Source organism: Vigna unguiculata, chromosome 7 (genome assembly GCF_004118075.2).
Source record: "Vigna unguiculata cultivar IT97K-499-35 chromosome 7, ASM411807v1, whole genome shotgun sequence".
Classification (NCBI taxonomy): Eukaryota; Viridiplantae; Streptophyta; class Magnoliopsida; order Fabales; family Fabaceae; genus Vigna; species Vigna unguiculata.
In genome coordinates, this window is record NC_040285.1 from 9,676,367 (window position 1) to 9,748,455 (window position 72,089).

The window sequence follows — 72,089 nt, forward strand, 5'->3', positions numbered from 1 at the left end:
CAATTGAGGAGTGAATTCGGGACTTCTAAGATGGCTTTGAGATCTTAAGCCAAACGGTGTTGGGTGCTAAAAACAAGTAGAACATCGCTACTGTGATGGCGCCTGGTAGCCTGGACATGTGCGCCAGGCGATAGCACTAGCATCAAAGTTCCCTGCACCGCGTAGCGCCTGGCGGCAAGGGTTGCTCCGCCAGGCGGTGACTGAAAAATAGTGGAGCTGGACGGGCGCTAGCGCCTGGCAGTGGGAAGGTACCGCCAGGCGATCTGGGCTTGTTTCGCCTAGCAGCGCTTGGTGCTACGCCGGGCAGAAATTCTGCAGACATTGACCTGTGTTTGGGGTGTGTTTTAAGCAATGATGCTACACTTGGATCGGGAGATGTTGTGCCATGAGCAGGTAGGTTCATGGATGGTGGTTAACATTTGATGATATGAGCGGGGAGGTTCATATCAAGTTACTCTTGCGTGGGGATACGAGCGGGGAGGTACGGGGCTGGTGGATCACATGTGTTGGACTACGGGCGGGTAGGTCCGTAGAGCAGGACTACGAGCGGGGAGGTTCGTAAAGCAGGACTACGAGCGGGGAGGTTCGTAGAGGCAGGACCACGAGGGGGCAGGTTCGTGTGAGCATCATATTCCCGAGTCCAAGGCTAACCTTTTGTGTGAATTGAAGGCTATACAGCCTTGGGGTTAAGGTCTTGGCCAAGAACTAAGTAGATTGAATAAGATGGGTGTATGTCTTATTTTTCACATTATATATATATATATGCTGTTTTTATTTTTCTCAGCTCACTCTTTCTGTTTGTGTATGGCGATGATTGTGTGATTCGTTACATGGGAGCAGATGTGAATACAGGTGATGTTGAGGATGCTCAGGCGACGGAGTGAGGGCTAGCTGGGATTAGAGCTAGGCATATTTTTTTATGTTTTTATTTATGATTATGGATTTTGGAAACTGTAACGTCTTTATGACTACTTTCTTATCATTTTTGGCGCGTGTTTAAATATTTTAAAATTTTCCCGCGTTTGGGAATAATAATATCATGAGGATTTAAATTTCTTTTCCTTATTTATTTATTTATTTAGGTAATAATCCTTAGGGATGTTACAAGATGCACGTTGATATACAAATTCCAATCGGATATCGGTGAGGATAAGGTCTACTCCATACAATCATTCAATGTTTCTAGTAGTGGTGGTTCTTTTAGAACAACCAATGGTAACTATGAAATAAACTTTCAATTTGGTACGAAAGTTGTTTTAGTTGGTTATAACTTAGTGCCCAAAACGAACAATGAGTACATTCCTTTGTCTACCATCAATGCTCCTCGCTTTGATACCGGCTATTTAGTTGGTAAAATTATGATTATGTTTACTATTTTCTTTAAATGATATATAATATCAAATATGAAATGGGTAAGTTTTTACTGTTTTATGTAGATACAAGAGAGATATATAAAAAGGTGGTAGGAAGACGAACATCAATGTCATTTCTATCGAAGTTCATGGGTAATATAATTATTTGTTATTTGCCATTGCTATATGTTATTTGTTGTAAACCTGTCATTGTAAATTTCTAATCAACCCCATTTTTGTATAATAAATTTAAAATGAAATGTACTTTATTTTGTCACTATGTTGATGAGTTAAATGTCTTTCTTGGATCTAGAGAGGATCAACATGTTGTTATTGTTCTACACTATTGGAAAGTAAAAGTCTTCCAAGGTATGTAACTCTCACCGATAAGTATAGACATATATTGATATAAGTTAATATTATTTTGTTACTATTTTATATATAAATTTTATCTCCAAAATTGTATGAATTGTGCAAAGATAATCTTTAATTGTGATGGTGAAGAGGTCACCAAGTTAAAAGAAAAGAGTCCAAAATTCTATTTTTATTCTTCCTTTTATTTGTAAATTAATTTAATTTAATTTAATTAATATTTAATATTTGAATAAGCAATTTTTGATATCCTTTTTTGGGTAATTCTTTTTTAGGTCAAAAATTTTAGGTCGGTTTGATTGTCATGCTACTAAAATGGTAGAGAAATAGTGCTCTAAGACTCTAAAAGTATACACTTGAAGAAGCTGAAGCATTGAAGTATAAATAAGTGTTGTGACGTTGGTGGATTGTGTAATTCTTTTGAAATAGTGCAAAGTCAAGCTAAGGTTGCCTTAACTAACTGAATGTAGCTCAGTTTTGAGTGAACCAGTATAAAACTCTCTCTCTCTCTCTTAGTCTTTGAAACCAAGTTCGAGAGTCAATTACGTGTGGCGAAGGTATTTGCACCCCACAACGTCCATCCAAAGACGGTTCCTTTTACTTAAGTGTGCAAAATTAATGCAATTTTTTAAAATATTTAGTTTCCCGCAAAAAATCAAACAAACAAACAAATACAAAATATTAAAGAAATTATTATTGAAATTTTCATTTGGGTTTGACAAGGATTGACCTTGTTCCTACGTATTTCCATTCAGAATGGAGAATCAGGGTTACGTAATTCTATAAAAACTATTTGGAAAAAAAATCTTGAAAACATTTTAAATTTTTAGGAGGTGAACCCGACAAAGACTTCGTCTCGCTCCTACGTATTTCCATTCATAATGGAAAATCAAGGATCACATAGTTCTAAATAAAAGACTATAGAAAATAATTTTGAAAATATTTTAATTTTTTTCGAAGGTGAACCCGACAAGGACTTGGCCTTCCTCCTACATATTTCCGTTCATAATGGAAAATTAGGGATCATGTAGTTTTAAATAAAACATTGTTTAGAAAAGATGAAATATTTAGAGAGATATTATATGTTGTAAAAAGTAATTATTAAACAAGTTTCAGACTCAACATGATAACTAATGTTAGGAAAATCTGATTATCAAACAAGCACAAGATTAGACATGATAATTAATATTATGAAAAAAGGATCAAGCGAGTTCGAGACTCGACATGATAAATAAAAAAATATTTTGAAAGATCTTAAACATCAAACACGTATGAGACTCATAATAAAATTAAAAAAAACTAAAATTATTTTGAGAGATGATAATTAATATTATGAAAAAAGGATGATTATCAAGCGAGTCCGGGACCCGACATAATTAAAGTTATGAAAAAGAATTATTATCAAGCGAGTTCGGAACTCGACATGATAATTAAAGTGAATGAAAAAAATGATTATCAAGCGAGTCCGGGACTCGACATAGTGACTAAAGTCATGAAAAAAAATTATTATCAAGCGAGTCTAGGACTTGACATGATAATTAAAGTGAATGAAAAAAAATGATTATCAAGCGAGTCTGAGACTCGTCAAGATAAAAAGTTATAAAAAGAATTATTATCAAGGGAGTCTGAGACTCGACACGACAATTAACATTATAAAATCTCAACCATCAAATAAGATATGATAATTAAAATCATAAAAACTTAACCACCAAACAAGTTCAAGATTGAACGTAATAAGCATTTGGAATGAATTGGAATGATTATGAATGAAAGAGGAAAGAAAGAAAAAAAGAAAAACAAAGAAAACAAAGAAAAAGAAAGAAAACAAAGCACACGTACCTACCTATGTTTTTAACTCTTAATTGATGTTATACCTATAATTACTTCTAGGAAACCTTAAGTGAAGATAAAGATTATCTAGCGGTTCCCACGCCTTTCTCATGCATTCATTAAGTTTTATATAAAAGGATGAGATGTCTTGCATTAATTCTAGTCATGTGCACTTATGCCATTGTGTTCAAATGAAACATGCAATTAAGTTGTGAATCGGATATATATTAGGAGTGCATCATGCATTCATTGCAATGTGAAAGAAAAGTCAAGCTATGGCATAGAAAGACTAAGTCGCTATTTCCTTCAAATAAAAAAAAAAAAACTATATATGCAGAGAATGTAACAACACACCAAAATAAAGCAACCTATTAGTGGACCTTTCTACTGGTAAGCAAAGGTTTAATCCCACATATATAGAGAGAGCTAAAAGCATCCTAGAGATTATTAACACTAAACACAAAACACCAATACATGTATATACATATCAAGAAACAGGAACAATGAGCGACGATTGAAGCCCCTATTTCTTATTTATTGTCGTATGAATGAGATAAAGAAACGAGGTGGAAACCAGTACCTAAACAAAATTAGAACAAAAGCGCATATACATATACCAGTGTTGGAATCTTACATTCAACGACTGAACACATAAAAACACTCTTCTTCCTCTTCGTTCTTTCTCAAATGTGGGTTCTCTCTCTCCGATCTTCCTAGAGCTCTATGCTTGGTGGCTTTCACCTTTTAAAAAAGTGCTTTTTTCGGTCCCTTTTTTCTCTGGTGTGTGTTCTTTTATATCATAGGTGAGAGAAACTGTTGGTGGAGATATACATGGAGGGAGAGAGAGAGAGAAAAAAGAAAGGATAGGTTGCATGTTGTTGGTGAGATAACAGTGAAAAAGAAACCCATATTTTCAAGAGAGGGTATTACTATTGGAGGAGAAAACGATTATTATTTTGTTAACCAAAACCCAATTTTCAAATGAGCGTAGACTCATTTTCACAAAGATTAAAAACATTCTCTTTATAGTTTTTATTTTATCATTTTCTTGAATTAAAAACGATAAAAAAACCCATATTTTATCATTTTAAATATTTGATTAAAAAATATATATTATTTTATAGTTTTTATTACCGTTAACTTTGGTTATCTTTTGGCCATTCTTTATACAAATTCAAATTTATTTTATTAAACTATTTGATTATTTAAAAATTGTTTTTATATTTTATTTTTTTATTTTTTATTTGTTGTTATAAAAATCTCTTTTTTTTTATTCCTATTCTTGATCATAAAAATTATTTTTATGTTTTTGTGGTGTTTATCTTATAAAAACTTACTTTCATTATAAAAGTATTTTTTTTTTATCTTTTTCTATTCATTTACTTTTCTATTTTACACACTTTTAGTTAGTTTATTATATATTTAAATTAGTTTTCTAGGAAATAAGAAAATTATAATTATAATTAGGGTTAAATATGTTTTTAGTCTCTTAACTTTTAGTGAATTTTGGAATTAGTTCATTTCAAAACTTTGGACCAATTTAGTTATTATCTATCGAAATACATGAATTTAGTCAGTTTAATCAAATTTTGTTAGGTTTATTTGATGTTTTGTACGCATTTCATGATTGTATTTGAGTTGTTATATTGTTTGACACATTTTTGCTTTAATGTTAAGTCAAACACTATTATAAAACGTGCTTGAAATGTCAAATAAATTTAACAATATTTGATTAAAAGGACTAAATATACGTATTCGAAAGATGAAGAATTAAATTGGTCCAAAGTTTCGAAATACACTAAATCCAAAATTCACTGAAAGTTAAGGGACCAAAAACATATTTTACCCTTATAATTATTAAAAGATCATTTTATTTACAATTTATTCTATTCATGCTATCCGGACGAAATTGAGTGTTAACATCAAGAAATCTATTTTTAGCAATCTGTGTATGGTATTTGTGTGATTCTATATAATATGAAGTTGTAACTTTGTGTGTATTACAGATTGTAATCAATCTTGACGAGTTGCTAAAATTGTTTACGAGTTTATCATCAATTTCGTTTTTCTGCATAATTTTCTAGTAAGTCAATCTATTGTTTCTATGTTTTAATATGTTAAAAAATAGGTTTAATCATGCCTTTGGTCTATATTTTCGTAATGAAATCTCAATTTGGTCCCTCTATTATTTTCATCTCAATTTGGTCCCTATTTTGGAAATTTGATCTCAATATAGTCATTTCTGTTAGTGGTACAATAATAGCGTTAATGTGGTGCCACGTGTCAGTTCCTCCATTTTTTGAATTTTTTAAAAAAGTAAAAAATTGCCATGTGTCAAGCTTTCATCGTGCCATGTGGCAGTGACAATGACATGTGTCACTTATGTCATTACTTTCTCAATTTGGTCCCTTTATTTTAATTTTTGTATCAATTCAGTCCCAAGTTTTGTAAAAATTTAACAATGTTAGTCCTTCTCCAAATTAAAATCAAATTTAATTTTTATATAAATGTACACAAATTTTTCTATCAAAATTGATATTTCAAGTAAATATTTTTAACAAAATTAAGTTCATTTAATTAATATTTTACATTGAACTTTATTTAAAATTGTTTTAAAGTTGTTAAAAAGAAAATAATGTTAATAGAAAAAAAATCATAAATTAACTAGTTTATGTAACAATAAAAAACATATAAATTTAAAATTTGAAAACAATTTTAAGTAAAGTTCAATGTGAAACACAAATTTAAATAAACTTAGCTATGTTAAAATATATAATAAAAATATCAATTTGAATAAAAATATCAAATTTAAGAAATATTTGTATAAAATTTATATAAAAATTAATTTTTGTTTCAATTTGGAAAGAGACGAAATTGCACTATTTTTACAAAAATAGGGACTAAATTGAGACAAAAATTAGAATACAGGGACCAAATTGAGATTGAGGAAATGACACTTGGTATAATACTGACACTTGTCATTGTCACTGCCATGTGGCACAATGATAGCTTGACACGTGGCAAATTTTTTAATTTTTTTAAAAAATTAAAAAAAATAAATGAAAATTCAAAAAAAATTCAAAAAAAAAATAAAAGAAATTCAAAAAATTGAGGAACTGATACGTGGCACCCCATTTAACGTTGTTATTGTACCACTAACGGAAAGGACTACATTGAGATCAAATTTCCAAAATAAGGACCAAATTGAGATGAAAAAAAATAGAGAAACTAAATTGAGATTTCGCTACGAAAATAGGGACCAAAGATATGATGAAACCTAAAAAATATTGATATATCTGGTTGACTCTATGATTAATGAAATCAACCTATTAACTTTCTTTCTAATCGATTAAAAATTCATGTTCCAATAGTAATTGCACACTGAGTTCATGGTCATTCTAGTTCAACTAAAAGGGTTTTTTACAAGTTTAAAAGGAATTAAAGTTTTCGAAAAGGCCAATTCAACACCCATTCTTGGTTAATTACTTCCTTCATTACTTACAATTGATATTCATGTTTGATCCTAAAACTCTTTTGCAGAAGGTGCTTCTATACATAGGCCACCTATGTTTAGTGGTGTGAACTATCAGTTTTGGAAAATTCGCATGGAAATTTTCACTGAATCAAGATGAGAAGACTAAGGCTCAATATGATTGTGCAACTAAGAACCTCCTAACATCCGCATTGAACATGGATGCGTTTTTTAGAGTTTCTCAATATGGTTGTGCAAAGGATATGTGGGATGTGCTTTAAGTTAGATGATAATTGACATTATCATGTTTTTATTTTGTTTATTTTTATTCTTTTTTTATTATTTTACCATTATCTTTTGGATATTTCAGGTTTTATTTAATAAATTTTGGAAAAGATAAAAATTTTGCTTATATTTTTCAAATAAGTGGAAATGTTAGAGGTTTAAGAAGATTATCAACATAATCAATGGAGTACTGAATATTAAAAGAATATCAACAAAATCAGTTATCCACCAAGTTGGTTACTTCAATTACCAGACATAATATTTGAAGAATATCTGAAAGATATTTCGCTTTAGAAGATTAAAAGAAATATATTCAAGATATTCTAATACACAAACAAGTACAAAGTTGCAAGCCAGTCTATTCGAAAAATCTATAAATAAGGGGCCTGTCAGAAATGAAAGAGGACATCGCATTGTGTGGACTAACACCCCTTTTGGGGTACCTCCCCTCTCGAGGGAGAGACACTCTTGGGGAGAAAGAAACTTAATATCTCTACATTTGAAGGTAGAAAGGCATTTCAAAGGATGAAGGCATTCAATTTCAACAATAGTCTTGTGTTTAGTATGTCTAAAAGTAGCTAACTACCTCATTCACGAGGGTTGAGTGTAAAGTATTCTTAATTCTCTGTGAATTTTTCATTCAATATAATCATTTTCCATAATCTCTTATGTTTTATTCTTGTTTTAACTACATAGTCTATGATTTTCCACATGCGGGAGTCCATACTGATCTGAAAGACAATTTGAAACCCATATTATGATCTTTAAATGCATGTTTTAGATATGGTGCATATGTGGGTGTATCGGTGATCCGAAAGATAGTTTGGGAAACCTAAATAGGATAAAGCAACTATTGATTTCACATGCTAGACATAGATGTGGTCATTGGTCATTCTTAAGAATCAACATATTGGTCATTAATGCAAACATAATTCTAAAAATTGCTAGACATAGAGTTTTTATTATTCTAGTTTAGGCTTGTCTACGAAAAAATCGAGGCATGTTACAAATGATGTGAGTGTGAGATACGAAATTAGCAATATATTGTTTGTTGCTTTTACTTTGAACGGAATCATGATACCCAATCCCAGTGAGATTTTTATCTTATATTTTCCTCAATCAAGCTATTTGTTTCCATTATACATTTAATTACAAATTTATCTTTTATTTAAACATCAAAACATGTTTTGTTATTCTCATCCTTTATTAGTAACTAATCAGTTAATTGAAATCACATTAGTCCTTGTGGGAGACGATATCTAGACTTGTCCACTATATTACCTATGCGATTTGGAACACTTGCCAACTCTTAACAAGTTTTTGGTGGCGTTGTCAGGGACTATAATTGGCGTTGTCAAAAAGAAAAAAAGAAAAAATTGTTTTGTCTTTATTATTTTCACTCATTAATATGTTCCTTCTAGTTTTCTTGATTGTGCATGAGAAGCAAGATTTCGGCTGATCAATTACTCTACGATCCGTTGATTGAAAGAAAAACCCGAAGAAACAACAGTATAAAGAGGAGAATTCTCAAAGAAGCACACTAGAAGGACAAATCACGAACTATAAATATCATGCGTCGAGTTGAAATGACGTTAAAAAAATGCTTCTTGGGAGGTAACCTAGTATTTTTAGCATTTTTTTCATTTAAAGTTTTTTTCTTTGTCAGCATCACTCGTTGGCGAATTTGCTCGCCTAGTGAATGGTAGAAAGGCATAGAGTAGGGCTAAGAATGGAAAAAAGGTGGTAGAAAAGTGAATGGTGGTATGAGAGGATAAAAAATGGGCTAAAAAAATAAAAAATAAGGTGTAAAAGGAAAACACAAATGGAAGATTGGAAATGTCAGAAAAAAGATTGGGCCTAATCAAACAAAAAGTTTTCTTTTTTTCTTTTTCTTTTAATATTATTTACTTATTTATTATTTATTATTATTTCATTTTATTATTTTTTTTCCTAAAAGAGATTCTTATTAAGCTGGACAAAATTAGGTGTTAACAGGGTTGATGCAGTCAACACAACCATTTATGTTTTAAATTATGTCTTGATTAGGCTTATTTTGAAGAAAACCCCTTATGAGCTTTTCAAGGGTAGAAGGTTTGTTTTGACTCACTTAAAGGTGTTTGGTTATAAATGCTTTATTTTGAATAATGGTAAAGAAAATCTTGGATAATTTGATGCAAAAGTTGATGAAGGAATCTTCCTTGGTTATTTTACAAGTTCATGCATATAGAGTTTATAATAAAAGGGTTATGATTTTTGAAGAATCTATACTTGTTGTATTTGTGATGAAGGATTATCTTGTTTTCTTTTAAGATTATTGAATTTGGTGTGAGTTGATCAAGAAAACTAAGTAAAATCCCCACTGGACATTAAGATAGTATGCTATCTAGATGTGAAGGTTCCTTTCATAAAGCTCAAGAGAAGAAGATGAGGGATTGATTCAAAACAAAAAGGAAATGGAATGCACATAAACGATAGAAAACCAAGAACAATTAAAGGAAGAAGAAAACATAAAATGGAAAGGAAAAGAATGGTAAAAAATGTGAGAAGCACACCACTACAAGGCTAGGCTAGAACCCATGGCAACCTTGAAGATGAGTGAATATGTGTCGCCACTTGCTATGCAAGATAAGGCTTAAAAGTATTCACTCCCTATGGAGGAAACTCTCATAAATGGTTGAGACACAAAAGTGTTTTTACTTCAAAATGATCAACCCTTTTACATGTCTAGGAGACCCCCTTATATAGAAGAGTTTATGGGCCTCTATGCAAATAAAAGATACCTAAGGATGTCTCTACAAAAACCTAACCCTAGCTTCTAGAAACTAGGTCAAATAAGATTACAAAAATGAGAGACAAAAGAGCTAACTATAGTGTATGCAAGGCTAATTTCGTTCTAGCACAAAAGGAGACCAAGAATGTGTCTCATATGTCTCCAAAAAGTGGCCAAAGTGTGTTAAAAACAAAGGAGACCAAAGGTACATAGGTACACTTGCTTTATGCCTTTTACTTTATGCTTTATGCCTTTGCTTTACTCTCTCCTCCACATCATTTATGCTCCTCAATCACCATGCACCACCTAACATTGCTTTCTTACTCCTAATTAACCTACAAAGCAAATAAACAAAGATTAGCATGTTGACTTAACTCAAGTCAACTCTAGTCAACAAGTCAAACCTAGTCAAAGGTCAAGAAGTCAACTAAGGTTGATTCAACTAAGTCAATTTAGGGAATAAAAAATAACAAAGAACAATGAAAAGGGATGAAGGATTAGTGAACTTCCTTTTCTAAACATGCTTAGTCTTCTTAAGCATGTGCCTCCATCCTTGGTTGGGGTTAATTTTTCATCAATTTGATGAATCTAACTCAAAGTTGCAAGGTCAAGTGATAATTGATGCTGATGAAGATGATGTTATTCTAGGAAAACAAGCTGGAACAAAAAATAGATCAGTTGAAAAGGAAATTCAATAAACTGAAATTCCCATTCATAGCAACTTACTAAAGGATTGGACTACTTCCAAAGAGCTATCAAAGGACAACATTGTTGGTGACATTGATAAAGGAGTATCTACTAAATGCAAGCTTAATAACTTTTGTGAACATGTTGCTTTTGTATCACAAGTTGAACCCAAAAATGTGAATGATGTATTGAATGATAGTAACTGTGACACCTCAAAGGGATGTTATAATAATTAGACCATTGCCATGCAAGATGAACTTAATCAATTCATTAGAAATAATGTATAATCTATATGTTCCTAGAAGTGATGATATGAATATAATTGGCACAAAATGGATGTTTAGAAATAAAATGGATGAAGATAGTAGCATAGTTAGAAACAAAGCTAAGCTAGTAGTTGTTGGTATCGTGTAGGGGAATGTTTGGCGTTTGGACAAAAACTAAGGAGGTGAATTGGGTTCTTAATAAAAATTGTGCTTTTAAAATTTTCCCTTTTAATATCAAAGATCAATTAAAAATATTTCCTTTATTTTAATAAACACAATAAAATAAAGAGAGTAGAGAAGAGAAAATTGCACAAAGTATTTATACTGGTTCGAATCAAAAGACCCTACGTCCAGTTGTTAATCTCTACAAAACGAGATTAACTCAATCACTAAAATAAACCAAACTTACAATCAATGATAAGAAAGATTAGGATTTAGAAAACACCTCTCTTAAATCACACAAGAGATGAAGACACTTCCCTTGAAATCCACAAGGGATGAAAACACCTTCCTTTGAATCACACAAAGGTTGACTGGCTTCTCCTAGCAACAACAGCAACACTCAATCACTCAAGATCCCACTTGATGAAAGTTATCGCTCTACCGATACTAGGTTTTTCAAAGCCTTCCCATAGAGAGTTCTCAAGTACTCAGACTTCTCTATCTTCTGTATTTGATAATGAAAGTCTACCACTCTATTTATAGAAGCCTATTTAGAAATTAGGTTAAGAATATGAAAAGTTAAGTCACAACTGCCATAGATAATCGATTATCATAAGTGATAATCGATTATTCCGGAGTAGTTTCTGAAAAACATTGTTTCGCGCTGATTATCGATTATCCTCTGAAATAATTGATTATTCCAGAGCAGTTTTTGAAAAATTTAAAAGAAAACTTATGATAATCGATTAGCATAAGTGATAATCGATTATCATAGTGCGTTTTGTAAAAATAAGACTTTCTTTTAGTGCTCTACTGTTTAAGTTCTGCCTTTTGACTCTTGACCTACTAATTTAACTATCTTAAATAATGTACACATATTACAAGACTTTAAACAACTAAACTCTTAAGTCTTTAATTAATCTGTTGAATCCAAGCATTCTTTAAAGTCTTCAACATTTTTCCATGCATCATCATCAAGTCTTCCATACTTCTTCATAAGTCATCATCATCAAAACTCCTTATTGGAGAAAGATGTCCATCTTCTTCTTTTTGTCAACAGTAGCTAAAGGTTATAATCAAGAGAAAGGTATTGATTTTGATGAAACATATGCACTTGTTGCTAGACTAGAAGCTTTGAGATTGTTATTATGCTTGCATGTGTACTTTCAAATTGTTTCAAATGGATGTTAAAAGTGCATTCTTGAATGAAGAAGTGTATATATCACAACCACATGGTTTTGAAGATCATTTTTACCCTAATCATGTTTTTGAATTGAAAAAGGCCTTATATGGTTTAAAGCAAGACCACCTCAATGGTATAAAAGGTTAAGCACATTTTTACTATCAAAAGGGTATGTTAGAGGTGTTGTTGATAAAACACTTTTTATTAGAAAACATGAAAGTGATGTGATACTTGTTCAAGTGTATGTTGATGACATAATCTTTTGCTCAAATGATAACTCTATGTGTGAAGAATTTGTTGTAGAGGGTGAATTCGAAATGTCCATGATGGTTGAGTTAACCTACATTTTAGGGCTACAAGCTAAACAACTTGAGCAGGGAACATTTTTAAGCCAGACAAAATATTGTTTGACCTATTGAAAAATTTTGAAATGGAGAATTACAAGGAAGTTGGCACTTCAATTGCTATAAACTACTATATGGATTCAGATGAGGCTGGACAATAAATTGATTATACCAAATACAGAGGAATAATAGGATCTTTGCTCTATCTATCTACAAGTAGGTCAGATATCCAATTTAGTGTTTGTATGTATGCAAGATATCAATCCAATTCGAAGGAATCATACTACAAAGCTGCAAAGAGTATATGAAAGGGACAACTAGTGTTGGATTATGGTATCTAGGTAACTCTAAGATTAGTCTAAGTGGATTTTCAGATTCTGACTTTGAAGGTTGCAAATTGGATAGGAAAAAACACAAGTGGAATTTGCCATCTACTTAGCTCGAGTTTGATATCATGGAATAACAAGAAGCAAGCTTGTGTAACACTTTCCACAGTTGAGGCAGAATATATTGTAACTGGATATTCTTGTGCAAAAATCATATGGCTTAAGCATCAACTCTTGGATTATGGAGTGAAGTTGGTAAAGGTACCATTGTATTGTCTAAAACTAAACATATTGAAATAAGACATCACTTCATTAGAGATCATGTTTTAAAAGGTGATTATGAAATTTAGGTTGTTAAAACAGAAAATTAATTAGATGATTTATTCACAAAGCCATTAGCTTGTGATAGGTTTAACAAGTTAAGAATTAAACTAGGAGTATTGGATATGAAAAATGTGGTCTGATATATTTCTAGCCTGTTAATCTTATAACTTCATGTGTTGATTTCATTTAAATAAGATAATGTTGTATAAAATATGATCTGACATAGTTAGCATGTTAGTTTTATAATTCTATGTTTTGATTTCACTTAAACAAATTTTGTGTGCAGGAACTATAATCTTACATATTTTTAAATTTGTTGATTTTACAAATTTATGTGTTGATTTCACTTATTCAATGTTGTGTGCAGAAAGCATGATCTTACATCTTTTTAAACTTGTTGCTTTTACAAATTTATGAGTTGATTTCACTTAATCAATGTTGCGTGTAGAAAGCATGATCTTACATATTTTTAAATTTGTTGATTTTACAAATTTATGTGTTGATTTCACTTCATTAGATACTATGTTCATGAAGTTATTATTTGATGAATTTTTAACATGTTGATTTTACAAATCTATGTGTTCATTTCACTTAACAATAAATATTTGTATAAAACAAATTCAATAGTTGAATGGGTCAAAGTTATTGTCAAATGATAAGGTATAGTCTATGTGTAACATCTATTGCATAAGTTATTTGTTTCTTTTCAGATTGCATTGACCATAAAGCATATATGTTGTGTGTAACATCCTGGTTAGATATTACTAATTTTAAAATAAAATAAACAAAATAGAAAGTCAAACTACATTTATTATAACGAATTTCCCAAAACGCGGGAAAATGAAAACCATACATCAATTGTCAATTACAATCATTGTAATTTAAACTCCAAGTCTTACAATTTCAAAATTGTTGTTGAAACCAAATTACAAAATAACAAAAATAAGCGGAAATCATTAAATCCCATGCTGCCCTACTCCAATCTATGCCTCACCAACACTACTTGCAACATCATCTGATCCCATGTAACACATTACACGATCATCGCCAAACACAAGCTGATAGGGTGAGCTAACAATATAAAGTTATATATACAATTCAATCATATATGCATACACTCATCAACGAAACTTTATCCTTTGATTCCATATCACATGTCCACCACCATGTTATCCATGTTCTACGTCTTTAGATGATAACCTCAAGATACCATGTGCTGCCACCACTTACAAGCCACAACTTGTAGAACACGTGCGGGAAACATGCTACGGACCACATTCCATAACGCCAGGTGGAGTCCCTAATACGAACCATAGTTCGTACTCTCGACACAAGATTAGCACATCATTGGCCAAAATCGGTGATTGCTCAATTGAGTGGAGACCCTCCGTACGAGCCACAACTCGCACACCCATACCAGTAACACTCGTCAATCCGAGACACAACTCAAGGAATGCTTGTGTCCACTACCATCCCGAGCCATAACTCAAGGGATGTCATTCCAAGCCACAACTCAAAGAATGCCACGTGTTTACCCTCTATCCCAAGCCAAAACTCAAGGGATGTCATTCTAAGCCACAACTCAAGGAATACTCTAGCAAGTCCATCTTTAAGGTACTATCCAAAGCATTGTAGACCACGCACATCCAAATCACACAAGTCTCTACCCCTACATTATCGCCTGGCGCTCCGCCTGGTGGAACTTCTCTACCGCCAGGCACCCAATGCCCTTGAACACACTACCTCTACAGGTATCACCTGACGGGACGGACCTCACCACTAGAGGCCACACGTCCATGTTGCCCTTTGGAATTGCAGCTATCGGCTAGCGGTTCCAACACCACCACCAAGCGCTACACCAATACTCGCACAATAAAGGTTTCAGACCCTGCAGAACCTTTTCGTACACTTCCCACTCCTTGGAATCTCACATTAAATCTCTAAGTTAAGTAATCTTATGCCCATATTTCCTCTCCACCTGATACTGCCTAATTTTTGCCAAGATACTCATACCAATTCAATTTGGAACCTTGTCCACATGTGAACCCCATCATAGGATAACACTCCTAGATGCTCCAACTTCCATTACTAGTAGCATTGTTCTCAATTAAAGTTCATGTCTTAGTAGCTTAATCAACTAGAATCAATCCCCCCAAATAGCTCTACTATCATTCCAATGATAACACCAATATTTAGGAGCATAGTTTTCCTACACTTATAATTTGCCAATTACTAAAGAGTCTCCAGACTTCTCATCTTCTTCTATCACAGACACATGTCTGACCTTAGTGTAATTAACCTACCCTACATTGTTGATACCATAACAACTCTTCCAATTCACACTAATACCTCAATATAATTTATGCTAATAGGATATACATATAGCATCACCTTAGGCCCCTATCCGAGTCTTGCTCACTTCCATTTTCTTCATAATCTAACTCACAAAATGGCCAAACCCACAATATCTTCAAAGCCATGCAGTTCTCTTTGTTTTTGCGTTGGCGCCTGGTGGCAAGCAAGGTGCCGCCTGGCGGTGCATAGAATTATGGATACCACCCAAAAATTCATGCACCTGCGAAGGTTCCAAAAATCCCCAATTTCATTGCTATACTTATTTTCACAACCCTACAAGTGATCATGCTTACTATTGTAACATTTCCCAACCCAAACCATATCCATTAACATTTCCAGTTCAATTCATACAATCATTAATTCTAGAACATAAAACCCCAAGTTTCCAAATCCTAAAATTTTGTTCATCTAATCCAATTAACTCCAATTGCAATGTTATTCAATAATTTTTGTATCCAATGATCAGCCAACAAATGCAACTCCTTTTTTTCCTAATTGGAATTACCCATAAACCCCAAAACAGCAAAAATGAGTCACATTTAGCTCGCGCCACCTGACGGGTGTTCATCACCACCAGACGGATCATACAGAAACCTAGAAAACTGGGTTGAAAAGCATGTATCGCCTGGTGTCCAATTCATGCCAGCAGGCGGTTCATCCCTAGAACCTAGAATTACACAGAAAATGTTATGAGTGGCCTAACGACTTTGAAGGCCCGCTTGGCGATTTCTGGAAGTTTTCCAGAAACCTAGAAATATGAGCTTATTAAGAGGAAAACATATAATATTCTATCATACACCATGCAATATATCAACTAACATGCAAATTTCGGGTTCAGCTCCCCAAACCTGGTTCTTCTTGCTCAACTTGCTAATTTGAAGTCTCATCTTGATCAACTATGACCTCCCTTGTTACCTTCCATCTTGGCCCTTCCAAATTGCTTTTCTAACCCTTCCTATCCATGCGAAAAATAATTTTACCAAAAAGGAAGCTTAATCCATGTCTACTAAGGTTCGAACACACAACCATGCCAATGTTAAGACAATGCACAACCATTCAACCAATTCATGTTTCATGATAATTTCTATAAATTTAGGATTATATTATCTCTCCTCATGATCAAGCATATTACCAAAATAATTAACAATTAAAGTAATACACAATTGGCATACATAGGACTCAAACCCAAGTCCTTTCAACACAACCAAGTACTCTCAACCATTTGAGCTAGTACTCTTTCATGTCATAAAGGCTAGCATTAAATTCCATAAAGGTTCCCACTACCTGCACTTATTAAAAAATTATTTATTTAATTATTTAAATTTCTCGGGTCTTACATTGCGTGATTCCAATGTGCTTACATTCACTGGAAAAACAATGCTTTAATCTGATACATATAATCTAATGCATTTCATCTGGTTTGATTACATAAACAAAATCAATATAATAAATTTGCACAATTTAACTGGCTGATTCTGCATTAAATGTGTTCATCTATAAATACTAGTTGGATGATCACATCCATGGCATTCATGATCTAATGACTTCATTCCATAACAGAAACAATAATCAGGATGACTAATTGGGTTAGCTTTTAGGGTCATGCATTACATCTTTGGTGTTGCATTCCTCTTTTATGAGTTTTGTCATGTTTTTCAGTTTGTTGTTTTTCTATATCAGCGTGTTGATTATATCAGTTCTATGTTTTTTCTCTTTTTTGTCGTTGGTTCTTATTCCTTGTAATGTGTGCTTCAATTCATGAAACTGTTTGTTATTATTCTTGTTCTTAATTGCTTTAATTTCATTTGATGAATCCAAAGGGGGAGAATAATTAAGGAATTGAATTTAGGAATTGAAAAGTAAATGTATATTGGGGGAAAAATTAATGAACCAAATTTTGTATGACAAACCATACTAGTGATAGGGGAGTATATGCATATGTGTGTTTGTTATGATAAAGAATACAATGTGTTTTTTTTTATTATTATGAAATTTAGATGTAAAATTAGAACTATCATGACTTTGTACTTTTCTTGATATTTGCATTGTAATTGTGAACAAATGTACCCTGCAATTTGGTACTTATCAATGAAATTAAAAGTCCTAGTTAATTTTTTTTTTTGTGTTGTGTTATAATTTTTTTAAATTTTATATATTTATCATTATAAAAAATAATATTTTATTAAATTAAGAAATTATAAATGTAGGGGGATTATAAATAGTTGTCGCAACTGAAATCGTGACAGGATGAAGAACCAAAAAAGAAAACAGGTTTTAAAAGAGATTTGGAGTCGCCACCATAGTTATTTCTGGAAAACTATGGAAAACCATAAAAATAAAGCAAGTCTGCGAAAAACCAAATTTTTGGATCCGAGAGTCAGTTACGCGTAGGAAAGGTGTTAGTACAAAGGTGGTACCCTTAATTAAACATGCAAAGTTGATGTGCTTTTCAAAACATTATTTTCCCCAAAAATAATGAGACAAATAATACTAAAAAGAAACAAAAATATTTTTTTTGATTTTTGGGCCCGACAAGGATTGACCTTGATCCTACGTATTCTCATTTAAAGTGAGAAATCAGGGTTACATAGTTCTTTAAGAGATATTTGCAAAGCTTTTTGGAAAATGATTTGATTTTTTTTGAAAGTGAACTTGATAAAGGTTGACCTTGCTCCTATATATCTCGTAGTGGAGATCACGTAGTTTCTTAAAAAGATATTGTTGTTTAAAAAAGTTGATATTTTTATATTTTGAAATTTTAGACTAATTTTTGGTATATTTTGGATTACATGAAAATATGTATCACACGACACGAGCGATTAGACAAACACTAAAAGAGAAAGAAAACTATTTTTGATATTTTTGAAAATGAGTGTCACACGATGCGGGCGACTGAATAGACACAATAAAGTGAAAGAGAACATTTTTATTTTTTATATATTTTTTCTATTTTTTTTATAATTTTCAAATATTTTTATGTTTTTTAGCAAAAAACATGTGTACAAAAGATTATACAAAAATAAAATGAAGGGAAAAAATAAATAAAAAAATAAAAATTAAAAAAAAATGCATGGAGGTTGTATGCGTAAAACACAGTGAGGTGCAATAAGTATAAATCTGAAAATAGAGCAAAAATACAAGGAGAGTGTAAACTGTGAAAATTTGGTGCAGTCAACAAACACAATCAGGCCCAAAGCAAGACCAACATACACATAGGGCGCGAGGTTATCAATTATGGAGGTACACGAAGTAAACCAATAATGTGCATGAAGTGTGACATATAATGATGTGGGGTGCGTGCAGTAATCAAAGAGGTGTGTTGAGCAAACACAGATCCAAACCACACAAAAGGGAGGGGTGCAAATACTAAGGTAGGAGGTGCACAAAGAAAATAAAGGGGAAGATCCCAATTCTTCTAAAAACCTAATCAAGATTAAAGTTGGCAGCCTCTCTTCTTCACCACCGCAAACCTCCACCACGACTCCAATAGCAAATGTCGTCACTACACGCTCCACCGTTGGCGAGATATGACGCCACCGGCGATGGTCACCACTGAAGGGATTGCCGACGAAAACAAACCTCTTAAATCGCCTATTTTCTTGCTTCTTCTTCCCGCGTGTGACCACATGACAACACCACTTCCCTTCACAGCCGCAAAGCCCTGCTTGCCGGAGACTACATTAATGGTTCCAGCCATTGTCGGCATCCACGTCGGCGCCCATTCATCTCCAAACCTCGACTCTCCTCTTCCACGAGAGAGAAAGGTGCCATAGACGCTGCACCTCGTTACCACTGTCCCAGCCACTGTAATTGGGTCTGCAAGCACCACGACAACCAACCCTCTGGCCTTTGCGACCTGGACTGCCGCCACGACGCCACTTGCAAAGCCACGAAGTTCCCCCTTCTCTTCTTGCGTCAAAGTGGCTCACTTAAACACAAAACCTTGTGGCCATCGCGACCAAGACCACCACCGTTTGATTGGTGCCGTTTGGGTATCTGTTGTTTTTTTATGCAGGTGTGAGGTGAAGGTGAAAGCATCATACGACTTACTAGTGATGGAGATGTTTTTGTTGTGTGATTTGTGTATGATGATTCACTACAAGAAAATGCTTCATTAGTAACCAATTTTAGTGACCAAAAGTTGATAGTTACTATAATTACTAATTTAGATACAAGTTTACAAAGTAAAAAAATCATTGGTTACTAAAATAGTTACTATTATAAATAAAAAATTATAATTGGTCACTAAATTGGTTTTTAAAATTAGCTACCACAGTTTTGGCTACCAAAGAAAACTGGTCACTAAAAATTAGCTACCTAAGTTTTGGCTACCAAAATAAATTAGTTACTAAAATGCTCTCTAATTAATTAGTGACAAATTTAGTGACCAATTACAATTTTTTTATTTATATTAGTGACTATTTTAGTAACCAATAAATTTTAATTTTGTAAATTGGTATCTAAATTGGTCACTATAGTGACTAACAACTTTTAGCCACTAAAATTGGTTACTAATAAGATATTTTCTTGTAGTGATTGATGGTTGAGAGAATGATGTATTTGGGTTTTTGTTTTTTTGGGATGAAGAAATGAAGGAGGAAAGATTGGTGTGGGAAGGTGAGGCTGTGAGGATTCAATTGAAGGTGGGGGTGGTCTTTGGTACCATGATGGGAGAAGATCGTTAAGCACTTGACCAATAACAGGGCATTTGATATATTCGAATCATGAGCCAAACATTTAAACAAATAAATGCAACGAATACAACGTATCATGCTCGTTCATGGCAAACATTCAAGTTGAAGATGAAGCATAAAGCTTAACACCCATACATCATGCTTACTCAAACAAACATTGAAGGTCCAATGCTTACCTCTCGGAGCTCTCTTTGTGCTACTGGTCTTGAGTTTCCTTGTTCAAGTCTTTGGTTCCTTGCTCAAGTTGTTTCCTCCCTTTTTCTCCTTTTTTTTAGATGTGTATTTCGACTCCCTTTTGTAGTAACGTTTCCCCCGTATTTATTTGATCCCCTCTATCTGTGTGGTTCATCATGAATTCCTCGGGCAGAGGCAAATAAAAAATCCAACTTAAAGTCCTTGATCCCTTATATTTCTTGAGTCGTGCGAGAAGTGGAAAGGGTGGTTGCTTCCTGCAACTTAGCCACCCTATCTCCTATCAACCATATACACTAGCTTTTCATTTTTGTACACTAATTAATAACATATCAAGCTAACGCATGGAGATAGGCACCAAATGGGGAGAGGTATAAGCGTATTGAAGTTCAGACAATGGATCTTTGCAATCTTCTTTCTCTTATTATTTTTTAATCTATTTTTTTTTCTTAAATAATAAAAAGTAAAAATAAATATGAATATGAATAAAATTGTAAATAAAATAAAAATAAATAAAATAAGAATAAAACGAAATAAAAATAAAATAAAAGTAAAATAAGATGAAATTGAAAAACAAAATAAAAGAAAAATAAGATAAGGAGGAAAAAATAAAAAAAAATAAAAAGTAAATAATAAAAATACATTATAACCTGGACAAAATTGGGTATTGACAATAGTAAATGTTGATTATAAATTATATAAAAGTTGAATTACGAGAGTTAAAAATACCGCATATAATATGAATAATGGCACTTCAAATCATCACTATTTACATTGAATTTGTTTCCCACTAAATAAATAATGACAGTTTTAACCATCGTATTTTACATCCAAAAACTGTCACTTTATACATTGCAAAATGTATTATACCTAGGCCGCCAATACCAATATGGTTAATTACCTAGTTCAAGCTGGCAACATATAACCTTCAACGTGACCTATCACACCAAAGGTTGGGGGACTGATGTATTATACCTAGGCGGCCATAACTACCCGGTCCGAACCTCCTACGACTAGTCCTATCATAAAAAGAATAGACGAATAGTTAACTGAACAAGATAACAACACACATAACAGTTAAGGCCGCCTACTCCAAAGAATAGCGCATAAGTAAAAGCCGCCAACCCCAAACTTAGAAAATTACAGCGAGGCTTCTAATGTCAAATCACTAGCGTAGGACTTGGGCCTGGCCTAGGCCCATTTAGAGCCTGAACATTAGCCCAAAAAACAATAAAGAGGAGCCCAACCCATCAAAAGGAAAAAAACATAATTAATGTCTCTATAAATGCATGTGGACCCCAACAATTAAAGGTACGCTTTCATTAATTTACTAATCTGTGATTTGACTTTTGAGAGCCTTTGCTGACTTGATCGTCGAAGTCCTTTCCGTAGGTAACCCCTTAAGGGTCCAAACTGCCAACATTAGGAGAAGACACATCCAAATCGAGGAGCAACCAGTCCGGGAAGTCAGTGATTGGGGCAAGATGCGATTTGTGTTCCCTGATATTCTGTTATTGTTTCCACAGGAACACAAAATATGGTGGTTTACGCGGGGGGTTCACTTGAAACGACCACCTTATGCTTTATACAGATGCAAATTATGACAGTTTTTGAAACAGTCATAGACATAAATAATGGTAGTTAAAACCACCACAATATGCAAAAATAACTGCTACAATTTAGACGACTTTTTTAGAGTTTCTGGAGTAAACACCGAAAAAGGTTTGAAATACTAATTTTGGATGAAAAGGGAAATGTAATCGCTGCAACTACAAATGTAGTTTACAAAAAAATATTTGAAAATCTTTAATAAAAGGTATACAAATTAATTACACTATTTTGATTATTTGTCAAGTATTATATTCTTTTGTTTCTTAAACCCCATTTTAAATACAAAATGTTTATTTGTTCTATATATGCATATGACAATGGAAATGAGGAAAGAACTTTGTATGCATGTTCAAAACATTTAACCTTGAATACTTAGCATTTTTGTTGTCATCTACAAATCATTATTACATTGAATATAATTGAAATATATAATATTTATTTAATTGATGATTTATTACATCAAATTGAAATATGTAATATTTAATTAATTAAATATAATAAGTTAAAAAATATTATTTTATTTTAGAATAAAAAAATGCATGTGTAGTGAAAAGTGAAGGATAAATTAATTGTTATCATAGGTTGATCGAATAATAATAGTAATGTTTATTACAAAAAGTTAAAGCTTATATATGGATAAATTTTTATGTAATTTGAAAATTTAATTATGGATAACATGTAACATCTCATTTAATGTCTCATTTAATAGTATAATTACTAAATAAAATATTAGATATTTTGATAGCACAAATATATATATATATATATATATATATATATATATATATATATATATATATATATATATAAACATTTCACTATGTAATTTCAATCATACCACTGGTTCAAATCATACATAGAAATTAACTCTAAACTCAATTACCTAGATGATGCACAAGACATAGGATTCTAAGGAAGCATGCACCTGTAATGATTTCTAAACTCTACAAAGTTTAGACTAAAGGGGTTATCACCAAATCATACACAAGGTTAGTCCTCTAATGTCTTAGGCCTAATAAGTCCCAAGACTAGGATCTCTTGTCACTCTCACCACATAATTCATTCTACTCTATATGAGTGTGAATGATTATTAGAGTTCAATCTAGCCGCCAGGCGTTGTGATAGTACCATACCAGTCATTGATTTCACCTCTCTTTCATAGTATCTCACACTTCCCTAATCTCTCCAAGGTAGCAAAGCAATCTTGGTTAACCCCACTCTCGTTCTAAATTCCTAGCCAGCCTCTTGACTAATCGCAGTACCTATACTCCCATTCCAAATTCCCTATCTCACCTACGATTCACCAATTCCCTCCAACATTATACCATAAATTCTCTCAATTCCTAATGAAACCACACAGTACATTTCCTCATACCACATTCCCTGCTCAAATTGCATTATCACAGTACCACACTTCCTACTCGGTTAATTTTATAATTCATTTTACACAAATCATGGTAATACCTCGAATCTTAATCCAACTATCTCTTATTCCAACGATGCGACCCCAATATGTGTGTTTATTCAAACCTGAGACTTGTCATTAAAACTCTTATTCTTACTATTTCAAATTAACCTTCTTACAATCTTACCATATCATGCTCATACCTTCACACTTAATCCAATTTCCCTAATTATATACTACAAATTATTTATCTCTTACAGTTTTATCAATAATTATCTAAAAACCATGACTCATCCTAGTTCTACTCCCTTCCATTCTTTTTTCGCTCTTTCAAGCACACAGAACCGGACTTGCACCCATCGTCGCCTAGCGGCAAGCAGCACGCCGCCGGGCGGTACACCAATATTCTGTAGAATCGCAGGCTCTCCATTCCTATGACATACTCAGTCCATTTTCCAGTTTCCATTCCTACCAACTTCAGTCACTAAGATGCAACCATACCTGCATTACGTGCTAATTATCTATTCTCAATTTGATTCATAAAAGTGTCTCTATATTCACCCTCACGTGTAACCCTAATCGATTCATACACTATCATCTCTCAACCTTTCCATACCCCAAATTGGTAATCAATTTCGGTCCAACAAAGCATCCAATAGAACCAACTCACATCAATCACAGAAACCACATGCACACTTGTACGAATACCATCAAAACATCAAAAGGAACGCGAACGATGTCGCGCCGCCTGGCAAGAATTCATCGTCGCCAGTCGGTTCAAGCCAAAACAAGAACAATGGTCATTTCTGATGTGCCGCCTGGCGGTATAGATTGAACCGCCAGGCGGTTTCTGGGAAAAACCCAGAAACTTCGATGAAACAATACGAAAACTGACAGAAAAACATGCAATATTGATCACGCAGGCACAATATAAGTGATACAACTAAAAACCACATAGAACAACTCCTCTTACCTGGATTTCCCGCTCTCAAACCCGAATTGGTGAGTTTGCCTCGAAGCAAAACCTCATCCTCTCTTGTTTGCACCTGTCACACTATTTTTCCCTTCCAATTGCTCTCTGCAGTACGCCCACACCAACCCTTCTCTGCCCAACGTTCACACTCCAGTCCTAATACCTCTACTTTTGCTAATTCTCTCTCTTTTCCTGAATCACTACCTCTCTAATTACCCTTTTTACCACCAAAACGAAAATTAAATAAAATGAAGGTTTAATGGTTAATTAAGTCCCCTAATATGATGTTCCCAGCCCTCTAAATTACCTATCCATTGGCTGCTAGGGTTCCTAAACCCTTTCATATTCATGCTAACGAAATTTTGGTAAAAAGAAAATTGGTTAGTTCTCAACAAGCTTTGAACTCCCAACCTTTCAATTACTAAGCAAGTACACAACCAATTCAACCAATTTACACTTTTGTTAATTCCATCAAATCTAAGGTTAAGTGATCACATCATGCATTCAAATATATGGCATAAAATTTCATAATTTAAATAACATAAAATGGCACACATAAGACTTGAACCCATGTCCTCTCACACAATCAAAGTACTCTCAACCATTTGAGCTAGTACTTTTCCACGTCATAGATCCACACATTAATTGCTTTAAATGTTTCTATTACCCGCAATTATTAAATAATTATTTAATTTTTCTCGGGTCTTACATTACCCCCATCTTTAAAGATTTTGGTCCTCAAAAATAAGACTTATCAGGAAATAAGTGTGGATGGGACTGCCTCATGCGATCCTCCATCTCCCATGTCATCTCTTGAGTAGTCTCATCCCACAGTACTTTCATGGTTCTGATTTCCTTCCCTCGCAATTTTTTCACTTGCGAGTCTAGAATTCGCATCGGTCTAGTGTTCACCGTCAAATCCTCCCTGATCTAAATATCGTCTGACTCCAGGAAGTGAGATGGATCTGCAATGTATTTCCTCAACTGAGAAACATGAAACACATTGTGCAGATTCGCCAAGTGTGGTGGCAGAGCAATCTCATAAGCTGTAGTGCCAATTCTCCTCAGAATTTGATAAGGCCCAACAAACCTCAGAGTTAACTTCCTTGATTTGATGGCCCTCCTAATACCTGCCGTCAGGGTCACTCTGAGGAATACATGATCCCCAACCTCAAACTCTAGAGGTCGCCTCCTCTTATCCGCGTATGACTTCTGTCTACTCTAAGTGGCCCTTATTCTCTCCTGAATCGCTTTAACCTTCTCAGAAGTCTGCTGTAAAAATTCGGGACCCAACACCAACTGTACCACACCTAGCCAAACTCGACCATATAAGCAAACAATGTGTATATCAAGGCTACCAAGTATCCAGCCTAGGCCGAATTAGCCTAACTTGTACCGGTTTTAACCTATACATCTGAAGGAATGACCTACACCTCGTATAACCAATCATTAACACAAAAAAGCCTTTTAACGTCCGACATTTTCGACCTTTGACGTCTGCCCAAACACCGACGTCGTATCGGGTGACGTCAAAATAACGTCGAAAAAATAGCAGACGTCACTTGACGTCGGTCTTTTAGGAGTCCGACGTTATCCAACGTCGGGGCTAGTAACACAGACGTCAATTTTCGCGCTAAAATGAGGGAAAAATCTGAGCAGTTTAACGTTTGTCAAAGCCCGTCAGACGTTAAATAACGTCGGCCCTGGTACGGACAAACGTTAAATAACGTCTGTCAGGGCACACCAGACGTCAAACTGCTCCATTTTTTTAAAAAAAATTTGACTGTTTTTGCAACATCCATACACCTGAAAATCAGAAAATTCCCAGAACAATTTCATAATACTTTCAGCACAATTCTGGAGTTACAGTTATATATAATAGAACTTAAGTTTCAACATATATTCTAAACTAATATAAATAACAACAAACTAAAAATTTCAACATGAAATTCTTGTACAATAAAGTTTTTGAAAGGAGTTCTAATTCATGTGGTATCAACTCCATCTCTCTAATAGATATGCCGCCCATTCCTGTTTTAGTGTGTGGATAATGTCATCTGGCAGAGGTGATGGATTCTTGAATCGCTGAAAAAGTAATACAATTTCATTATGTATGAATATCATTCTTTAAAGTTTGATATGATTTATAATATGTGAAAGATATATATAATTACCTCTATCCATTCATCTTTAACTCCAGCTCGAATGATTGTTCTTATCCAAGACATGACATAATATTCACATTCCCATGAATCTTCTTGCTTGTTACACTGAACATTACAAATAAAATAAACACATCAAAGTCATAAGTTGACATACAGAAATTAATAACTTTAAAATGAATGAGTTCTAACCTTTGGATATATGACTTTAAGTTGTTGGCCTCTAGGCTTACCCACAATTCTAATGAAATTTTGAAAACATAAAACATATGTAAGTTTTTATAACTAAGTAGATACATAAGTTAGGATTGAAAAAAAATACTTACTCTTGTAACATGTTTTTAAAAGCTAGTGGAATCTTCCTATGGCATGAACAAAACCATACAACTAGGCATTGTCTTGGAATGATGAGACAAAGTTGCCAATGATACCTACCATCAATCACAAGTACTTAGCCAAAATAATTAATAATACTTCACAAAATATTATTAGCAAAAACACTTACGAATCAATGTATGGTGCAAAGTAGATCTCTCTATTTGACTCAACCATCCATGTTTGCAAATAAAGTTTGATTTGGTCAGGTGAGTTTCCCGAAGGTTGAATTGTTTGAGGTTCAATGAATCCATAGACGGAAGATCGACCTTGGTCCACAATGACTTTGTCCATGTACCTACAAGAAGAAAGTTAGGTATAATATTAAAAGGTACCAATTCCTTGCTTTAAATATGAAATACAATAAAAAAAATCTTACATGCACCATAGTTGTATGATTGAAATATTTAACATCTTGTCTCCTATAATGATCTCTAGTGCATCATTCAGGTTTATGTACAATGGGACATGACAATGGAGGCCAAATACTCTTAACTCCCACTCTAGCTCTACCGGTCCTCTTTTCAACTTGTGTAATTTCAGAAGCAGCTTTCCTAGAGGATCATCTTCTGCTTCTGCCATTTCATCATCTTCACGTATAACACGTGGACGTCGGACCGGCTGTTTTTCAGGACGAGTGGACTGAAATAAAGATTTAGAAAGGTTTGACGTTAAAAGTTTTATAAATTGTAAGATTGAACTACTAAAAACATGATGTCATAATACCTTTGGTGGGCTAAAGTATGGCATGATCAATGCTTTAGGCCAAGCAATAAATGTGCCTAAAGCTTCCCCAACAAATTGGATTTCTGAAGTTGGCACAGGCACTTGGGCATGGGGATCTCGAACTTCATCAATCATCACACACGCATGATGGGGCAATAGAGGAACACCATGGATAGTCTCCCCACCCTGAAGTTGTCGTCCTATGGCCACTACGCGCGGGGGGTCTTAATCAACCAATAGCTCATACTGACTTGTGTAGTCAGTATGATCTACACCAGAGCATGAGCCTTTTGTACTCACATGTTGTCCTGTTGGAGCTTGAGTGAGTAATTCCATGTTCTGTTGCTGCATGGACTGAAGCTTTTCTTCAAGTGTTCTTTGTATTTGTTGTTGCTGTTGAAGTTGTTCCATAAAACGTTGCTCCATAATTCCCATGCGTTGGTTGAATCTTTCCTCCATTTGTTGCTCCATCTTCCTTAAGGCCTCTTGACTCAACGATTCATTACTTCTTTGTGGAGGACCAAAGTAATCTCGAAGACCAATGGCACCTCCAACACCACGCACACGTCCTGGGTGCTCTGGCCTTCCAATTGCCGTTGTGAGTATATCGTCCCGACCATGGTCAACAAACGAACCCTGAGTCTCTTGCTCAATTAATTCATCCTACACCATAAAAGAAAGTTTAATCAAAAGGAGAAACTTATGAACTATGATAGTCAAATAAGGTTTGTACTTACTATTTTTTGAGATATGATTTGAGCTGATTGTGATGTCATTTGCCCATCGGACTTAGTCCGAGCAGCCTTCCACATCTCGTACCAAGGAATTGCATCCACTAGGTCAGGGGACTCAAGTCCCAGAGACTATGCACGCGACTTTTTCAATTTTTTCTCCAATAATGCATAACCACCTCGAGAGAGTACATGTGGTGTATCATTAAGCATTTGTCTTTGTTGGGCTGCTGTCCTTTTTTCCTGTCACACATAACATTATTTAATAGTTTGAATACAGAAATGTATGACTAGTGTCACTATAAACAAATTTAACAAACAAACCTGCCAGTCTCCAGACTCTCTACATGCACGAAATTGCATCCACTCCTCCTCCGAGATTTTGTACTTCTCACAAGGAGTGTCATGTTGTCTATCTCCAAACACATATAAACGTGTGAGCCTTGCCTTGAAGTCCCTCCATCTGGTGGCTATGTGAGATAAGACTTTCTTTCTAATTCGCTCAGTGTTCGGAGTAATCTCAAATTTGTGCTGTTTAAAACATAAAATATGTTATGTTAACAGTAACATAAAAAAATACTATAGTTGGTTTAAGTAAACATACCACAAGATCCTGCCATAGGAGGTTCTTCTCGACCTCCGCGACGTCATCCCAACATGCAATTGCAATAGAAACTTTTGTTTTGGCCAACATTCCTATGTAGCTACGGTACTTTTTTTCCTAAGGGCCACTGGGTTCACCCGATCGAGGATCAATGTGGACCGGCATCCTCTCTCGTCGGTTTGTGACATCCGGCAACCGAATCACAGATCTACCAGGTCCCTCCTGGTCTGATCCGGAGCTTGTCATACCTGAAACATATCATTAGGAAATGTTAACAATGAAAATATACTCAATTAACCTCTATTATATTAAAACAGGAAGAAAAATAAAAAATTGTAAATGTGACAATATTATTAAATAAACACCTATCAAGAAATTGTGTTCTCCCATATGCCTTCATTGTGATCACTTCGAATAGCATGGATGTCATCAGTTACATCATCAATTTTGTCTTGAATAGTTCTTGATGAGAAAGACGTTGTCTCAAGTATGTCTAGACAATCTTCATCATCATTTACGTGCATGTTTCTTCCTTCTAATACAACTGACAATTTCTGATTGGCTGGATCAATGACATAAAAAATTTGTCTTGCTTGACTAGCCATAATAAATGGTTCATTTGTATCACTCATCTTGTTAAGATCCACCAAAGTAAAGCCAAAGTCATCTGTGCTAACACCCGAATTACTATCAACCCATTTACACTTGAAAACTGGCACTCTAAAAGTCACATAATCAACTTTCCATATTTCGTGTATTATTCCAAAGTAACTCATGGATGCTGTAATTGGATTCTTGTCCTTAGAACTGGCAAAATGTACAGATTCAGCTTGAAGTGTAACCCCACTATTTTGAACTCTACTTTTGTCATCTTCCATCTTTGAATAAAAACAATGATTGTTTATGTAGTACACACCATATGTAATGACATCATTGTTCGGTCCACGAGCTAGCCTCAATAGAGTTTCAGAAACATTTGGAGTCGCGTAAACCTTTTTCTTAAACCATGATAAGAATGTTTTGTTATGTTCATTAAGTGCCCATTTTTCACTCATTCGTGGATGTGTTGATTTCGTTTCATCAATGTGTTGCGTTATGTAAGGAATGACCTCTACAGTGTTGTTTAAGATGTACAAATGGGCTTGATCAACTAATTTTCTACTAACACTTTGAATCTTCACTCCACGCACACCCTTACCTTCACATTTACCTTCATGTCTAGTCTTAGGAACTCCAATTGGTTCACAACTTGGCATATAACTTGAGCAGAATTCAATGGCTTCTTCTGCAATGTACCGCTCTATAATAGAAGCTTCTGGTCGATACTGATTCTTGACATATCCCTTTAAGATCTTCATGTATCTTTCCACTGGGTACATCCATCTCAAGAAAACTGGCCCACATAATCGAATTTCCCTCACAAGATGAACTATCAAATGAACCATGATATCGAAAAATGAAGGTGGAAAATACATTTCCAATTGACACAATAGTCTAATGGCCTCATTTTCCAAATCGTCTAACACTCGAGGGTCAATAACTTTCTTGCATATGGCATTGAAGAACATACACAAACGTGTTAGAATACCTCTGACAGAAGTAGGTAAGATGGCTCGAAAAGCTACTGGTAAAAGTTGTTGCATCAACACATGACAATCGTGAGACTTTAAACCGACTAACTTTAAATCTTGCATAGAAACAAGGCTACTAATATTTGAAGAGTAACCTTGGGGAACCTTCACACTTCTTAAACACTCATAAAAAATTTGCTTCTCTTTTCTAGAAAGAGTGTGACAAGCTGGAGGCAGGTAGGTTCGTCTTCCAATTGATTGTGCATGTAACCTAGAACGGATGCCCATTTCAGCCAAATCTTGTCGTGCTTTAACTCCATCTTTAGTCTTTCCTTTTACATTTAGTAAAGTCCCGATGACGCTATCACATACATTTTTTTCAGCGTGCATCACGTCTATACAATGTCGTACATCAAGTTTACACCAATATGGAAGATTAAAGAAGATTGATCGTTTCTTCCAAATGCTTTTTTCCGTGGTCTTTTTCTTTGGATGTTTTCCAAATACAATGTCAATGTTTTCCACTTGGTTGTATATTTCTTCACCATTGCGGGGTCTCGCTACAACTTCATCCTCAGGACTTCCATTAAATGCTTTTTTCATTCTACGATAAGGATGATTTCGAGGAAGAAATTTTCGATGTCTTGTATACAAAGTTTTCTGACCGTGCTTCAATTGAATATAACTCGTGTTTTTTTCACAAATGGGACATGCAAAATGACCTTTAACACTGTAACCGCTCAAGTTTCCATATGCTGGAAAATCATTTATGGTGCAAAACAACATTGCACGCAAACAAAACAATTCTTCAGAATATGAATCATACACATCGACACCTTCTTCCCATAATAGTTTCAAATCATCGATCAACGGCTTTAGGTACACATCAATTATTTTTCATAATTTGCTAACACATGTACAAAGAAGTCAAACATCATAAATTTCACAAAATTTCGACAGCATTTCGCATTGGTCTCTGAAGTACACGAAATGAAAGTGATTAATCATGATCACAATCAAGTATGCATCCTGATCCAAGCATAGTTTCTTCATGTTAAAACATCACAAACAGAAACCATAGTTCGCGAGCTTACCGCCTGGCGTAGCTCCAAACGCTGCCTGGCGAAACAGGTTCAGACCGCCTGGCGGTTCCCGTCCCACCGCCAGGCGTTAGGTCCTCGAACAGAAAGCTCGCTGCCTCGCGTCCGCCTGGCGGATCTCACCTCACCGCCAGGCGCCAATCTCTGCAGACCCCCTTTCTGGGTCTTCTACCGCCTGGCTCACCCAATCTAGCCGCCAGGCGTTGTGATAGTACCGTACCAGTCATTGATTTCACCTCTCTTTCATATTATCCCACACTTCCCTAATCTCTCCAAGGTAGCAAAGCAATCTTGGTTAACCCCACTCTCGTTCTGAATTCCTAGCCAGCCTCTTGACTGATCGCAGTACCTATAATCCCATTCCAAATTCCCTATCTCACCTACGATTCACCAATTCCCTCCAACATTATACCATAAATTCTCCTAATTCCTATTGAAACCACACAGTACATTTCCTCATACCACATTCCCTGCTCAAATTGCATTACCACAGTACCATACTTCCTACTCGGTTAATTTTATAATTCATTTTACACAAATCATGGTAATACCTCGAATCTTAATCCCACTATCTCTTATTCCAGCGATGCGACCCCAACAAGTGTGTTCATTCAAACATGAGACTTGTCATTAAAACTCTTATTCTTACTATTTCAAATTAACCTTCTTACAATCTTACCATATCATGCTCATACCTTCACACTTAATCTAATTTCCCTAATTATATACTACAGATTATTTATCTCTTACAGTTTTATCAATAATTATATAAAAACCATGACTCATCCAAGTTCTACTCCCTTGCATTTTTTCTCCCTCTTTTAAGCACACAGAACCGGACCTGCACCCATCGTCGCCTGGCGGCAAGCAGCACGCCGCCGGGCGATACACCAGTATTCTGCAGAATCGCAGGCTCTCCATTCCTATGCCATACTCAGTCCATTTTCCAGTTTCCATTCCTACCAACTTCAGCCACCAAGATGCAACCATACCTGCATTACGTGCTAATTATCTATTCTCAATTTGATTCATAAAAGTGTCTTTATATTCACACTCACGTGTAACCCTAATCGATTCATACACTATCATCTCTTAACCTTGACATACCCCAAATTGGTAATCAATTTCGGTCCAGCAAAGCATCCAATAGAACCCAGTCACATCAATCACAGAAACCACATGCACACTTGTACGAATACCATCAAAACATCAAAAGGAACGCGAATGATGTCGCGCCGCCTGGCAGGAATTCATCGTCGCCAAGCGGTTCAAGCCAAAATAAGAACAGTGGGCATTTCTGATGTGCCGCCTGGCGGTATGGATTGAACCGCTAGGCGGTTTCTGGGAAAAACCTAGAAACTTCGATGAAACAGTATGAAAACTGACAGAAAAACATGCAATATTGATCACGCAGGCACAGTATAAGTGATACAACTAAAAACCACACATAACAACTCCCCTTACCTGGATTTTCCGCTCTCAAACCCGAATTGGTGAGTGTGCCTCGAAGCAAAACCTCCTCCTCTCTTGTTTGCTCCCGTCACACTGTTTTTCCCTTCCAACTCTCTATAGTACGCCCACACCAACCCTTTTCTGCCCAACGTTCACACTCCAGTCCTAATACCTCTCCTTTTGCTAAGTCTCTCTCTTTTCCTGAATCACTACCTCTCTAATTACCCTTTTTACCACCAAAACGAAAATTAAATAAAATGAAGGTTTAATGGTTAATTAAGTCCCCTAATATGATGTTCCCAACCCTCTAAATTACCTATCCATTGGCTGCTAGGGTTCCTAAACCCTTTCATATTCATGCTAACGAAATTTTGGCAAAAAAGAAAATTGGTTAGTTCTCAACAAGGTTTGAACTCCCAACCTTTCAATCACTAAGCAGGTACATAACCAATTCAACCAATTTACACTTTTATTAATTCCATCAAATCTAAGGTTAAGTGATCACATCACGCATTCAAATATATGGCATAAAAATTCATAATTTAAATAACATAAAATGGCACACATAAGACTCAAAACCAAGTCCTCTCACACAATCAAAGTACTCTCAACCATTTGAGCTAGTACTTTTCCACGTCATAAATCCACACATTAATTGCTTTAAATGCTTCTATTACCCGCAATTATTAAATAATTATTTAATTTATTTAATTTTTCTCAGGTCTTACATAACATATAATTGGTTCAATTATCAAAACATCCATCTCAAAATAAAACAACAAGATGTTCCTTAAGCTTTGGCTAACTCGCTCAGCGAGCTCATCTTCTCGTCAGGCAAAGATTTCACTTTCAACCAGAGACAAGATTGCTCACCCAACGAGTTTACCACTGGGCATCCAAGAAAAATATTCCCTCATAAATCGCCGAGCGAGTTATGCTCACCCAGCGACCCCTAAATCAAAGAGCCCCTAACGCATAACTCGCCACACGAGACCTCGCTCACCCAACGGGTTTGCATAATTCTACATAATAGAATTCTACATAACTGTACAGATTCCAATTATGCTTAATTATGTGCTTTTGAGTCTTGATGCACCCGAGCTTAAAGAATTTACAACTTCTCAAGATATGCCAGAGTTCTAGTTACAGAAAAACATCATCATGCAGGCCTCTAAGCACATTCTCAATTTCACAAATTAAATCCAACTGATAGCATCAGAATTAACGCTAAACTACCATAAAAGTTCATGCTATAATCCAAACTTCATCATCGATTCTAAGAAATTCAAAACAATTTAACAATAACACAAGACAAACAAGGTTTAATTAGCTTCCCTTACCTGAGTAAAATTGAACTGGCTCTAAAAACACCACAACCTTCCTTGAGCCCCGAGGTACTCTATCTACACACAAATATACCACAAAATAATCATATCATACCTTCATGATCCTTAATCAACAAAGAATTAGACAGAAGACAATAAAGTCACATGCGATCTCTAAAAGATTCACATGCAGGATGATCAAAAATTACCAAAAGATGAGCTGAAATTCAACTTACTCAATTAAGGAAACTGATAGGATGAACTTGAAGATCTCACCGCGAAGATCACACAGGCAGTCTCCGATCTTCAAACAAATGATTACAGAGTCAACAACCTTTAAGAGATGGAAGAACTCTAAAAATAATTTAGAGAGATGGAATGTTTTTAAGTAATAAGATCTTTTTTGAAATTTCTATTTATAATTATGCATTATATTATTAAAATAATAGGGTCTCATTATTTTAAAACCTCCTCACTCATAACATACAATTTTTTCTAGTATTTATAAATATAATTTAATAATTATATGTTTAATAATTAGTTAGAATATTTATGGGTAAAAGTAAAAGTTATTTCATTCAGAATATATATATTAAACATAATTATACAATAAATTAAACAAAAAATGAATATTAATAAAAAAAAAATGTTTAACAATTAGAGATTTGATAATAATTAATAACATAATATATTATATTTGAGATTATATATATATATATATATATATATATATATATATATATATATATATATATATATTATCCATGACTTGGGTACCAAAATGTAGTTAAAAGTAACCAAACTAATTACTAAATTACCAAATAGCTAGTAAATATATATGTAAAATATTTGTCATATGCATATTAAAATTTTTAGAATTTTAGAATTAGATTTAGAAGTTTTGTATAAAATTAATAAATTATAAAAAATTAAATAATTAAATTATTAAATTATTTATCTAGTTAATAAAACAATTAAATAATAAAATCTCAATTAACAATTAAATTATTTATCTAGTTAATAAAAAAATTAAATAATAAAATCTAAATTGAATAATATAAGTTTATAAAAAATTTAAAACATAATTAAATTATAGTTACACCCATATAAAATATGCAATGATGAGAAACTTTTTATAAATTTTATTACATTTATAAATTATTATTAGTTAAATGAGAAGTACAATTATTTTATTATCATTAATAGAATTATGCAATAACATAATTTTAAATATTTTAATTTTTATTAATTATTGTGATTATATAATATAGATATTTAAAAATAAAAACAGGCGGCAGATAAATAAATATAAATATATGAAAAGAGTAAGTAAAGGTTGTAAAAACAGTTACAAATATTATTTCTTCGTAAAAAGATTTTTTTGACCAAGTTTTAACAATATTTACATTACATTAATATTATTTTTTAAAATAATTTATCATGACTTAAAAAAAGAAAAGAAGAGTTAGTGAAAAATTTATCAAAATTAGTTAACAAAAACTTTATCAAACCTATGAAAATCCTATTTTTCATATCTTTCAGACAATTAAACAATTGAATCCATATGGTCCATAATCTCTGTAAAATCTTCTAGTAGCATAATTTTTCACTCCTACACTATACAAGCCTTTATCATACTCTCAGCCACAATTACCGTTAATTAAACTAAATATTCTGTTACAAAGAGAGAATTTTATAATCCAAAATTATACAAATTTGCTATAAACTAACTGAAAATTAAGAAAGTACAACCATGAGTTAAAAACCTAATCTGAAAAAGGTTATAACAATATTCTTTCTCAATTAAATCATTACAGCGGGGTGTGCACTGGATTTTCTCTACTTGCACAATGTTTTCCCTCCCAATGGTTGTGTTATTCTCGCACAGCTTCTTGTAAAGAAATTTTGTCACGCATTCCGGGAAAGATCTCATGCGATGCAAGTATCTTATTATTTCTTAGTTGTAATGCTGGAGTGGGTCAAAATATTAGTATTTTACAAAATTCATTTGCCTACCACCGTTGCACTTGCACAGTCTTGAATTATTTGTAATTGTCATTCTAAAATTGTATTTACGTTATTTTTCACCAGTTGTTTTTTTTTCAACTTGCCAAATATAGATGATTGGGTTGCCACAACAAGATAGACAAAAAGTTATAATTCGTCTGTCATGTGTTAGACAGACTCATTAATTTTTTTTCTTTTAATTCTTTTTCTAAATAAGTGACTATGTCAAAACGAACTCATCTTGAAAATTCTAGAATAGTCCATCTGGAAGCTAGTCCGCAAATCATAACCTATTTTATCACCCTTTGTCCATGAAAAATAATGTGATTTTTCTTATATAATTATTAAATGTAATTTGAGAGTAATTCAATATATTGTGAAAAGTTACAACAAACTTATATATAGTTACAAAATTAAGATGATGGAAAAAGAAACCAAGAAGGAAGGTTGGTAATGGAAAGATAAGGGATTAAAATCGTGAAAAAAGAAAAACTATATATAATTTTCTATTTTAAGCAAAAAAAACATTATGTATATTTAAAATACTACTTTACATTGACATTCTCGATATGATAAAGATATATATGTTACTAGTCTTCCCATTGGCAACTTTGTGGTTGGATCGTCCTACGGTGTATATATATCCTTATATACATAAAGTCACAGAAAATAAATGAGATGGTATGAACCACCTTATCACAAAGTTCACATCACATCCAAACAAAAGGTTTGTGACCCTGTTAGTTTGGCGCATCAATTGTAAATTAGCATGCAATAACCAAATAAATATAACGCAACCAAATTATACATGCATCTATTTTCTACTCATAATACTCAAAATACATACAAAACTATGGTGTATTTCAAAATAACTGGTGGAGAGATAGTGCCCGAGATAGAAATGACGTTATCAGACACGGTTTTTGATCTGAAACGGAAGATTCATAAAGAGTTGGACGTAGAAATTTACAGGCAAAGTTTGTGGCACCATAATAGGATAATGAGAGATCATGAATACATCGATGATTATGACTTTCGAACGAGTGAAACATTATATCTCACCGTTACTCCATTGCCACCTCATCACAAGCTCCACGTCTTGATTAAATCTCTGGGGAGTGATGGGTATGTGAGGGTGAAAGAGACTGATAAAGTGTGTGATCTTCGCAGCAAAGTTGAGAGATATTGGGCTGTTCCTTCCCATCTTATCACCCTTAGACGTCGCAACGTTGTTATGGAGAATAACCTTCCTCTTTATGCTTATTATGTCAATGAGGCTTCTGAAATTCAACTATCAGTTACGATTGAACCTCGATGATGTGTAGGTTTTGGTTAGGTTTAGGACATGATAATTATTATTTTTGATGGTAAGATTATAGTATGTTTGAAAACTATAAAATTAGGACAAATTACCTAAAGAGTTAGTTTTCCTTCCATGCGGGACTTCAAGTACATACCACATGTCTTTAGCACTTTTGTATTGAGAGACCCTAAAGAACTCATCCAGGTTCAATGAAGATGTGAGAATGTTCTTTGCGGCACAATTATATTGAGCACGTCTTCTTTTCTATCTGTCCATCCATTCCAAAGCTTATCAACCTTCTTCTATTAACGACATGGTTAAGAATGTAAGGTCCATTCAAAATTGCATCTCAAATACATTGGTCAATTGATTCAATGAAAATTTTCATTCTAATTTTTCAAAACTGGTAATTGACACCACTAAACATAGGTGGCCTATGTATAGAAGCACCTCCTAAGGAAGTTTTTTTTCCAATCATTTCAAAACAATTAAAAACAGTTTTAGGATCAAACTTGAGTAATTTTCAACAACCTTGCTTTAATACCAATTGTAAATATTGAAATGGGTAATATGCCAAGAAAGGGTGTTGAATTGGCTTATTAAAAACTTTGATTTTGAAAGCTTAAAACACATTTAACTTGAATCAAATTAGCCACGAAATGATGATGCAACAGCGACTGGACTACACACTTTTAATCGATCAAAAACAGGGACAATCGACTAATTTCATTAAACAGTTAACAGTACAATGTAAATCAACAAATGAAAATATTAAATCAGTACAATGCAAATCTACAGATGAAAATACTGGGAATTCTGCAGAATTTCGAATTTACATTTTAAACCAAAAACAACATGAAAGACTTATCAAGATTGATTCAAATGAGTAGTAATACAGACATGAGCCAAGCCTCGGGTTGTGCTAGAACACACAAGAATGGTTAAAAGAATGTACAAACCACAATTCTTGAAACCTTAAAATACAAATCAAAAGAGAAGAGATAGAGACAAGCACAAGAACATAAGGTTTTTATACTGGTTCACTTAAATCTAAGCTACATCCAGTTTGTCAAGGCAACCTCAGCCTGACTTGCACTATTTCAAAAGATTTACTTAATCCACAAAATTACACTTTCAAAATAAGCAAAAATACACACCAAGACTCTTGAATCCCACAAGAATCTCAACAAGCACAGCAAGATCACATTTGTAGACCTGGAAAACCACTAAAAATCACTCAAAAACTTGAGAAAGTTCAAACTTGAATAAAGGCTCTCCCTGCACAACCAAACATTTTTCTCCAAGTTCCTAAAACAAGAAAAATTGCTCCAAGTAAAATCCAAGATCAATCTCCAAAGGTTGCACTTTTGTATGATCCAGAGAGAGAGTTTTCCACAAAATTCACAATGATTTCGTACTGCAAATGGTAAGTCTCACACCTCTCTCTAGACAAAAAAAAAAGAATATATAGTCAATTTGTTAACACAATCAACAGGTTGATTTTTCATTCAATCAGTTGATTTCACTTAACTTAAGTGAAACCAGTCGATTAAAAAATAAATCAATTGATTGAATGTGTAACAAGTAAAACTACTACAGCAAACCATTTAACATGTTAAAATTCAATTCAACAGGTTAAAAGACACCAACTAGACCCTAGACATCTATACAACGTGAAATGGTATACACTATGAGCACCAATCTTCAAGCTTTGTATTCTTCATGCGAAACTCAGATTCAATACACACTTCAAGCTTGATCAACACGTGAATCATCAAGTCTTCACACCTTCATCAATTTTATCATGGACTCAACACATTCCAATACAATGGCTTCATGCGAAACTCAGATCATGCGAAACTCAGATTCAATACACACTTCAAGCTTGATCAACACGTGAATCATCAAGTCTTCACACCTTCATCAATTTTATCATGGACTCAACACATTCCAATACAATGGCTTCATATATCTTCATCAAATCTTCAAGTACCAAATCATCAAACCATTTGTGCTAACATAGAGGAATATAAGAAAAAGATAGGGATAAAGATGTCCATGATGACAATTTGGATAAGAAAGGTTGAAAACACCACCATAGTTGCTTGAAATAAGGGGTGTGGACATTACATGATTTTATTTTAATCTTTCTTGGATCACGTCTCATATTAGGAATTCTAGGAGTAATATTCTTTCCGAATCCAATTTTTTTTCATTGGGACTAGTTCTTGTTTGTCTATCTTTATTCTATATATATCCAATTAAGGTAACAACATAATTTGAGAAAAGGTTCCTACAAAAGAGATATAAAGTTTCAAATAACACATAACAGTGTTTCATGTTGCAACAGTTGCAACACTTGGTTGCTTGAAAAAAGAATCTTACTATCTTACCCATCCAAAACCTTATAAACTTCATTGGCTTAATGAAGCATGTGAATGTCAAGTTTTTCATGGGGAACTATAAGGGGTCAAGTTATTTGTGATATACCTATGGAAGCTTATCACATCTTATTAGGAAGACCATGAAAAAGTAATATAAAAAAAATGATTGATAATTGTTGTTTCCACAATCAAATTAAGAAGTAGACGTCTAATGTAGTGATGGGTCATCCAATGAAGAAGTAGATGTCTAATCATAGTATATCCTCCAATGTGAAGTCCAAAAGTGTATACTTTATAAGAAGTCAATTTAGATTAAGTATAAATAGGGTTAGTCAACCCAAAGTTGTCTCCGAATAAATACAATTGTGATCTTAGTAAGCTGGATTCTTAAGTTGTCTGAAGAAACAAAAATTAGAGAAAACAGTAAATGAGTAATGTTTGAAGGAGTATGAATAAAACAATTAAAAGGTAATTTGATTTTGTAGTTCGTTCATAGTTAAATTCTTCATCAATTTTCATGTAATTATCATTCATTCAAATTCTTAACATAATTGAATTAATCAAACAGTATCAATAGAAGTGTATCTCTCACATCTCCAAACCTCTATGTTTGATATTTATACCATTTACCTCTTGAATTAAGCAAACAAGAAATTGTTAGAATTAAGCAAACTAACAAAAACTTCAATTAAAGAACAAGATTGAATAATCAATAAGCATTCTAAAACCACTCCAAGAACAAAAATTGAGATTAAAAAAAGATAAATGATATAATCACACCTTCTATTAATTCATTAAATATCTCTCATGTATCCAAACGTCTACATTCAATATTTATATTATTTTACCTCTTGAATTAAGCAAACTAAGGATTGTTAGTATTATAACAAGAATTTCAATAAAATATTAGAATTGAATCATCAACAAGCGTTTAAAAACAATGCCAACCATAAAAATTGGAATTCAAAAAGAACAAATAGAAACACACTTTGATTTTAGAACTAAACGATTGAACATGTTTAGCATAAAACCTCAAAATTCACTATAAACTCAGTAGAGAGATAATGCAGAAAGGTTTAGTCTTTCATGCGGAACACGTGGAGGAATTACAAAAGAGAAAATAGAAAAAATCTAGTGTGTGAAGCTTCGAGCAAAGAGGCATGAGCTACGACTAGTGAATTTCTTCATCCCTCAACACTTGATGTAACCCATGGAAAATAATCTTTGTTGTTATCTTATCTTTCTTTCTCTCTCATTAGAGACTTAATATTACTTGTTTTAATTTCTCTGTATGAAAATGAAAACAAAAAAATCTGAAAATTCATATATTTAATAACATTCTCATTCTAAATTTATTCACATTCTAAATTTGCAAGAATCGATGATAGTTTAATTCACTTCCTCCGTTAATGATACAACATGCAATCAGGAAGAGAATGGGCCAAGTGAAAAAAATAACCCAAGTGTTAGTACTAAGCCCAAAATAAATGTTGTGAGGCCATCAGACTAAGACAATTATGTGCGTTGAGTGTTATAGTTTATTTGATTTGTTATTTTGTCTCTTGTGGGATATGAATCTTTCTGTTAGAGTTTTTATGTGGTTACCGTGATATGTAGGAACAATTAGTTCATGCAAGAATGAAAGCATTGTAATAACCCATTTTGGGGATAAGAATATTATACACTGAAGTTTCCTTTTCCATCTGGGGCCTGGTACCTCGAATACAAATTCTTAATTCTATTTCCTATCAATAAGTGCTTTCAATGACGATATCTCAGCCTTCTGTCGTTAACCTTGTGATTGACTAGGTATCACGTCTAACTGCCTGTGTCAACAACCTTTCTTCTGAGGTTGCTTCTCTCTAGCAAAATCCATTTTTCCAAGCATCATTTATGAAGCAAACCCCTAAAATTCTATTAGTTTGTCCCTGTTTTGATGGTTCCAATGCCTTAATTTGGATTTTTGCAGCCACTCATTTTTTCGACTATCATCACACACCAAAGACCAAACATCTCCAGATCATTTCCTTTTACATGGATGGTCCAATTCTTAGTTGGTTTCAATGGTTGGAGCAAAATAACCTCCTTCATTCTTGGAAGCATTTTTTACAGTCTCTCGAGACATGTTTTGCCTTATCTTGATTTTAGAATGTGAAGGGACGTCTTTGTAAGCTCACTCAAACAAAGTCTGTTTTGTAGTATTTAAATGACTTTGAAGCACTTGTGAATAGGTTCGTGAACGTTCCTCATTCATTTTGTACTTTAGTGTTTCATTTATGGCTAATTTTATCGAGGTCGTACCCAACCAAATAAAATATATAAATGCAAAACTCAAGAGTTAACCCAAGGTTGTCTTCTAGTGACCATTTTTTTCAACCGAAGTTTTCTAGATACAATTCAACACAAAGGCGGGGTGGCAGATTCAAGTACTGACAAAATGTGAACAACGGGTTAAATGAAATAAAATAGTTATTAAAACGTGTTGATTCCCTAATTAAAATGCACTTCCACTTATCATCAATCACGAGAATTAGAACTCTATTAGATAACTCTTAATCCACTCATTCCCGATCAACTAAGCTAAGATTAAGAAAAGCTTCATTACATTAAAGCAATACACACATAAATTAATCTACCACTAAACAAGCAACCCACATTCATTAAGCATGAATACATATTAACTTAAACACCAAATTATCCACTGCATATTAAGCACACACAGAATCTGAATTACCCTAGGAGATTAAAAGATAAAAAGTGAACCAAAACAGAACTCAATCAACATTATGGAACAAAGAACCTCAAAGCTCATGCATTCTCTTTAGGGAATCAATCACAAAATTAGCCCTCCCTAGAAATGAAGCTGCAACAAAATATAACCTTAATCAAATTCATCATTTCAATGCACCAAACAATAACAAAACGTAAATTCTAGAAATGAAAACGTAAAATGGTAGAAACGAAAACCAAAATACTTCAATGAAAGGGCTATAAACGAAAACAGAGAAGAAAATTAACAATACTTCAAAAAAAATGATACCCAATTGTTCCAAGGTGCAAAAATGTCAAAATCCCCAAGTGGGTGCTGATTCAAAGTGTAAAAACATCTAAAAGATGAGTGGATGCCTCCATGGTCACCACATAAAACAAAGAAACATAAAAATGGAGTATATGGAAGATGATGATGGCTGGTCATGGAAAATGAAACCTAAATTCGTGCTCCTCTCACCATAGATTCACATATTTACAAAAATCTCATTTTAGTCAGTAGAATTACAAAAATGTCATTCTAATCAGTAGAATTACAAAAATGTCATTCTAATCAGTAGAATTACAAAAATGTCACTATAGGCCCAAAATGTTGGCCTAATCACTTAAATGGCGTGGAAATGACATGGAAAAACGTGGTAATGATGTAGCAACTCTCTCTTCATATTAAGAGTAGTGTCCAAGCTTCAAAATTACTTCACAAAATACCTAAAAATAATTAGAAACAAAAATTAGATAAATTAATGTCAAATTAATCAAAATTCAAAATAATGGTCCAATAAAGCCCAATGGATGAAAATGCACTAAAAACATACAATTAAGCATCAAACATCTATCAAGATGAATACAAAAAGGCAATGGAATAAAGGGAAAACAATGACTCATTAATGGCCTTTGCCCAAACATCCAATGTGAGGTTCTCGCCTTCCAACCGGTGTCTTTTTTAGAATAGGCAGAGTTGGCCAAGCTTCAAGAGGACAAATTCAACTCCATGGTGTAGCCTCCGTAGCGTTCTCCTATTTCGGCCTCTCATTCCTTACCTTCGTCCCAATAGCAAGGTTTTCTTCCCCCACCGATTACGCCAGTTATTCCATTTAAACGTCTTTCAACTTCAAAAATCCATAACCGTTGTGATCTTGGTTTATGCTACAACTGTGATGAGAAATACAGTCCTAACCACCATAATCTCGATTCTTTCTTCTAGTGCATGACGAGGAGGAGACCATGTCTCCTGATCTTCCTCTGGATGATTCTAATGATCCACCTCTAACTGACTTAGTTAAGTTTAAATGCATTGTCAAGACAATTTAGTTCAAAAAGGTTTCATGTTACCAAAAAAATATTAGAGCATTTTGTTCATGTTCTCATTGATGGCAGGAGTTTTCATAATTTTTTGCACTCAAAGAGCGCCCATGAATTGGATTTGCCTTGTAGTACCACTAAACCGCTATCAGTAATGGTTGGCAACGATCATGCTTTAACTTGCTCTTCGGTTTGTGCTCAAGTTCCTTTAGTCATCCAAAATCATGCGTTTTTTGTGGATTTTCATTTAATTGATCTGTGTGGGCTTAAAGTTGTTTTGGGGTGCAATGGCTTCAAAGTTTGGGTCCTATTTTAACACACTATGAGAAACTTATGGTGTAGTTTATGTGGTCCGGTCAAATGGTCAAATTGATCGGCGATATTAATACTCCATCTTTGTCAATTTTTTTTCATCATTTGCGTCGCTTGTCCTAGTGGGGGCATATTACTAAATATTTTAATCTTACTATGATACTGATAGTACCCTCCTCTACCGAGTTATTTTTGTGTGATCCCCATTAATCATCCAGACTTGTCTACATTATTGAATCGTTTTGAATCTCTATTTAAGGAGCCTTCGACCTCATCCCTCGATATCCCTATTTATCACGTTATCACTTTATTACCAATTCTACTCCCTCGTTAAAGTTTGTCCATATCGCTACCCTTATTCTCAAAAGTAGGAAATTGAAACCCAAGTGGCTCGCATGCTTGCCTCAGGAAAGATTTGGCATAACACTAGTGCTTTCTCATCTTCGGCCCTCCTAGTTAAGAAGAAAGATAATAATTGGCGCTTTTGTGTTGACTATCGCGCCTTGAACGCCATCATTATTTTGAACAGTTTTCCAATACTTACAATTGATGAATGATTGGATGAGTTAGATGCTGCCATTTGGTTCTCCAAACTAGACTTGCCACAAGGTTATCACTAGATTCGCATACAAATGGAAGACATTCATAGACCCGATTTTCGTACTTACAATGGACACTTTGAGTTTCAATTTCTACTTTTCAGTCTTTCCAATGCGCCTACCACTTTTCAGGACATCATGAACGCCCTATTTCGAGCTCATTTACACAAATTTATCATCGTATTTTTCGATGACATACTTATCTACAACACTACATGGGAAGATCACTTATTACATTTGCAAATCACTTTTGAATTATTGAGTCCTAACCTATTTTACTTAAAATTGTCCAAATGTTCGTTTGTTTTACAACAGGTGAAATATCTGAAACATGTGGTAAGTGTTATCTCGGTGGGACCGGATGTTGCTAAAATTGAGGCAAGGTTCTCTCTGCTTGAGAGCATTGAAAGGATTCTTAGGTCTAATGAGGTTTTATCACAAATTCATCAGTGGTTATGCTTCTTTGGTCTAGCCTCTCAGAAATTTGCTCTGAAAGGATGTCTTTCATTGATCTCCTAAGGCACAAGACACTTATGAAAAGTTGAAGCATATGATGTCCACAACCCAGCCTTGGCTTTACCGGATTTTTCGAAGCCTTTTATTATTCAATATAATGCTTCGAGCATAGCCATGTGTGTGGTTCTCTCTCAAGATCAACGACCAATTGCACTCTTTAGCAAAAACATTTATCCTCGGATGATGTAGGCATCCACATACTTACATGAATTGCATGCCATAACAACTACCATCAAGAAGTGGCACCAATATTTGTTCGGACACTTCTTCACCATTCAAATTGACCACAAACCTCTCAAAGATTTATTGACCCAAACTATGCAGACTCTAGAGCAATAGTTTATATGAGCAAACTCCTTGGATAGAATTACACGATTCAGTATCGTGTTAGAATGTTGTTGTCGATGCTCTTTTTTTGCATCTTTGTGAAAGATACCTCTGGCCATTATTATGTGATTATTATTCCTCACTTTCAATTTTTGGAGGAATTGCGAGCTACATTACAACATGATGACAGTTTTGCTTAGCTTTTGAACAATATCAACTAAAGAATCCTGTTGTTTTTTTTTATTATTATAAATTGCAAGAGGGGTTGATTTTTTATCAAAATAGAATTTATTTGTCTACTACCCAACCTTTTCATGAGATTCTCATGAACGAATTTCATGCAACCCATTTGGGTGGACACCTTCATAGGTTGCAAAAAAAAAAAAAATTGGCCCTCTATGACTAAGGATGTGAAGAACTTTATTCGTCAATGTGTGGTGTGTCAATAGATTAAATATTTGCCTTAGAAACCCGCTGGGTTACTTCAGCCTCTTCCTTTGTCGCATCGCATTTGGGAAGATTTGGTTCATTATTGATCTACCGCCTTCACGTGGGTACATGTTCATTTTTGTGGTTGTTGACTGTTTCTCCAATGCGATCCATTTTTCCATGCTTCCTGCTCAGTTTTCAGCATATCATGTGGCTCTTCTTTTCTTTGACATATTTGGAAAACTACATGGTATGCCTAAAAGTATTGTTTCTAACCGTGATCCTTTATTCCTGAGCAAGTTTTGGTAAGAGTTATTCAAACTCAATGGCACATAGTTGCGGATGTCTTCGGCTTACCACCCTAAGACCAACGGACAAATAGAGGTTCTTAATCGAATCTTAAACAATATTTGCATGCTTTTTGTATAAAGCAACCATTGAAATAAAGTCAATACATTCCTTAGACAGAATGGTATTATAACACTATTATTCATTCAGCCATCAGTTACACTATGTTTGAAATTGTCTATGGTCGTTCTCCTCCATCGTTATCTGGTTATATATTGGGCAATCTCTAATGGAAGTTGTTGATCAGTTACTTATTTCACAATATCACATGTTATCTGGCTTACGTCGAAATTTGTAGAAAGCTTGGGATCGTATGGAATCCATGGTAGACGCTCACCGTTGTGATGTTGAGTATGAGGTGGGAGCGTGGGTTTATGTCAAACTTAGACTGTATCGTCAAACTTCAATTATGGGTAAGATCCCATAAAAACTTGAGAAACGCTACTTTGGTCCCTTTCAAGTTCTACATCAGATTGGTCAAGTGGCCTATCGTTTAGCTCTTCCTAAAACTTCAAAAATCCACCCAGTATTTCACTACTCTGTTTTGAAACTAGAAGCAAGTACACTTCCATCGGGCAATTATAATAATGGACCCTTACTTTTTTCATTAGTTATCTTACGCACCCATGAGACCACTTTCAATGATTCATCCCACCTAGAACTTCTAGTACAATGACAAGGACTCTCTCGTGAGGAAGCTACTTGGAAACCTTGGGTTGATATACAACGTACTTTCAACCTTGAGGACAAGGTTATTTTGCTTGGCGCGAGAAATGATACAACATGCAATCAGGAAGAAAATGGGCCATGTGAAACTAATAACCCAAGTGTTAGTACTAGGCCCGAAAGAAATGTTATGAGGCCATCAAATTGTGACGATTATGTGCACTGAGTGTTATGGTTATTTGATTTGTTATTTTGTCTCTTATGGGATAGGAATCTTTCTGTTAGAGTTTTACATGGTTACTATGATATGCGGAAATAGTTAGTGCATGTTAGAATAAAAGCAATGTAATGACCCATTTTGAGGATAAAAGTATTATACACTGAAGTTTCCTTTTCCCCTAGAAGCCTGGTACCTCGAATACTAAATTCTTAATTCTATTCCCTATCGATCAACCCCTTAAAACTAATAGAAGAGGAAAGCTCATAAATAAAGTCTCATTTTGGACATAATTTGGGCAGCACTTTGTAGCTTGTGTGTGATGCCTGCCTTGCATGTACAACTAACTCTTTCTTGTTCTTCAAAGGTCATAATGAGACTAATCTTCTACTAAATTCTTCTTCAAAGAATCTCCAGGACCAAAACTGAGTTTTTATTCTACACTTGTTATTAAAGTTTATATATTTTTTTATTTCCTTTGAAGTTTCCGTTGTAGGGTTGGAAGGAGCGTTCATCATAATAATTAAAAATCAAAAATAAAAGTGCAACCAAACTTGCAAAGAAGTCGTAAAAACTAAGGTGCTTTTCCAAAATAGTGGAGAGATATTGCGGAGGATAGAAATGTCGATATTAGATACCATTCTTGATCTGAAACATAAGATTAACAAGGATTTGGGCGCCAGGCCTCTCGCATAACAAAAGAGTATTGATACACAATGAATTGAATAACAACTATGGCTTCAGCGAAAGTGAAACACTACATCTTATGATCACTCCACTGTCCCCTAACAACACACACTCTATGCCAAGAGAAAGGTAATGGGAAGCTATGGGTATATGGAGGTGAAAGAACAATAAGGTTAGTGACCTTCCCATAAACATAGTTATCAGCTTATTTTGCAAATCAGTTTTTTTTATTAGTTTTAGTACAAGACATCTCCCACAGACGTAATACAGAAAGGTAATGTTTTTTTCTCAGACAAATGAAATGGTACATAAAACTAGGGCAATGGATGCATTTAATATTATGATCAATCAAAAGAATAATAGTAGAATACAAATTCGTAGACATATACATGATAAAATCTAATTTATTTAACAAAAAGAAAAACTTTCTTTACTGGAATAATACTATTTCAATGTTTTCTCCAGGAATGTTCACATTTGTATAAGCCTCACCTCTTAATACACATTACAATTTTCATCTGCCAATTGACTGCTACCAAAGTCCTCTGATTTGCCCTCAATTACAATATTCATCAAATTTACCTTCAAAAGTTGGATCCTGATAAATCTGTTTAACTCGTTGCAAGAAAAAAGTCTGCGCCGTGTGAAATGAAACCACATAACCTTGGTGTCTATTTATAAAAGCAAGTCTACATAAGCATCAAGTCCTTGTTTGACAAGGCACTTCTTAAGCTTATATAATGCTCGGATCTCCAATTGACGAACCCTTTCCTTAGACAAACCAAATATGTCTCCAATTTCTGATAAAGATTTCTGTTCACCATCTTCAAAACCATATCTTAGTCGGATTATTTTCCTTTCTTTGGGGCGCAAGATAGTTAGGACATTGAGCACATGTCGCCTCATAAGCTGTTTTTCAACACTCAAGTCTGTGGCCTCAACTGTGGGATCTGCAGTAATCTCCTGCAATTACAAAATTAATATGGTTAAATTTGTTGTGTTAAGTATTTGTGTTACAAAATTCTATACCAAAACTATATGGAAATAATATAAAAATTCATAGATGGAATCATATTGCTCAGCAGCTAATACATATGATATAACTATATAAGAAAATTGTGATGATTGTCACAAGTTAACAAAATCACATATAAGTGACCTTGGTAATGAATTGAACAGAACAAAGCAGATAGTAACTTGACTCTGACCACTACTACTGAAATAATTAAACTTTTCATTAAGGTACTGTGTTACGGTTCCCTGTCTAATCTCATACCGAAATGTTGTGATCAGATTCTGATGTACAAGTTCCTCCGAGAGCTAAAATACTTTATACTGCTGGTTCCCTTTCATCACGCACACAAGAATCCAATTACTAGGCAAAATTCAATATTCTTGTAGTTGTCATTAGACTATCACCAATTTGGTTTACATTATACTATCAGCACAAGCAAAACTCTCCAAACAAAATTGGGAGGTTGATTATAAGCTGTTTTAAATTCTTTTTGCGCTAAGCATTCTAAACATTGATTCAGGACTTGTTTCTCACCGTTACACTATAGATCTAAAAAATTGCATCATATCAAGGGGAAAATCACATTAATTGGCTGATAGCATGCAATACCTGGAAAGTTGTATCTTGGTCAGCCCACACAGTTTTCTGCATAGAAATTGGAGTTCTTGCAGAATATAGTAATTTGTCAACCTTTTCTACTGTAATTCCTACCCTTCTTGCTAATTCTTCTTTAGTTGGGTGAAGATTTCCTTCCTGAATGTACAATTTCTTTGCTTCCATTACCTTGCCCAATTGGATATATACCTTCTCCTGGATAATACATGATTTCTGTGTTACAGAAATAGAATTGATGCTTGACTATAAAAAATATTAGTGCAATGGTAGGTAACATCAATTTTGTCCATTGTCAACAAAAAAACAATGTCATGGAAAATGACTCTTCTAAAGGGTGATGCTTAAAATTTAGGCAACTAAATTTACCGGCAGACGGATTGTCCTGGAATGTCTAAACACCGCTTTCCTTATTGCTTGCCTTATCCACCAGAATGCATAATTACCAAATCGGGAACCGGCTAGGGGATTGAATTTTTCAACACTCTTCATAAGGCCCATACTACCCTCCTGCAACAGCACCAGAAGAGAAATGTAAACGATACAGCTGTTAAATGTGATTGACAATTCTCAAGAGTGATAATGGTTGTTGCAACCCTTTAATCAGATAACTTTTTTCCAAGATTCTTGCTCAAACCCCAGTCAACCATATTTTTTTGGTTCTTCTATGTAGAGAACAGTTGATGAATGGGTTAAATTGAGTTCATTATGTGAAAAAATGGCAATTCAAAAAATTTGTTCCCCTTATATATCCTACAAACCGTTTTATCGTGGTGTATCTTTTTCACATTTAAGAGAAGCCAGAAATCACGGTTCACTACTTGGTCGAATACTAGGCAACCCCACCATTTTCTTCAATGATATTCACAATGTAGAATATAACTAACCACAAAACAACGTAAACACTAAACAGCCTTTGCTACAGGGGGAGGAAGGTCTATAATTTTGGAAAGGCTACCTGTAATAAGTCCTGAAGGCTGAGACCACGTCCCTGATAACTTTTGGCAACATGGACTACCATGCGTAAATTTGCTTGAATCAACTTTTCTCTGCTTTTGTTTCCATGATGAAGCTGTGCGTGGAGCTTTCGAGAGTTAAGTCCCGCACCCTCAGCCCATTCAGCCATAGTTGGTTCCCTACCAAATTGAGATTGGAGTCTGCTCTTCAATTCTTCCAATTTCAATAAGTCCTGTTTCATACTCCACGTTAATAGATCATCACATGTGTTTAGGGGTAAGGAATTCAAGGGAACTAGGAAAACACCTGTATCTGAGAAATCAGTTCAGATTCTTGTTCAAGTGTCAAAAGTTGTTTTGTTTCAGGACCCCTCAAGAACATGCGTAAGGTATCATTTTGATCAAATTCTTCATTTATGTTCTTTTCTTTGCGTACCCTTTCTTGAGAAACATCCTTTCTTGTAAGGTGGGTTTCATCATCTTTAACTACGGACTTAGGTACTTTTCTTTGTTTTGCTCGTCTCTCTAAAAGCCGTGTTGACCTCACAGTTTTATTTCTTCCAATTGAAGGCTCCGCCAAACTAGTAGAAGCCAGACTGAATTGAAGCTTTTAGTTTAGGCATTAGACTTTAAACAGATAGCCTATAAACAGGAAAAATAAATTAGGAATGTTAGAGCTAGCCAAAAAGATAGAACTAACCCAAAAGGAATGGAATTATCATCAGCTTTAGTTGATTTCAGGCCTTCAACTGAGGATGCTTGTTTTGCAGTAGACAAAGCTTTCTTAGCAGAAGAAACTCCATTACATTGCACACTATCTGTGCGCCTCTCCGAGTCAACAGAAACATGCTGTAAAGTTGAAGAAGCAGCAATTTCTCCTGTTTGGGAGGAAGTTAATCTGCAATAGACAATTTAAGCACCTATAAGGAGACAACTAAAGATGGCCAAAATTTACTATAAAAAATTACTAAATGATTAAATTAACATATGAAAGAATAATATTGTGTCTTACAAGTTCCGTAAACGAGGCCAGAGATGCAGGTGCTTCCTAAAGTCCAGCACTACCTGATCAGCATTTCCAATGTCATTCTCTTCATGAACCGTGTCCATATCCATCTGCCTTGTATTTAAAATTGCCTGCAGTAAAACATTGGGAAGATTAATTACTACTGTGTGAATTATGTCATAATACAGGAAAAATTTATAAATCACAACCTAAGAGTTTGTGCATCCATGCAAAAAAATAAAATAAAATTTGCGGAGCTCAGAAAAAATAATGGACCAATCAACTCCTATTGATTAGTCAACATGTAAAACAATACGAAGGATTTCATTATATGGATTAAAAGAAGCTAAATTTAATGGAGTCAAATGCAACAATAAAATTTTAACCTGAGATGTTTTGTCTTCCTTAGACATGTGAAGAAGAGGCCTATATTCATCTCGCTGCTCTTGTAAAAGAACTGAGGCAGGGAAATTCTGTGCTGAAAAATTAGAAGACCAAGAGGCAACTGTAGAGGAACCTTGTTCGCGAAGCATCAAAACTGCAGGTTCATGAACATAGAAATCTAACAATTTTCAGCTCAGACTAATGACAGGTTGAGGAAAATACACATGCACAGTCACACACCACTTGATCAAAGAGGAAATTTTGTGGGGAGACGAGGAGTAAATTCAAAATTAGCACAATGAATTCTTTAAGGATATCTATGGAAGGAGACTTTCAGAAGAAGAGACAATGGAGGACACTACTTTATGTTTAAATTAAGAGGGTTACTTGGAGCATGTTTGAACAAATTTCTCCCTAAGCAATTCTAGAATAAAAAATGAAAAAAAATAAATGAAATAAGTTTCTTTGTAATCTAAAATACTTAATTTTAACTTATAGAGAACTTTATTCCATTTTTTCTTCTTAATTTTCTCATCTAAAAGTGTTTATAGAGAATTTTATCCAAACATATATCTAATGTTACAAAATCAGATAAAATGATGTAATTATGTTTATAACAATTTATTGTTGTTGATGGGTTACATTAATTGTCTCATGGTAGGGGGACCATGTCACAATCAAATTTATTCTCTAAAGTAGAACTGTGTCTTGATTATTAGTTTTCTATTTGATAGCAAACATTTGATCCAACGATTAGTATCAGAGTCAAAACCTCAAGTACAATTCCCAACATCATGATTCTCAACCGAATAGTTATTGAGGGGGAGATGGTTGAATGTTGCATCAATTATATGTGAGGGAAGCTAGATAAGCCAAGTCATAGTTGAATTAAGCTCTTAAGTAAAAAAAGTTAGAACTAGTTTTAACTTTTGACCTAATGATAAGTTATTGATTCAACAATTATTTTTTCTATCAGTTTTGGAGATTGGTAGTTTAAAAGGACTTTACACTTTCTTCCAATCACAAATTGTTGTATATGATAAGTTTGTCCGTTATTCTGAAGGTTCCATGAACGATTATTTTAGAAGCTAACGGTATAAAAACAATTAAACTGAAAATGCACAAAAGTTGCCTCATAAGAAATCAAATCAAAGATATTTATACGAAATAAACTGCCCCTTCCTTTCAATCCAACGTTCGAACAGACCCTACTATCCAAGAAACAGAACATGATTAAATTCTTCTTTTCCTCGGCGTAATAGCCAAGATAGCTAACACAAATATAGGAAGTCAGCAAGTGCGCACAACAGGAACACAACAATATAGAAGTCTGTGAAATTAATTACCGAACGAAATCTCAATGACATTAAAATTCATTAACACATACGTGAAAGAAAAAAAAAAAAAAAAAAAAAAAGACATAGAATTCAAGTACACAAAACACACAATTCAGGTCTCCAACGCAAAATTATGCATAAAGAAAACAGCATTGATGAAGTATAATTATATTCAGCTTCTCAGAAAGAGTAAACACAGCACTGAGTAGAACTATGAAAGGATAAACCTGAAAAAAATGAGCAATGTATCTTGACACATTGCTACACTCAAAACTTCTTGGGCCACAAAAAGCAACACTAACTATAATTCTCTTAATGAAGCAACATAACGCCGTGTAAAATTGGGAAAAAGAAAAGCAGAGCAAATAATAATAATGTTGCTTTGAAAACACATGCTACTAGATAGAAATAAATGCAAAGAGAACGGAATTGCAATAATAATTGAGTTATAACAACAGCACCGGAAGTAGAAGAAGACGGGGAGTGAGTGTTCCAAGGGTGAGTTCTTGGAGGAAACGGCGGAGACGAACAGAACATAGTCTTTGCGAACTCCATAGGAACGGGAAGAACAGCATAGTACATTAGAGTGGTGAGTTGGTAGCAGAAGAAGGTTGCAGCGTGATCATGGTGAAGAGGAAACGCAGGTGCTGTTTCCTCACAACCATGGCGGGGTTTGATATTTACAGAGAAATGGATAAAGTAGGAGGAAAAGGCTTCGAAACGTAGCCTATTTCGGACCTCTGAATTTCTTTGTTTTTCCGACAGTGGATTAGGTTCTTCTTTTTATTTCACATGATAATTGACAAAATATTGTTATTATTGTGTGAATTTATTATGGTTACTTTGCCTTTGGGTCGCCGGTGTGGACTACCCATTGTGGCCCAGTTTGTGTTGCCCAAGCGATATTCTTCCTGCACTCCTACAATTTCAACTTGAACCTCCCTAGATTTAAAATTTTTTAAATTTATCTTATAGTTTAGGATTTTCAATTTCAATTCTAGATTATGTAATGTGGAATGTTATACAGTACTTTTGCATTGTGGAATTTTGTATTCTGGATTATATATTCCAGACTACAAAATAAAAATATAATTATAAATTCATATTTCAAAATAGAAATTTGTATTATGAATTGTGCAATGTAAAATATATTGTTTATTTTTTATTTTGATTTATATAATCTAAAATATAAATTAATATTACAAATTATATATTATAAAATACAAAATAAAGAATGTATTTTATATTATAGAATTCAAAATGTGTTTTTCAATGAGTTAAAAAGAGAACATTCAGTTAGGGTTAGAGAAGCACTGATTGGAAAAGGGTTTTTTTGGAATCCATAAGAGGAATTACAAGGAGGGTGGACATCTCCCCTACCATGCATATCTCAAATTCTTTGTGCATTCACTTAAAAAATTCTTTGCATAGAGATAGGTTAGTGGAACCAAATATGATATCATCAACATAGATTTGAACAAACAGCAAATCATTATCATATTTCTTAATAAAGAGGGTGGAGTCAACTTTATCCCTTAGAAAGCTACTTTCATTAAAAATTGGCTCAACCTTTCATATCATGATCATGGAGCTTGTTTTAATCCATATAGAGCCTTCTTCACTTTAAACATGTGATCTAGAGATTCAAAGTCCTTGAAACTTGGAGATTTTTCTACATAGATTTCCTCCTTAATGAACCCATTTAAGAAGGCACTTTTCACATCCATTTGAAAGAGCTTAAAGTTCACCATTGATGCTATTTCTAACAGGAATCTTATAGCTTCTAGTCTTCCTACTGGTGCATAGGTTTTATCATAATTGATTCCCTCTTCTTGACCATAACCCTTGGCCACTAGCTTTATTTTTTACCGTGGAGCCAGAATCATCTAGCTTATTTCTAAACATTCATTTTGTTCCAATGACTTGTTGAGCTTGACTTCTTGAAACAAGTTCTCATACCTAATTTCTCTTGAACTGATTCAATTCATCTTGCATTGCTAGAAAGCAGTTGTCATTTTTAGTGCATGATCCACTGACTTTGGTTCTATATGAGATACAAAAGCCACATTTAAGCAAAATTGACAAAGTTGTCTTCTAATAAAGACACCCTTGGATACGTCTCCTATATCATTTTCTATTGACACATTTTTAGGAACAATTCGGTCTTTGGGTAAGTCTATGGGGTGGACTTGCATTACAAATTTGATTTTCTTCTTGGATTTCCAAGGGCTTCTTTGTCAAATCTACACTTGTTTCATTTAGATGTGCACTATTTCTTGGTCTAAGTGTGTTAGTTCTACTTTCTACATGCTCATCAAATGCAACATGAATGGATTCTTCAATAGTTAATGTTCTTTTATTATACACTCAATAGGCTTTGCTTGTTAATGATTATCCTAAAATGATTACTTCATCAACTTTTGAGTCAAATTTGCCAAGGTTAGACTTGCCATTTTTTAATATGAAAAACTTGCAACCAAATGCTTTAAAATAGGAGATATTTGGTTTTCTGCCTTTGAAGAGTTCATAGGGTGTGACTTTCAAAATGGATCTTATAAAAATCTTATTTAGCACATAACAAGTTGTGCTTATAGCATCTGCCCAAAATACTTCAGTAAAGAGTTTTCATTTAACATTATTCTTGCCAACTCTTCCAAAGAACTATTTTTCCTTTCTACAACATCATTTTGTTGTCGTGTTCTAGGAGCTGAAATTATGAGATACCATATTTTTCACAAAATATTTCAAAAGTTTCATTTTGAAATTCACTCATATGATCACTTCTAATGGACTTAATTCTTAAGTCTTTTTTATTCTGTATAATAGTGGCAAATTTTCTAAAGACTTGAAAGATATCACTTTTAGATGAGATGAAGAATGTCCATGTAAAACGTGAGAAGTCATCAACCAACACTAGTACATAATAATTTCCACATATACTTTTAGTTCTAGAAGGTCCAAACAACTCCATGTGAATTAGTTCTAGGGGAATAACAATAGAAGCACATTGTTTCGATTTGAAAGATGTTTTACTTGTTTACCCTTTTAACATGCGCACACAATCTATCTTGTTCAAATTTTATTTCAAGTTAGCCAATGACTAGATTTTTTGAAACAAGCTTGTTTAGGTGTGACATATGAATGTGTGCAAGTCTCTTGTGCCAAATGCAAGGCTCATCATTTTTAGCAAATAAGCATGCAATGGAATCGAAAGAAGTGTTTTCAAAATCAACCATGTATATATTTTGAACTCTCTTACCAACAAAAATTAACTCATTTGATGATGCACGGGAGGTGAAACAATGATTAACTTCAAATATCACTTTTAAGTTCATAACACATAATTGACTAATGCTAAGAAGGTTGTGCTTAAGTCTATCAACCAGCAGTACATCTTCAATTTCAACAATAGAAGAATTTTTTACCTTGCCAGTACCCAATATTTTACCTTTGTTGTTGTTACCATGTGTAACATGTCCACTCACTTTGTCTTTAGGAACAAATTTGCCTTCTATTATCTTTACAACAACATCCCACGCATATTTGTCCACTGATTCAAGAAATACTTTCATTCTAATTTTCCAAAAAAGATAGTTTTCACCAACAAACAAAGAGGTCTGTTAATAGAAGCCCCTTCAATAAATGTTTGAGATATATTGGCCATATCCAGGATCTTTCTTATTGATTAAGGTTTCGATTAACCAACTTTGGTGGTTATTGTTAAAAATAATATGCCCAGTGTACACAAACCAAGAGAGGGGTGAATTGGTATTTCAAAAATTTAATCTCTTAAGAAATTTTGAAACAGTTTTCTAGCCTTTAACAGATACTCTAATAAATTAACAAATGCATGTTTTCATGGATTATTTTTAAATCAACAAAGGAAAGTAATAAAGGCAAGGACAAGAGAACAACAATTTTATACTGGTTCAATTCAAATTGAATCTACATCCAGTTTTCTTCTAAGCAACCTGAGCTTAGAAGATTTCCACTAATTTCAATAGAGTTTCAAGAATTACAAGTGCTCCTAAATAATTATACACTTTAATAAACCAAGAACTTGATACACTAATCAAGAATTATCCTCATGTACAATGCTTCACACAATTTCAATCAATTATTCACCTACATAGTAAATACACTATAAAGAAATGAAATTTACAAAAAGAATAAAATAAACGAATACATCTTTGTGTGCATAAATTACAATCAATCCCTAGTGTTAGCACAAATGGTTTTGATGATTTGGTGTTTGAAGATTTGTTGAAGATATATGAAGCCATTGCATTGGAATGGGTTGAAGCCATGATTAAATTGATGAAGGTGTGAAGACTTGATGATTCAAATGTTGATCAAGCTTGGAGTGTGTGCTAAATTTGAGTCTCACATGAATAACACAAAGCTTGAAGATTGGTGCTCATAGTGTAGACCATTTCGCATTGTATAGATGTATAGGGTCTGGTTGGTGTCTCTTAACCTGTTAAATTGGTTTTTAACAGGTTAAATGGTTTGTTGTAGTAATTTTATTTGTTACTTATTTAATCAGTTGATTTATTTTTTAATCGACTGATTTCACTTAAGTTAAGTGAAATAAAAAAATTGAATGAAAAATCAAGAATCTTGGGTTGTATTTTGCAAGGGTGGTCTTGTTGTGCTTGTATAAATTCTTATGCGATTCAAGAATCTTGGGTTGTATTTTTGCATATTTTGAAAGTCTAATCTTGTGGATTATTTAAATCTTTTAAAATAGTGTAAGTTAGGTTTGGATTTTCTTAACAAACTGGATGTAGCTCAGATTTGATTGAACTAGTATAAAAACCTTGTGTTCTTGTGCTTGTCTCTAACTGTTCTCTTTTGATTTGTGCTTTAAAGTTTCAAGAAATTTGAATTGAACCATTTTTTAACTGTTCTTGTGTGTTCTGAGGCTTTCCTCATATTTGTATTAATCATTTGAATAAATCTTGATAACTCTTTTATGTTGTTTTTGGTTTAAACTGCAAATTCGAATTTCTGCAAAATTCCTAGTATTTTAGTCGACTGATTTAATCTTTTGGTCTGTTGATTTGCACTGTACTGTTAATTGTTTAATCAAATTAGCCAATTTCCCTATTTTTGATCGATTAAAAGTGTTCAGTCCAGTAGTTATTGCATCCTCATTTCGTGGTTTATTTGATTCAAGTCAAAGGTGTTTTAAGCTTTCAAAATTAATCAAAGTTTTTAATTAGCCAATTCAACCCCCCCTTCTTGGCATATTACCCATTTCAATACTCACTCCTAGTGCCAAGCCAAAACTCTCAAAATCACATCCATCTTAGAGACTTCTTGAAGAACGTTTGAAAACTCAGTAGTGTGATATCCAAGAATTCAAGAATTCTTCTTTTTCAATATCTCAATTGCCTCAAACTTAAAAAATAATCGTGTTTGAAATTGTGAATTAAGGTTGGTTTAAAAGGCAACATTGCTGCTAAGATTAATTTATTAGAAAAGTAATCTAATTGATTATCGAGAATCAAATTTTGAGTCGAGTGACTCCAATGAACAGCTAAATCAATTAGATAAGTAAGCTAATAAATTATTAAGTTATAGAAAAGCTTTTCTTACTTTAGACTTGTCCTAATCAATTACGTTAATGCTTAAAATAGTTAGATTGGTTTATTTAAAGAGTTTTAAGCTTGGTTTACAATGATTCTAAACAACTACTAGTGGCAAAACTAAGACACATTACTCTTGAATTGGGCATCATAACACATGAGTAGGGTGATAAGATCCCCTTTTCAACAAAGATCTCCTAACAAGTGGAAAAATAACACTCAAAGAGACACCAATTTAAGCTCACAAACTTACTTCGCGATATGGAAAATACAAAGGATTATAACTCTCCCACTTAAAACACTTAACAACTTATGAATACTAGAAATTTGTATAGCTCTTGTGTACTTCTCTTGCAACTATAAATTATATAAGTATTTTGTTAGATGGTCAGTGTTGCATTTTTTTTTCTTTGTTTGAATTCATTCCAATCAAGCCTTTCATCAATCCCTTGGAATTAGAGATGACAAATAAACTCGTCCCGTAGGTATTGCCCGAACTCGTCCCCGTTTTGATGGAGAATTCCCGCATTGACTAGGTATGGGTATGGATATGGGGAATCCCCAATTTTTTCAATTGGGTATGGGAATGTACATATCCCCACCATAATACATGTTCCCGTCATATCTTTATCCTCGTTTAAATTATTATATATATATATATATACTTTCTATTTTTTATTTTTTTTAATTATTTGGTTTGTTATAAAACTCATTTGCATCTCCAATATATTTTTTATCTTATCATAACCTTTATGTAATTATGTTAAAATGATGTATGTCAATTAAAAAAATTGTATTTCTAACATTTGAATATTTCTATTATTTTTTAATATTTTATTTATGTATATTTTTCTTTCACATGAGAATGTTTAATACTCTCAATTTAAGTGTTTAATAGCATAAATCTTTCATTTACTAGGTAATATAAAAAAAAATTACTTATTATTATTAATTTTTGTTCCATTCGAAGAACATTTTTGTTTTGCTAAAATAATTTTTGTTATTTCTCAACCATTGAGTATATATGTTGATATTTGAAAATTTTTCTTAGATCTCTAAGATATTTTTCATCATATCATACTCTTAATTATACATTTATTTTTCTTTGTGTGATTCTTTTTAATAGTCTCCAAATTGTTTATAAGACACGCATTTGTTAATTTTTAATATTTTTATTTTTTGTTTATTTTCATCATGTAGAATACTATTTCGATATATTTTATGTAATTATTTTTTATTTTCTAACTCATTACAATCATACTTTAATTTTTTTTCACTATAATTTTTATTTACTACAATATACAAATTTAATGTAATTGCTATGAATAATTTTTTATCACCATCTAACATATATTGGAGTTTAAAAGATAAAAGATCTATGTTAAAATTTTATTATTTGTTCTTTGCGTTATTTTGATCAAGTGATGTATTATAACTTTTATTAGTGAATAAAAAAGAGATTCATTATAATTTAAAAAATTGAAGTAAACAAACATTTAAAATATATTTTAATTTGAATTTTTTTCCTTTTATATTTTTTTTAAATATTTTTAAATTTTATCAACTAGGTTTCATTAATGTTTGCAAATTTAATAAATGTTTTGGTTCTCATGAAATTTTATTTGGTATTCTAATCTAAAATGTAAACAATTATAATTTATTTCAAAGTATTTGATATCGAAGAAACAATTATCCTCCTAATATTGAATATTTGATAATATTATGTTTTCTTTACCATAATTTTTTATTATTTTATAAAAATTAATTAAATTAATATTAAAGTAGTAAGAAAACGGGAGTACGGGTATGGGTACGAGATTATACTCGTTACCCGGTGGGGATGGGGATGGGAAAAAGTTTGATACCCGTTGGATTTGGGTATGGGAATGAGGATGAATTTTTTTTTTACGGGGATGGGTATGGGATAGCGAAACCCGTCCCCGCCCCGCCCCGTAGCCATCCCTACTTGGAATTGAAACTGAAATCGAAATCAAAATTAAAATTACATTACTTGACTATCTAATGCATGCACTTAATGCTTAGCACACTTTGGTTAATCACTCTTCAATAAATGTCATGTCCAATATTAACACATGTGATAGAATATGCATGCATTTAATGCTTAGCACACTTTGATTAATCACTCTTCAATAAATGCCATGTCCAATGTGGTTCGTAAATGATTTAACATTACTTCAATAAAGGATTTTATAAATGTATCATTTAGTTGATTGCCTATGAATACAAACTATAAATCCACAATCCCTTTGTGAACATGATCCTTAATGAAGTGATGTTTAATTTCAATGTCATAAGGCTTATAATACAATATTATTCTTATACATACTAGTGGCTACACTATTGTCACAAAAGATAAAAAAAGTTACTTTCATAGATATTGTAATATTCCTCTAATTGGTCCTTTATTATTGCAATTGTGAGCAATAACTAGCATTTAATATATATATATATATATATATATATATATATATATATATATATATATATATATATATATATATTACCTCAATTGTAGAAAGTATTATGATTCTTTACTTCTCACTCATCAAAAGTAATAGATTTTCTCCCATAAAGTGGCATCATATGTTATTCTTCTCTCTTTCAATTTTGTATCTAGCATAAAAAACATCATACCATCCTTGCAATTTAAAATTATCTCATCACTCAAAGTATATACCAAGATTAGTAGTACATTTTAAGTAATAAACTTTATGCTTGATTTCAGTAAGGTGTACTTCCTTTGGATTTGATTGAAAAAGAGCACAAAGGAAGATGTTGAACATGGTACCTAGTCTAGACGTTGTTAGATATAATAATGAATCAATCATCTGAATATAGATGTTGTTTACGAGGTTTGATTCCTTCTCAAGACCTAGAGATGTTGTGGATGAACATGAGTGTTCATCATTTCGCGTCGTCTACCTTGAACTTCTATAGAAGCTCTTTAACATACTTTGTTTGATGTATGTATATTAGACAATTGACTTATTTCATTTGAAAACTTAGAAAGAATATAAGTTCTTCCATTATGTTTATTTCAAATTTCTTTTGAATCTAGGTACAAAATTCCTTACAAAAAGGTTCGTTAGTAGCACCATTTATGTTGCTATGCATAACCATTTAACACTTAATCTTTTCATGCAACATGATAACATGTTATAATATAGAATGCATGGCATATGAATCTACTTTCCGAAGGTGCCTATGAAAAGACTAGACTCATATGTTCTTTCACCTATCACATGACAACGATAGATTTTGGTCTCAACCACAACTATGCTCGACTCAAATTCGCCTCCCAACGAACAAAAAATTGATTTCTAACAAATTAGTTCTTATAGAATCTATACAAAAGGGATAGTTAAATAAAATAAAAATAATAAAAGAAGATAAAGATAAATAAAATAAATAAACAATATTAAATTAAAGAAAGAGATAAAATTTGAAAAAGATAAAAGGGATTAAAACAATGATAAGGAAAATAGGTTGATTCCACTATTTTTTTTCAACTTAAGATTCATCACTAGTTTTCTAAAGATTATTATTATTATTGATTTCTTGTCCAAGATTTCAAATTAATCAATGTAAATTCTCAATTAAATTGTTGGCGACGTCACTTTTAACCAGTGTTACTTCTCAATCAAAAGCAACAACCTTTTAGATTAATTATGTCAAATTTAACCAAAGTAACTTCACAATTAAATATGACTATGCTTAATCAAGTATATTCTTTTAACTTATATATCTAGTAGAAAGTTAATTAACCAAAGTAAGTTCTTGATTAATTCTAATTAAAGTTTTTAACTTTAGCCAAAGTTACTTCTCAATTAGTATCAAAAACTCATTCAATCATATGAAAGATTCTAACTTTAATCAAAGTAACTTCTCAATTTAAATTAAAAACCATTTGACTCATATGATTGTTATCCTATGTAGATTTAACATAGTGTTAACTTGCTACAATGTAAAAATCATTAATTTTACTTGATTAAGAGATAAAATAAGTAGATAAAAATAAATCACAACAAGAACCAAAAGAACAAACAACTTTATTCCATCTAAACTCGTAATCCAGTTAAGAAATTATAGTAAAATCAACTCCAGAGACTTAGCACTCCATGGATGATAAAAGTAACATAAAATTAGAAGAAAGGAGAGAGAAGGATGTGAAATATGATGGAGATGTCGAAATTAGGGCCCCTAAAAGGTTCCTAGGCTCCCTTTGCTTGTTTTCCAAAGTCTTTTTATATAGAAATTGGGCTAGGCCTTTTTCTTTTTTGCCTTTTTTGTTGTTGTAATCTTCTTTTTTATAAGACAATATCTTCCAATTATCTTCTAAATAAATCCAAAATCTTATAGATATATTTGGTTGTTGTGGAGATATAAAAATATTTAAGAAGATCCTCCTAGATTTAGAAAGATTTGGTACTTACTATATTTTGATATTTTTTTGATATAATTAAATAAGATAATTATTTAAATATAAAATAAATATATAAAGATATAATTGTCTAAATTATCTTTTCTCATAAAGATTATTGAATTATCAAAACCCTTTTATGGAAAAATATAGAGAGAACCGCAAGGTCCAATTTTTTTTGTTAGTTCCATTTTCCTTCCTTAGCCAAATTCAGTTTTTGCTTAGCCCAACTTCTTCACTTTTTCATGCTTTTCTTGTCTCCTTCATGAAATTTCTTTGTATTATATTCCCTTATGTTTTTTTAACCTATAGTTATTTTAAATTTGCAATTACTAGCAAATTTTTTGTTTTAGTTTTTATCAAGAACTTCTTTGAGAAATTGTTTAGACTAGTTGGGGAATACTCTGGCAAGGAAAGACTTGGTACTTAAGTTGTTTATTGTGATGCACCTCTCTTTCTTGGAACTTAACACAACAGCCTCTTAAACTATTTCTTTCTAGAAATCGTTTTCCAAAATAATAAGAAGAAGAAAAAAAAATTGAAAAAGTATTCACTAAACTACGTAGTGCATGACTCGAGCCAATATGGGTGAATTTAATCAAATTGACCCAGATTGAACGAAACTTGCATAAATTGCATTGAAGATTGCAATTTGGGTGTCATTGAATAAGCATCTTCATTAGGTCAGACCACCACTAAAACCATTCAACCTTTATCACCTCCAATCATAAACATATCTTCCAATCCTTCCCATTCCACTAACCTAGACTCAAATACCATGGATTAGAGAACCATCAGAAAGTTATCCACCTCCAATAATACCATCATAAACATAAACATACAATACCTAAATGAGAAGTGTGAGCTAAAACCTGACCTACTTAACTCCTTACAAAAATTCCATGGGTTAGTAGGTGAAAAGCCACATAAACACTTGAGAGAATTCCATATGTTGTGTGAAAACATTAGATGTCCCAAGACCCTCTTTTATCTTCCATGATGAATCTAAAAATTGGTGGTACTACTTCTCAACAAGAATCACCAACTAGGAAACTATAGAAATCCTAGAGAAATATCTCTTTACATCTCGAGTGGTTGTTATTCGTAAGGAGCTTATTGGAATTAAGCAACAAGATAGAGAAACCCTTAGTGAGTATTGTGAGAGATTCCATAAACTTTGTGCATCTTATCCTCAACATCAATACTATAATATCTCCTCATTCAATACTTTTACGAGGGGTTGAATTTGTCAAACAAGCAATGGATGAATGCTTCAAGTGGATGATCTTTCTTGGATAAATTGCCACAAGATGCTAAAGAACTAATAGAATGCAAGGCATCAAATAGTCACCAATTTGATACAAGATGGAATTTAGTAACCTCATTAAGGGGAGTCCATGAAATGGAGACTTGAGTAGACAATGGCAAGAGGATAGACAAAAGAATATATGGGATGGGGATAAAGATAGATGAATTTGTAAACTTGTTCCAAGACTTTGACTCCACATGTTGCGAGGATGTGTGGAATTTTTGCTTGAACAAACCATTATATTTATGCACGCTCCACCTTGATCGAAACCATTATGGAGGAGCCATCTCAAGGCTTTGCTCCCAACATGTTTGGAGGTAATATATCTTCTCAAAATAACTATCATCTTTACTCAAATAGGTTTTATTCGAGTTTAAGAAATCATTCAAATCTAAGGTGGGAAAATTACTAGTCGCAACAACAAAAATCAGTACCATCAATAACCCTATGTCCCACCTTAATGAACACAATAACCTCAACCAGTTGCAAGATCTAGTAACCCAACTATGGAAATAATGATGAAAATGATAGTTGGGATGATGAAAGAAAATTAGGAAAAATCAACAATAGATAAATGAAATGAAACAATTGATGGAATCCACTAATGCCATAAATCAAAGTACGCTGAATCAAATTGGGCAATTAGCTTCTGATTTTAACCAATTTAAAGCCAAAGGATCAAGCCAGTTCCCTACACAACTTGTGATTAACCTTTGCAATGTAAGCGTTCTTACATTGAGATCGAAAAATCAAATACATTGCCCTAAGGATACCTAAAAGGGTGAAGAAAAAGAAGAGGCAGCTACATTGAAGTGGAGGATCATGTGAAGCAAAAGAAGTAACATCTAAGATGCCTAAATCTAGTGATGATTCCATGTTAGTATCGTCTAACTTTTTTCTTCTAAAAGTTCTTCTTCTTATTCATCTCCTTCTCCCTATCCAAATCGATTGAGACCTTAAAATAAGAAAATGGAAGAGTTGGACAACAAAATTGTAGACACTTTTAAAAAGGTGGAGATAAACATTCCTTTATTGGATGTTGTGAGATAAATTCCCAAATATTCCAAGTTTTTTAAAAAACTTTGCATACATAAAAGGGATATTAAGAATAATGAGATTGTGAAGATGGGGAGAAACATGTCTAACTTAATAAAGAAGCCTGTAGTCAAATTGCCACAAAAGTGTAAGAATCCAGATATGTTTTATGTTCCTTATATGAAAGAAAGTATTAAGTTTGACATTGCTATGTTATACTTAGGAGGTTCTATCAACGTAATGTCTTATCTTTCTTTAGTACCTCTTAATACTACTGACGTGGTCATTCAACTGGCCAACCATAGCATATTTAACCATGCATGCATGCTTGAGGATTTGCTTATTTGTGTGGACAAGTTGATTTTTCCTACAACTGGTTACATCTTGGACATTAAGGATTATGATGGCATGAGTTTGACTATAATTATCTTGGGAAGATCATTTATGATCACAATGTAACAAAGATATATGTGCACGCATGATCATTGACTATGGAGATCGGAGATCAAATGATGCAGTTTAATGTGTTGGAAGTTATGAAGCACCTGATTGAATACCACTCTTTGTTTTGCATTGGTCTACTGAGTGATATAGTAAACAATTTTTTTTTGTTTCTTAGACATTTTTTTTCTAAAACAAAGAGGGTCTTGACTCGGATGTTTCATAGGTTCTAACACATTAAACTACACCTTTTCATTTCCAATCTCCATGGTCAACGATCATGTGTGCACATCTATCTCGGTACGTGTTGTCATCATAAAGGCCTTCCCAAGATAATTATAGTCAAACTCATGCCATCATAATCATTAATGTCCATGATGTAATAAATTGCAGGAAAAATCATCCTTTCCACACATACAAGCACATCCTCAAGTACACATGTATGGTTAACTATGTTATGGTTGGCTAGTTGAATGACCACACTAGTAGTATTAAAAGGTACTAAAGGAAGAGAAGTGAAAACTAACAAAGGCATTACATTAATAAAAGCTTCTAAGTCCGACATAGAGAAAGAGAATTGAAAACTTACACTTTTGTGGCAGTTGGCGACAAGCTTCTTAACTAAGCTGGACACATTTCTCCTCAAGTTCATAAACTCATTATTATTAATATTTCCTTTTATGTGAGCAAATTTCATTCAAAAACTTGGCATATTTGAGAATTTTATCACAACATTCAATAAAGTAATGTTTATCTCCACCTTTCGAAAGTGTCCAAAATTTTGTTGTCCAACTCCTCCATTTTCTTATTTGTAGGTCTCAATCGATTTAGATAGGGACAAGGAGGAGAATAAGAAGAAGAATTTTTAGAAGAAGAAAGTTAGAGGATACTAACCTGGAGTCATCATTGGGTTTAGGCATCTCAGATGTTACTTGTGTTGCTTCACCTAATCATCCACTTCCAACAAGTGCAATTACCTCTTCTTCCTTTTTCATGCTTGTAGGTCTTCTTAGGACCATGCACTTGATTTTCCAATCTCAAAGTAATAACATTTACATTGCGCAAGTTGATTGTAATTTGTGCAGGAAACTAGCTTGATCCATTGGCCTAAAAATGATTAAAATCGTAAGCCAAATTCCCAATTTGATTATATGTATTTTGATTTGTAGAATTAGTGGATTCCATCAACTATCTCGACTTCTATCTGTTGCTGATTTTTCCAAATTTGTTTTCATCATCCCAACCATCATTTTCATCATTATTTCCATAATTAGGTCATTAGATACTACAATTGATTGAGGTTGTTGCCTCTGTTGAGGTGGGACATAGGATTGTTGGTGTTGCTGATTTTGTTGATATGACTACTGATTTCCACACCTCAAATTTAGATGATTTCTCAAACTCGGATCATACATATTGGATGAAAGATTCTAGTTATTCTGATATGGCCTATTACCTTCAAACATTTTGGCAACAAAAGCTTCAGATGGCTTCTCCATAATGGTTTCTATCAAAGCTGGGCATCCATCAATAGAATGGTTTGTTGAAGCACAAGTTCCACACACCCTTGTAACATGTAGAGTCGAAGTCTTGAACAAGTTTACAAGTTCATCTATCTTTCTCTCCAACCCATCTATTCTTCCATCTATCCTATTGCGATTGGCTACACAAGTCTCCATTTCATGGACTCCCCTCAAATAGGTCGTTGAATTCCCTCTTGTATCAAATTGATGACTTTTGATGCCTTGTGTTCTATTGGTTCTTTAGCATCTTGTGGCAATTTAACCAAGAAAAACCCTCCACTTGCAGTATCTGCCCATTCTTTGTCTGACGAATTCAACCCCTAAAAAAAGTATTAAATGAGGAGATATTCTGGTATTTGATTTTGAGGAAGAGATGCTAAGAGTTTATTGAATCTCTTTCAATACTCGCTAATGGTTTCTCTATCTTATTGCTTATTTTAATGAGCTCCTTACGAATAGTACCCACTCAGGATGTAGGGAAATATTTCTCAAGGAAAAATCTTTCCATAGTTTCCTAGTTGGTGATTCTTGTTGAGAGGTAGTACCACAAATCTTTAGCTGCATCATGCAGGATAAAAGGGAAACCTATCATTTTTAGGTTTTATAATGGGGTCCTAGGACATCTAATGTTTCACACAACATATGGAATTCTAAGTGCTTCTGTGGGTTTCCACCTTCTAGCCCATGGAATTTTGGTAAGGAATTGAGTAGGTTAGATTTTAGCTCACACTCTTTATTTGGGTATTGTATGTTGTTTGGGTTTATGGTGGTATTACTGGAGGTGGCTAAGTATCTGGTGGTTCTTTGATGCATGTTGTTTGGGTCTAGGTCAAAAGAAGGGGAAGGATCGAAAGACAAGTTTATGAATAAGGGTGATGAAGGTAGTATGGTTCATTGGTGGTTTCAGCTAATGAAGATGCTCCCTTAGTAGAATACCCAAATTGCAATCATTTGTACATTTTGTGCAAGTTTTGTTTTATTTTTGAGTCAATTTGATAAAATTCACCTAGGTTGGCTCGAGTCATGCATTATGTAGTTCACTAAATATTATCTCTCTATTTTCTGTTTGTTCTTGTTTTGGAAAACGATTTCGAGAAAGAAATAAGTTTAGAGGTTGTTAGGTTCATTCCTAGGAAAGAGATGTGCATCACAACGGACAACTTAAATACCAAGTCTTTCCTATCCAGAGTATTCCTTAACTAGTCTAAAAAATTTCTTAAGAAGTCCTTGATAAAAACCAAAACAAAATTTTTTCTAACAATTGCAAATTTAAAATAACTATAAACTACAAAAACACAAACTAAATTAAATGTATATCCATTAAACAAATAAAATGAAATAACAAAAAATAATTTTCTAACTGAAATAAATTTAAATAAGAATCAAAATATAAAAAATATTAATTGTATTCCCCGGCAACGATGCTAAATTTGATAAGTGTCGTTGAAAGCGTTCAAATTAATATTACTTATAACAACTTCAATGTTGTTAAGAAATAGTCAAAGAGATTATTATAGGTAAGTAACCCAAAGTCATCCCCCAACAAACACATAATTGATTTCTAACAAATTAGTTCTTATAGAATATATACGAAAGAGTTAGTCAAATAAAACAAAATAATAAAACAAGATAAAGATAAATAAAATAAAGAAATGATTAAATAACAAAATTTAAATGAAAGAAAGAAATAAAATTTGAAAAAGATAAAAAGGGATTAAAACAATAATAAAGAAAATAGGTTGACTCCACTCCTTTTTTTCAAAAAATAATTCTTCACTAGTTTTCTAAGTATAATTGTTATTGATTTCTTGTTTAAGATTTCAAATTAATCAATATAACTTCTCAATTAATTCTTTGGTGTCCCCATTTTTAACCAAAGTGTCTTCTCAATAAAAAACAATACATTTTTAGATTAATCATAACAATTTTAACAAAAATAACTTCTCAATTAAATATTACTACGTTTAACCTTGTCTATTCTTTTTACCTCTTATATATAGAAAAAGTTAATTAACTAAAGTATCTTCTTGATTAATTATAATTAAAGTTTTCCCCTTTAGTCAAAGTAAATTCTTAATTATTGTCAAACATTCATTCAATCATATGAAAGTTTTTAACTTTAATCAAAGTAACTTCTCAACGAAAATTAAAAATCCTTTGACTCATATGATTGTTATCATATGTAGATTTAATATTGTGCTAACTTTCTACAATATAAAAATCATCACTTTTACTTATTAAGAGACAAAAGACAGATACAAATAAATCACAACAAAAATTAAAACGAACAAACAAATTTATTTCATCTAACCTCATAATCCAATTAAGAAAATTACAACAGAATCAACTCCACATGCTTAGTGATGACTTGGGCCTAGCCCTGGGCCCAATCAAAGGCCAATCAATATGTTTCTCTCATGGGTCTAATAGCTTCAAGACCACAATAGGCCTAAAGGACTCCAAATGTGTCTCCTATGGGCCAAGGAAGACATCAAGCTTCCTAAAAGTCCATTGATAGAATTTTTTTTTTTGAGTCAATTGTTTAGGCCATGCTTTGAAAATAAATTCTAAAATTACTAGAAGTTGTTTTGGGTCATAATTCATCTAACTTTTGCAATTGGGTCCATTCAAGCCCAATTACAAAAGTCTTGACTAAGTTTGCATCTAACCTTAGCCATGAGTTCCACATTTAGCACAGGTGTTAAATAAGGAAAGTGTGACATGTCACATGACATGTGATCTACTTTGTATGGATCTTAGATCTAAATCTAGATCTAGACACATGTGTTTCACATAACCACTTTGCATTTGCATTTCATTTAGTCTTGGACTTGGTTTTCATTGTAGGAGTTGCTCTCTAGTATAAATGAGACACTTTGTCCCTTTGTACTTGAATAAATAATAAGTTACTATGTTAAGATCACTCCATAAACCTTATATTTGAGAGTCCTTAATTATTATATTGATTAATTTAGATATTATTTTATAAATTAAAATTTTTTGATATTTAAAATAATTTATATTATTTATACTTATATACAAAGGAATTATTTCTTTTGTATTCACACTTGTTTTCTAAATTTATCTTTTAAATAATTTTTAAATTAAAATAATTCTTTTCTTAACTTTTCTATTTTTAAAATTTATTTTTCATTTAGACTGTTTTTTTAAACTTAACCATTTTTTAATCATAAAATTACCTATAAAATAAATAAAAGCTATTTATTTGCAATAAAAATATATAATTTATTTATATTTAATCTCATAATTATAATAATAACAACTACGATAATAATTTTATTATTGTTAATTATTACAAAAAAGTTAACTCACATACACATAACACATTTCATTAATAATTAAAAATATTTATTAGAGATTAATTTAGATATTAAATTTTGAATAGCTCTAATTAATGTTTACTTCATAAATTAATAATAACTTTTTATTTATAATAAACGCTATTTTAAATATGAATAATTTTTTTAATCATAATAAGTGTTAGCGATGTTTTTCATTTTAATAACTCGTAATAATTAATTTCTGTAATAATGTTTCTGCTTTTTATCATGGAAAAAAATTGATACACATCCTTATACATAAGTCATGTGTTTCTCCTATTATGATATCAGTATTTATCGTACACATTTTTAGGTAGAATAAGATACCAAATAAAGTTTTTCTTAATAAATGTCTATTTTGAATAGGAATGTTAACAGGTAGAGATGGTAAATAAATCTGTCCACGTGGGTATTGCTCGAATCCGTTTCCGTTTTGACGGGGAATCCCCGCATTGACTGGGTATGGGTATGGGTATGGGTATGGGTATGGAAAATCCCCGACTTTTTCAATTGGGTATGGGGATGTACATATCCCCGCCATATTACCCGTCCCCGTTTAAATTATTAGAATATTCCTAATTAA

At 33.1% G+C, this 72,089-nt stretch overlaps 3 protein-coding genes across 4 annotated transcripts; all 3 read right to left on the minus strand.

Annotated features, from left to right (window-relative positions):
* Positions 1-28,729: 28,729 nt before the first annotated feature.
* On the minus strand, positions 28,730-29,291 carry LOC114191140. Its single transcript, XM_028080324.1, has 3 exons — positions 29,202-29,291; positions 28,922-29,128; positions 28,730-28,840 (listed from the first exon to the last, which is right to left on the minus strand). The coding sequence occupies exons 1-3, from the start codon at positions 29,289-29,291 to the stop codon at positions 28,730-28,732; spliced, it is 408 nt and encodes a 135-aa protein (XP_027936125.1).
* A 27-nt stretch (positions 29,292-29,318) lies between these two features.
* LOC114191142 lies at positions 29,319-31,375 on the minus strand. The gene is made up of 2 exons (XM_028080325.1): positions 29,596-31,375; positions 29,319-29,449 (listed from the first exon to the last, which is right to left on the minus strand). The coding sequence occupies exons 1-2, from the start codon at positions 31,373-31,375 to the stop codon at positions 29,319-29,321; spliced, it is 1,911 nt and encodes a 636-aa protein (XP_027936126.1).
* A 17,526-nt stretch (positions 31,376-48,901) lies between these two features.
* LOC114192279 (RNA polymerase sigma factor sigF, chloroplastic-like) lies at positions 48,902-54,617 on the minus strand. 2 transcript variants are annotated; one of them, XM_028081954.1, is made up of 9 exons: positions 54,287-54,617; positions 52,491-52,642; positions 52,111-52,235; positions 51,799-51,996; positions 51,406-51,679; positions 51,101-51,331; positions 50,512-50,652; positions 50,140-50,340; positions 48,902-49,478 (listed from the first exon to the last, which is right to left on the minus strand). In XM_028081954.1, the coding sequence occupies exons 1-9, from the start codon at positions 54,405-54,407 to the stop codon at positions 49,191-49,193; spliced, it is 1,731 nt and encodes a 576-aa protein (XP_027937755.1). In that variant the 5' UTR covers positions 54,408-54,617; the 3' UTR covers positions 48,902-49,190. The 2 variants fall into 2 exon arrangements, with proteins under 2 accessions (XP_027937755.1, XP_027937754.1); XM_028081953.1 differs by having other exon boundaries at positions 51,406-51,694; positions 54,287-54,616.
* Between the last annotated feature and the right edge of the window lie 17,472 nt (positions 54,618-72,089).

What these genes read in the sequence shown, in the direction of transcription:
- LOC114191142 (XM_028080325.1), bottom strand. Translation starts at nt 31,375, where the DNA reads ATGAAAAAAGCATTTAATGGAAGTCCTGAGGATGAAGTTGTAGCGAGA. An exon ending in TCGAAGTGATCACAATGAAG is followed by an intron (nt 29,450 to 29,595) that starts GCATATGGGAGA and finishes GATATGTTTCAG; the next exon opens with GTATGACAAGCTCCGGATCA.
- LOC114191140 (XM_028080324.1), bottom strand. Translation starts at nt 29,291, where the DNA reads ATGTTGGCCAAAACAAAAGTTTCTATTGCAATTGCATGTTGGGATGAC. An exon ending in TCCTATGGCAGGATCTTGTG is followed by an intron (nt 29,129 to 29,201) that starts GTATGTTTACTT and finishes TGTTTTAAACAG; the next exon opens with CACAAATTTGAGATTACTCC. An exon ending in GAGAGTCTGGAGACTGGCAG is followed by an intron (nt 28,841 to 28,921) that starts GTTTGTTTGTTA and finishes TATGTGTGACAG; the next exon opens with GAAAAAAGGACAGCAGCCCA.
- LOC114192279 (XM_028081953.1), bottom strand. Translation starts at nt 54,407, where the DNA reads ATGTACTATGCTGTTCTTCCCGTTCCTATGGAGTTCGCAAAGACTATG. An exon ending in TGGCCTCGTTTACGGAACTT is followed by an intron (nt 51,997 to 52,110) that starts GTAAGACACAAT and finishes TGTCTATTGCAG; the next exon opens with ATTAACTTCCTCCCAAACAG. An exon ending in CCAGGACAATCCGTCTGCCG is followed by an intron (nt 50,341 to 50,511) that starts GTAAATTTAGTT and finishes TGTATTATCCAG; the next exon opens with GAGAAGGTATATATCCAATT.